This window comes from Arachis hypogaea, chromosome 12 (genome assembly GCF_003086295.3).
Source record: "Arachis hypogaea cultivar Tifrunner chromosome 12, arahy.Tifrunner.gnm2.J5K5, whole genome shotgun sequence".
NCBI classification, from domain to species: domain Eukaryota; kingdom Viridiplantae; phylum Streptophyta; class Magnoliopsida; order Fabales; family Fabaceae; genus Arachis; species Arachis hypogaea.
The window spans coordinates 102091773-102163861 of NC_092047.1; the positions used below are offsets into that span (position 1 = coordinate 102091773).

The window sequence follows — 72089 nt, forward strand, 5'->3', positions numbered from 1 at the left end:
ACAGAGGAGAAGAGTGGGTTCGAATTTTGGGTGGGAGAGAAGTGTTAGTAGATGAATAAATAAATAGAAGGAGATGAGAAAGAGAAGAATTCGAAAAGTAAGTAAAATAAAAAAAATTAAAGTTAAAATTCGAAAATTAAAAATTGAAATTAAATTAAATTAAAATTTAAAACAATTAGTTAATTAAAAATGAATTTTGAAAAAGAGGTTAGTGATTTTCGAAAATTAAAGAGAGAAAATTAGTTAGGTAGTTTTGAAAAAGATAAGAATCAAACAAAAAGATAAGATTAATTGAAAAGGATTTGAAAATCAATTTTGAAAAGACAATAAGTTAGAAAAGATTTTGAAATTGAATTTGAAAAAGATGTGATTGAAATTTATTTTGAAAAAGATTTGAAAAAGAAATTTAAAAAGATTTGATTTTGAAAATTAAAGTTAATTACTTGACTAACAAGAAACTAAAAAGATATGATTCTAGAGTTTAAAGATTGAACCTTTCTTACTAGGCAAGTAACAAACCTAAAAAAATTTTTTTAATCAATCACATTAATTGTTAGCATTAATTTCGAAAATATGAAATAGAAATAAGAAAAAGATTTTGAAAATAAATTTTGAAATTTTCGAAATTATGAAAGGAAAAATGAAAAAGATTTGATTTTTTTGAAAAAGATTTGAAAAAGATAGAATTTTTAAATTGAAAATTTGATTTGACTCATAAGAAACAACTAGATTTTAAAAATTTTTAAAAAAGTCAAATCAAATTTTCAAAAATTTATGAAATAAAAAGGGAAAGATATTTTTTTGATTTTTTTGAGTTTTTAATGATGAAAGAGAAAAACAACTAAATGACTCAAAACATGAAACTTTTGGATTAAAACAAAAGATGCATGCAAGAACACTATGAATGTCAAGATGAACACCAAGAACACTTTGAAGATCAAGATGAACATCAAGAACATGTTTTTTAAAAATTTTTAAGAAAAGAAAAACATACAAGACACCAAACTTAGAAATTTTCAATGTTTAGACACTAACAAATTAAAAATGCATATGAAAAATAAGAAAAGACACAAAACATAAAAAATTAAAGATCAAACAAAGAAGATCATCAAGAACAACTTGAAGATCATGAAGAACACATGCATGAGTTTTCGAAATTTTTAAAGGAAACACTACAAGAAAACAGCTCTATTGCCACGCTTTTAAAGCGTGGCGAAAAGCTGAAAAAAACGTGGCGATAGCTTTTCGCCACGCTTTTTGAGCTACTGCCACGCTTTTGAAAGGGTGGCCTATCAAAGGGTGGCGGTTGTTCTATCGCCACGCTTTTGGTGACCTATCGCCACGCTTTATTTTTTGCCACGCTTTTGCAGATTGCCCCGCTTAAAAAGCGTGGCCATATGCGAGAGACACGGCCACGCTTTTAAAGCGTGGCCATAGAGAGATACAGCCACACTTTTAAAGCGTGACGATAGCAGGAGATACGGCCACGCTTTTAAAGCGTGGCGATAGCAGGAGATATGGCCACGCTTTTAAAGCCTGGCGATAGCGAGAGATACGGCCACCCTTTAAAAGCGTGGCGATAGAGAGATACAGCAACGCTTTAAAAGCGTGGCGATAGCCTTGTCAAATTTAAAAAAAAAATTTTTTTTTTTATTTTCAATCCTTTTGTATTACCAAACCTATAAATATAATATGCAATTTTTATTACAAGATAAATTAAACAGTAATTAGTGACAATTTTTGGTATAATTATTTTATACATTAATCCTTATACAAAACTTTCCAGGTTTTTTCAGTAACAAAAAACCCTTCAACCTCCTATCCAGCCGAAATTCACTAACTAAGCAAAACGCATGTATAATTACAAAAGCAATGGAAAATTAATAGTAGGTCTGGGGTCTCAAGATCACGTCAGGGTCCCTCATTTTCTGTATTTTATATTTTTCTTACAACCTTGTGTCCAACAAGTACATAACCAAGCTCAATATCCCCCTATCAGAATGATTCCCAGCAATGTTTGGTGGAGCTGAAAAAAATAACACCAACATCAACAAAATGATTTCATTTCCTTTTCACATAACATAATAATGAAAATGCTGACAATCACCGACCAAAGACATAACAATGAAGAAACAAGGAATAACCCCATTGGCAAGCAAGCTCAGTGCTTTTTTTTTCTTTTGCAAAAAAGAAACAAAAAAAAGGCAAAAGGAACCATTGAATTACCATGCAAAAGGGAGAAAGGAATCTAACCAATCAATATCAGAAGCATTGTCACCTGCAGGACAGTGCGCTTGGTATACCAATCAATATCAGAAGCATTGTCACCTGCAGCATGCCAAATCTCATCCACCAGCATTGCCCTCTGCTTAAAACTAGTTGGAACATTCACTGGTTGAGCCTGTAATGTAAGATATATATATATATATATATATATATATATTAAAAAAAACTCAAAAGCTGCATGCAAGATTTGGCATTTGTGTTGCAGGAACATCTAGATAGCTTTGGCCCTCCAAACTAGTTTCCATGGTCTTTTAAAAAAGAATAGTCATTAGGAAACCTTAAATCTATGATAAACAAATTTGAATTTTCTTCAAGTATACCTATCATAATGTAAAATCCTGAAAATTTTATAAGGTTTAGCCACTTCGATATCAGAAGATGTGAATTTAAGTCCAAACCTTAGCAAATTTGTCTCGAGTTTGAGTCACTATAAACCAAATTTTCAATTTTTTTTATTAAAAATATTGGTTTTCTAACATTTTCGTTTAAATAAAAAGATAAAAGAGCAAGAATGAAAACAGAACCGTACCTCATCAAAGACACCGGCGGGACTGTCCTCATAGCTAGCTAGAAAGAAGCAACCAAAATGTTTCTGTATCAAGTAATAATTAATGCAGCCTCTGTTTAATTTCAAAGTTTAACATAATTTACAAGTCCTATCAAAATTCAAAAGATTTTAGAATGATTTTACCAGTCTTGAAAATTAACCAAACAAAAATATCCCTGAGTTCACGTCAGCAACAGTTAGTCTTCTAAACTGACGACATTTCTTGGATTCAATATTTACAAATTGCCTAAAGACTCAAACCCATAAAAGAATTGCTGCATTTATAATCTAAAGAGAGAAATTACAATATTTGACCTACCCAAAAGCTTCAGCCAATTTGAATTCTCTTGGAATGTATCTTCTAGCTTTCTCTGCCTTCACAAGATGGAGTTAATACAAGGCACTGATAAACAAAGAAACAGAACAGTTAATGAAAGAAACAATTCCCAATTCCCACAAATTAAAGTTGAACATACATAAACAACACTTAGAGAAAGATTCATTGACTAAAACCATGATAAATTTGACAAAATCGAAAGTAAAAACAAATACTTAGAAATGGGAAAATTGGATAAAAAGGAAAACATACCACATTCAACAGAGAAGCAACAGTTTTTAGGTGTCCAACAGCCACATAACCCAGCGCTAAGACATCCAGAATTGCAGCTTCTTGAATGCCTTTTTCCCCCCCACTACTAATTGTAAGTGTTAATAAGGGTAGAATCAATTTGGTTTATCCAAAATCAAGTTGTTTTAAATAATTTTTTAAAACCATATACTTAACTATAATTGGACATCTAGGGGGCACCAGTTTCATATATTTTATGAGTCCGCACACAGCAATGAAATTTCGAAAAACAGTTAAATTTCACATCTTACCACTTACCACAAAAAATTCCTTTATTTTTTATAAACGAAGAATTTTGTTAAGATGGAGAGAATAATGTATAGGAAGGAGGTGAGTTTTTGTTATACGGGAGCAAAAGGCAACTAACAGAGTAATTTATAAATCGTAGCTTTCTGATTTCTTAACAAATTTTAATGGTCAAGTCCTTTATAATGATCATGAGCTTTATCCAAAGTAGATGTTAGATGCCTAGTCGTATCCAATAAAACTTGGTTGTTAGAAAATTTGCCATTGAAGGTGTGTGCAATGTGCATCAACCAAATAGTTCAAATAATGTATGTTGCATAGTGCCAGAATGAATTTTCCTGTTTCCTACTTCAAAAAATAATCACACCTAGTCAAGAGGATGAAGTTAACCATGGTTGTAGGACAGGCCTAACATTCTTCAAAATATACAAAAGGTTTTAAATAGAAACACAAACAAATGACAATGTAAGTTGATTTGGATTTGATTTTTATTTTGCCCCACTCCTAACATGCATATCAGGGGAGATAACTTTATATGGTCTTTGAACCTACAAACTTTAGTTCCAATCAGGTTTGCCATGTTGGAAAGAGACTATATTTGAGATTGAGTAAAATCATAAGGTGCATATAATATACATGATTTGTTGTATTGCCCATACTTTAGGAAAGATCCATATAACAACTGGATAAATAAATTATATACTATAAGATTTAAATAGTCACCTACCAAGAAAATCTCTTAAAATTGTTTTCTTTACATAATTTATTTTTAAGTTAATCTGTAAGCAACTTTAGTTTCAAGAGGAGTGCATCCTTTTTAAAATTCCTTCTGATATTTGCCATATTTCAAAGTTTCTAATTTATGTCTTGTATGCTTTACCTTTATGATTGTATTAAATTAAATGGCATTTACATATGCCTATTAATTGATTATTTTAACTAGTGAGACATGAAAGATGGAGATCAATTAGCATTCTATTTTATAGGTGAAATTTAAAATTTCTGCCCTGTTGTGTCAGGTGATCAAGTATTGGGCAGAGAAGGGAATATCTGGATTTACAGTCTACAAATTTCAACTTAAGAGAATTGAAGGGCAGCCATTAATGACCACAAATCAGGTGCTACTATTTTCTGCTCATTTGCCATGATACTTGATACATCTCTTGGTTTGGTTGAAGATGTGGTTTTTGTAAGCATGCTGCCAATTAAACATAAAGTAGGTTGCAGAATCTTTTATAGTGTTGTATGAGCATAATCTATTCATTAAAATACATTATGAAGATTGACATTTAGTTAATCATTTAATAATCTAGTGCAACTTGCAACTAACTTGAAAATGTGTAGCAACTAGCAAAATATATCTAACTTGTCATCTTGGAGGTTTCATGATCAACTATTTCCTGCAAGGTTCCATGCAAAGAAAATGCTAAAAGTCAAGTTAGCAATTTTCTGCGGCTGATGTATATCATGTGCATTATTCATTTCATTTTCACCAAAGTCAAGTTAGTTTATTTTCCTATTTTAGTAGCTTGAATACCTTTTGCAGAGTATTGTCACGACCCAATCTTTTTAGTTGTAAATTGTAATTCTAGTGTACTTTTTTTTTGTGTGTGCTATATATATAATTGGTCAGAACTTTTCTCAACCACATGGTAGAGTCATTCAAATGAGAGCGTAAATATTGGACTCATCCACGAATATTCCACGCACAAATGAATAATAGTTTCGTAAATCTCAAAAACATTTTTCCAATGCTGAAAGTAATGTATTAAAGTGCAAATTAAACTGGGAAATATATCTTGTAATTAGTGTCAGTAATTGGCTTTACTATCAGTATTGGGAATAAGATATTTATTATGAAACTATATAAGACTTGTTAAAAAAATATCTCTACATAATCAAATTATCAATGGTAAGGATGAACATGCACAAAAAATGAACCACACGGGATGAACTCCAAATAAGATTTCACTAGCTACTAATTAAGTTTTAATTGCTATTCTACTGGTTGCAAGGGTTAATGCATCCATTTGACTCGTTGAGTATATCTACCTGAAATCCATATCCTGCACAGATTTGTGTGCTCTTGGTTCATCCAAAATGTTGTTCATGCTAGGCCACTCCATAATTCTGATATGCCCGTCCTATACTTGTTCCAGACAGAATTCAAACATACAAGATCAAACTCTAGAAACGAACGCTAGAAATGCCACACAACAAAGAAACACAATTGAATCGAATGGATTTCAAAGCGATACTTACTGAACCACCGGTGGCAAATTTAGATCTATCAACACTAAAAGTAATGCAGTTTTGAGAACCGATATTCTGCAGAGGGGCCAGTTCTTTGGCCAATAGCTTCATTTTTGTTTCATTACCATACAGCTCAAACAATCTGCATGAGCACATAGAAATACGTCGACTTATATTTGATTTCTCAGTTAAGTAAAAGTGAAATATAAGCTAATCATGCTTAAGAAGCAACTATGGCTATTGTCAAGCATTCCCCTACTCCAAGGAAACTAGAACAAGAAACCATCAAAATAGTATGGTAAATTGATATAAGGTATCGGAATTCTGATTATGAGATTATTGAAAGTGACAGCAACTGCAACTATGAAATGCAAAATTGAGATAAATCATTAAAGAACTTTTCAACCGATAAATTTAGATAATAGGTTCAATCTCGAAGCTCATAAGTAAAGACACTTACTTGCAGCTACCATTGCTGAGAGAGCACACAAAATCGTCCTTTTTTAATATTAATAATGGAAAACATTCAGATCGGGAATCGTTTCTGAAAACCCTAGAAAGATGCGGAAACCAGCTAAGCTATTGCAAGTATGATATGAGAGACTGTGAGGGATTGCAGTTACAATTAAAGACGAGAATTCACATGAAAACGTGGCGAAGAGGAAGAAGAAGCGTTACCTGAGAGAAATTGAAAAGAGAAACAAGGTTGAAGAGTGAGGAGCTACCGCCACACACACACTGAAGCACCGTCCTTCTCTTCGCTTTCTTCCATTACCGTTTTCATTCTGTCCAAACACGAACGACAAGGAAGGCAATGGTGGCCAGAGCAGGAAGATTGCAGGAGAGCGGCGAAACGACGACGCTGGCGCGTAAACGACAAGGAGACGACGAGGAGACAGTGAGAGGCTAATGACGCTGACGCTGTTGGATGCTAGGGCAGAGGCGACAAGAGACAAGGCGGAGGGGAGGCTAACGGCGCAGCGAGGGCGGTGCTGGTGATGGCGGAGATCTCAGCTCTTCCAGGGTTGCCATTCATGAGAGTGACGGTGAGAGTTGAGAGTGGGAGAGTCCCGATCGAAGCTTTTGGCCAAGTTTGAGGGTGATTAGGAGGATTCAGGAGTTACTGGGTTGGGGGCCGGGTTATTAGGGTTTTCTTTTAAAAACCTTTTGGCCACGCTTTTAAAGCGTGCCAAAAGAGTACCAGGATATGGCCACGCTTTTGAAGCGTGGCCGTAATGAAACCCTGTCGCCACGTTTTTAAAACGTCCCTCTTTTCTCTATGGCCATGCTTTTGAAGCGTGGCAGAAAAAAACGTGGCCGTTTCTCTAATCAATTGCCACCCTTCAAAAAGCGTGGCCGTTGACCCTTTTCGCCACGTTTTTGAAGCATGGCAAGAAAAAACGTGGCCAAATCTCTATTCAATCGCCACCCTCATAAAAGCGTGGCCATTGACCACTTTTGGCCACACTTTTAAAGCGTGGCAAGAAAAAAGCGTGGCCATATGCCTTTTTTCTTGTAGTGAAAATTAAAAGCATGCAATTGACACCAAACTTAAAAATTGACACTAGACTCAAACAAGAAATATCAAATTTTTTTGTTTTTATGATTTTATTAAAAAAAATTTTGTATTTTTCGAAAATTAATTGGAAAAAGAAAAATAAGGATTTTTTTAATGAGAATTCTAGGAATCATGCAATGTTAGTCTAAAGCTCCGGTCCAGGAATTAGACATGGATCACTAGCCAGCCAAGCTTTCAGTGAAAGCTCCGGTCCAAGACACTAGACATGGTCAATGGTCAGCCAAGCTTCAGCAGATACAAATCAGGCATATAACAACTGATTAGATGAGAGTTCAAGGACTCTTGCCATGATAAGTGGAAGCCTCAGTCCAAAAATTTAGACATGGCTTGACAGCCAGCCAAGCTTCAACAGATCATAAAGAAACTCTAGAATTCATTCTGAAAAATTCTGAAGTCATAGAATAATTTAATTTTTTTTTTGAAAATATTTTTTTTTTGAAATTTTTTTTTGAAAATTTTTCGAAAATAAAAAGAGTAAATACAAAAACTTAAAATTAAAATAAAATTACCTAATATGAGCAACAAGATGAACCGTCAGTTGTCCAAACTCGAACAATCCCCGGCAACGGCGCCAAAAACTTGGGGCACGAAATCGTGATCGTTCATTCCTTGGTAACGGCGCTAAAAACTTAATATGCACGTCATAATCTTAGTTCTTTGTCACAACTTCGCACAACTAACCAGCAAGTGTACTGGGTCGTTGATGAGCGGATAATTTATACGCTTTTTGACATTGTTTTTAGTATATTTTTAGTAGGATCTAGTTACTTTTAGGGATGTTTTCATTAGTTTTTATGTTAAATTCACATTTCTGGACTTTACTATGAGTTTGTGTGTTTTTCTGTGATTTCAGGTATTTTCTGGCTGAAATTGAGGGACTTGAGCAGAAATCAGATTCAGAGGTTGAAGAAGGACTGCTGATGCTGTTGGATTCTGACCTCCCTGCACTCAAAGTGGAATTTATGGAGCTACAGAACTCGAAATGGCGCGCTTCCAATTGCGTTGGAAAGTAGACATCCAGGGCTTTCCAGAAATATATAATAGTCTATACTTTGGCCAAGAATAGATGACGTAAACTGGCGTTCAACGCCAGCTTTCTGCACAAATCTAGCGTCCAGCGCCAGAAAAGGAGCCAAAACCAGAGTTGAACGCCCAAACTGGCACAAAAGCTGGCGTTCAACTCCAAGAAGGACCTCTACACGTGCAACACTCAAGCTCAGCCCAAGCACACACCAAGTGGGCCCCGGAAGTGGATTTATGCATCAATTACTTACTTCTGTAAACCCTAGTAGCTAGTTTATTATAAATAGGACCTTTCACTATTGTATTAGACGTCTTTTTGACCATCTTTGAATCTGTTGATCATCTTTGGATGCCTGGTTCTTAGATCAGAGGGGCTGGCCATTCGGCCATGCCTGGACCTTTCACTTATGTATTTTTAACGGTAGAGTTTCTACACTCCATAGATTAAGGTGTGGAGCTCTGCTGTTCCTCAAAGATTAATGCAAAGTACTACTGTTTTCTATTCAATTCATCTTGTTTCGCTTCTAAGATATTCATTCGTACTTCAATCTGAATGTGATGAACGTGACAATCATCATCATTCCCTATGAACGCGTGCCTGACAACCACTTCCGTTCTACCTTCGACTGAATGAGTATCTCTTAGATCTCCTAACCAGAATCTTCGTGGTGTAAGCTAGAATGATGGCGGCATTCAAGAGAATCCGGAAAGTCTAAACCTTGTCTGTGGTATTCCGAGTAGGATTCAATGAATGAATGACTGTGATGAGCTCCAAACTCGCGATTGCAGGGCGTTAGTGACAGACGCAAAAGGATAGTAAATCCTATTCCAGCATGATCGAGAACCAACAGATGAATAGCCGTGCCGTGACAGGGTGCGTTGACCATTTTCACTGAGAGGATAAGATGAAGCCATTGACAAGGGTGATGCCTCCAGACGATTAGCCGTGCCGTGACAGGGCATTGGATCATTTTCCCGAGAGATGACCGAAAGTAGCCATTAACAGTGGTGATGTGTCACATAAAGCCAGCCATGGAAAGGAGTAAGACTGATTGGATAAAGATAGCAGGAAAGCAGAGGTTCAGAGGAACGAAAGCATCTCCATTCGCTTATCTGAAATTCTCACCAATGAATTACATAAGTATTTCTATCCCTTCTTTTATATATTAATTTCGAAAACCACATAACCATTTGATATCCGCCTGACTGAGATTTACAAGGTGACCATAGCTTGCTTCATACCAACAATCTCCGTGGGATTCGACCCTTACTCACGTAAGATATTACTTGGACGACCCAGTGCACTTGCTGGTCAGTTACACGGAGTTTTGAACCATGGTCTTGGCATCATGTTTTTGGCGCCATTTCCAGGGAAAGAAAGAACAATGAATTTTACATAATTAAAGTGTAATCACGATTCCGCGTACCAAGTTTTTGGCGCCGTTGCCGGGGATTGTTTGAGTTTGGACAACTAACGGTTCATCCTGTTGCTCAGATTAGGTAATTTTCTTTTTTGTTTTCTTTTCAAAAATTTTCAAAAATATTTCAAAATTTTCTCACCTGTTTTCGAAAAAAATTTTAGATTCAAAATTTTTAAGAATGAATTCTAATGTTTCATGAAGCATGTGAAGCCTGGCTGGCTGTAAAGCCATGTCTAAAATTATTTGGACTGAGGCAGCAATTTGTTATCAAGAGCAAGCTAGTTGTTGTTAATCCACCTGCTACTGTTCCTGATTTACATGCTGAAGCTTGGCTGGCCATTGGCCATGTCTAGTGTTTTGGACTGGAGCTTTCTTTGAAAGCTTGGCTGGCTAGTGAGCCATGTCTAATTCCTGGACTGAAGCTTTAGACTAAGAATGCAAGATTCCTGGAATTCATATTAAAAATTTTGAAATCTTTATTTTCTTTTTTTCAATTAATTTTTCGAAAAAAAAATCCAAAAAAATTAGAAAATCATAAAAAGCAAAAATATTTTTCTGTTTCTTGTTTAAGTCTTGAGTCATGTTATAAGTTTGGTGTCAATTGCATATGCATCTTGCATTTTTTTTCGAAAATTCATGCATTCATAGTGTTCTTCATGATCTTCAAGTTGATCTTGGTAAGTCTTCTTGTTTGATCTTGATGATTTTTTGTTTTGTGTCTTTTATTGTTTTTCATATGCATTCTTGAATTCTTAGTGTCTAAACATTAAAGAATTCTAAGTTTGGTGTCTTGCATGTTTTCTTTGCATTAAAAGTTTTTTCAAAATTGTGTCTATGATGTTCATCTTGACATTCATAGTGTTCTTGGTGTTCATCTTGAGATTCATAGCATTCTTGCATGCATCACATGTTTTGATCTAAAAATTTCATGCATTGCATCTTTTTAGTGTTTTTCTCTCTCATCATAAAAATTTCAAAAAAAAAAAAAAATATCTTTCCATTTTTCTCTCATCAAATTCGAAAATTTGGATTGACTTTTTCAAAAATTTTTAAAAATCAAGTTGTTTCTTATGAGTCAAATCAAGTTTTCAATTTGAAATTCTCATCTTTTTCAAAATCTTTTTCAAAAATCAAACCTTTTTCATTTTTCTTAGTTATTTTCGAAAATTCTAAAAATATTTTTCAAAAATCTTTTTCCTATTTTTATCACAAATTTTCGAAAATAACAATAACAATTAATGTTTTGATTCAAAAATTTTAAGTTTGTTACTTGCTTGTTAAGAAAGATTCAAACTTTGAGTTCTAGAATCATATCTTGTGATTTCTTGTGAATCAAGTCATTAATTGTGATTTTAAAAATCAAATCTTTTTCAAAAACTAATTTCAATCATATCTTTTCAAAATATCTTCTTGTCATATCTTTTTCAAAAAAACTTGATTTCAAAATATCTTCTCTGACTTCCCAACTCCTTATCTTTTCAAAATTTGTTTCAACTAACTAACTAACTTTTTGTTTGTTTCTTAACTTTTTCAAAATTACCTAACTAACTCTCTCTCTCTCATTTTCGAAAATATCTTCCCTCTTTTTCAAAAATTTCTTTTTAATTAACTAATTATTTTTATTTTTATTTTTTGATTTTAAAAATTTTCGAAAAATACTAACATTTTTCAAAAACCATTTTCGAAAATCACTAACTGTTTTTCAAAAAAATATTTTTCGAAAATTCTCCCTCTCCCATCTTATTCTATTTATTTATTCATTTACTAACATCTCATCTCACATCTCAACCCTCCTCACAGTTGTGTTTCTTCCATTACATTACATTCTTTATCTCCCCCTCTTCTTCTACTCACGCAGGGATCCCTATACTGTGGTATAAAGGATCTCTATTATTATTATTATTTTTCTGTGCCTTCTTCTTTGTCATATGAGCAGGAGCAAGGATAAGAACATTCTTGTGGAAGCAGATCCAGAACCTGAAAGGACTCTGAAAAGGAAACTAAGAGAAGCTAAAATACAACAATCCAGAGATAACCTTTCAGAAATTTTTGAACAGGAAGAGGAGATGGCAGCCGAAAATAATAATAATGCAAGGAGAATGCTTGGTGACTTTACTGCACCTAATTCCAATTTACATGGAAGAAGCATCTCCATTCCTGCCATTGGAGCAAACAACTTTGAGCTGAAACCTCAATTAGTTTCTCTGATGCAGCAGAACTGCAAGTTTCATGGACTTCCATCTGAAGATCCTTTTCAGTTCTTAACTGAATTCTTGCAGATATGTGATATTGTTAAGACTAATGGAGTAGATCCTGAAGTCTACAGGCTCATGCTTTTCCCTTTTGCTGTAAGAGACAGAGCTAGAATATGGTTGGACTCTCAACCTAAGGATAGCATGAACTCTTGGGATAAGCTGGTCACGGCTTTCTTAGCCAAGTACTTTCCTCCTCAAAAGCTGAGCAAGCTTAGAGCTGATGTTCAAACCTTCAGACAGAAAGAAGGTGAATCCCTCTATGAAGCTTGGGAAAGATACAAACAGTTGACCAAAAAGTGTCCTTCTGACATGCTTTCAGAATGGACCATCCTGGATATATTCTATGATGGTTTATCTGAGCTATCAAAAATGTCACTGGACACTTCTGCAGGTGGATCCATTCACCTAAAGAAAACGCCTGCAGAAGCTCAAGAACTCATTGACAGGGTTGCTAATAACCAGTTCATGTACACTTCTGAAAGGAATCCTGTGAATAATGGGACGCCTATGAAGAAGGGAGTTCTTGAAGTTGATACTCTGAATGCCATATTGGCTCAGAACAAAATATTGACTCAGCAAGTCAATATGATCTCTCAGAGTCTGAATGGAATGCAAGCTGCATCCAACAGTACTCAAGAGGCTTCTTATGAAGAAGAAGCTTATGATCCTGAGAACCCTGCAATAGCAGAGGTGAATTGCTTAGGTGAACCTTATGGAAACACCTATAACTCATCATGGAGAAATCATCCAAATTTCTCATGGAAGGATCAAAAGCCTCAACAAGGCTTTAATAATGGTGGAAGAAACAAATTTAACAATAATAAACCTTTTCCATCATCCACTCAGCAACAGACAGAGAACTCTGATAAAAATGCTTCTAATTTAGCTAATCTAGTCTCTGATCTATCCAAGGCCACTGTGAGCTTCATGAATGAAACAAGGTCTTCCATTAGAAATTTGGAAGCACAAGTGGGCCAGCTGAGTAAAAGGATCACTGAAATCCCTCCTAGTACTCTCCCAAGCAATACAGAAGAGAATCCAAAAGGAGAGTGCAAGGCCATTGACATAAGCAAAATGGCCGAACCCAATGAGGGAGAGGAGGACGTGAATCCCAAGGAGGAAGACCTCCTGGGACGTCCAGTGACCAATAAGGAGCTTCCCTCTGAGGAACCAAAGGAATCTGAGACTCATCTAGAGACCATAGAGATTCCATTGAACCTCCTTATGCCCTTCATGAGCTCTGATGAGTATTCCTCTTCTGAAGAGAATGAGGATGTTACTGAAGAGCAAACTGCCAAGTTTCTTGGTGCAATCATGAAGCTAAATGCCAAATTATTTGGCATTGATACTTGGGAAGTTGAACCTCCCTTGTTCATCAATGAACTAAGTGATCTGGATCAATTGATATTGCCTCAGAAGAGACAGGATCCTGGGAAGTTCATAATACCTTGTACCATAGGCACCATGATCTTTAAGGCTCTGTGTGACCTTGGTTCAGGAATAAACCTCATGCCCCTCTCTGTAATAGAGAAACTGGGAATCTATGGGGTGCAAGCTGCTAGAATCTCATTAGAGATAGCAGATAATTCAAGAAAACAGGCGTATGGACAAGTAGAGGACGTATTAGTAAAGGTTGAAGGCCTTTACATCCCTGCTGATTTCATAGTCCTGGATACTGGAAAGGAAGAGGATGAATCCATCATCCTAGGAAGACCTTTCCTGGCCACAGCAAGAGCTGTGATTGATGTTGACAGAGGTGAACTAGTCCTTCAATGGAATAAGGACTCCCTTGTGTTTAAAACTCAAGGATCTCCCTCTGCAACCATGGAGAGGAAGCATGAAAAGCTTCTCTCAAAGCAGAGTCAACCCTAGCCCCCACAGTCAAACTCTAAGTTTGGTGTTGGGAGGCCACAACCAAACTCTAAGTTTGGTGTTGAACTCCCATATCCAAACTCTAAGTTTGGTGTTGGAGAGTTTCAACAATGCTCTAAACATCTGTGAGGCTCCATGAGAGCCCACTGTCAAGCTACTGACATTAAAGAAGCGCTTGTTGGGAGGCAACCCAATGTTTATTTATCTAATTTTTATTTTCATTATTTTTCATGTCTTTATAGGTTCATAATCATGTGGAGTCACAAAATAAATAGAAAAATTGAAAACAGAATCAAAAACAGTAGAAGAAAAATCTCACCCTGGAGGAGCATCTGTCTGGCGTTCAGCGCCAGAACAGAGCATGGTTCTGGCACTGAACGCCCAAAATGGGCAGCTTCTGGGCGCTGAACGCCAGAACAGGCATGGTTCTGGCGTTCAACGCCAGAAATGGCACACAAATGGGCGTTGAACGCCCAAAATGGCCACCGACCTGGCGCTGAACACCCAGAGTTGTGTGCAAAGGCATTTTTACATGCCTAATGGGTGCAGGGATGTAAATCCTTGAACACCTCAGGATCTGTGGACCCCACAGGATCCCACCTACCTCCACTCACTTCTTCTCACCACTCTCTTTCACACAACCCCATAAACACTCTTCCCCAAAAACCCTTCACCAATCACCTCAATCTCTCTTCCCCATCACCTCTTCACCACTCACATCCATCCACTCTTCCCCATAAACCTACCTCATAAACTCCACCTACCTTCAAAATTCAAAACCAATTTCCCACCCAAACCCACCCATATGGCCGAAACCTTAACCCCCCTCCTTTCCCTATATAAAGCCCTCCATTCTTCCTCAAATTCACACAACACAACCCCTCTATACCCTTCTTGGCCGAACCACATCACCTTCTCCCTCTCCTCCATTTCTTCTTCTTCTTCATCTATTCTTTCTTCTCTTGCTCGAGGGCGAGCAAAATTCTAAGTTTGGTGTGGTAAAAGCATAAGCTTTTTGTTTTTCCATTACCATTGATGGCACCTAAGACCGGAGAATCCTCTAGAAAGGGGAAGGGGAAGACAAAAGCTTCCACCTCCGAGTCATGGGAGATGGAAAGGTTCATCTCCAAAGCCCATCAAGACCACTTCTATGATGTTGTGGCCAAGAAGAAGGTGATCCCTGAGGTCCCTTTCAAACTCAAAAGAAATGAGTATCCGGAGATCCGACATGAAATTCAAAGAAGAGGTTGGGAAGTTCTAACAAATCCCATCCAACAAGTCGGCATCCTAATGGTTCAAGAGTTCTATGCTAATGCATGGATCACCAAGAACCATGATCAAAGTAAGAACCCGGATCCAAAGAACTATGTTACAATGGTTCGGGGGAAATACTTAGATTTTAGTCCGGAAAATATGAGGTTGGCGTTCAACTTGCCAAACATGGAAGAGAACGCACGCCCCTACACAAGGAGAGTCAACTTTGATCAAAGGTTGGACCAAGTCCTTATGGACATATGTGTAGAAGGAGCTCAATGGAAGATTGACTCCAAAGGCAACCCGGTTCAACTAAGAAGATTGGACCTCAAGCCTGTAGCTAGAGGATGGTTGGAGTTCATTCAATGCTCAATCATTCCCACTAGCAACCGGTCTGAAGTTACTATAGACCGGGCCATCATGATCCATAGCATCATGATTGGAGAAGAGGTGGAAGTTCATGAGATTATACCTCAAGAACTCTACAAGGTGGCTGACAAGTCCTCCACTATGGCAAGGTTAGCCTTCCCTCACCTCATTTGCCATCTATGTTACTCAGCTGGAGCTTTCATAGAAGGAGACATTCCTATTAAGGAAGAGAAGCCCATCACTAAGAAAAAGATGGAGCAAGCAAGAGAGCCCATTCATGGAGCTCAAGAGGCGTATGAAGCTCATCACCATGAGATCCCAGAGATGCCTCAAATGCACTCTCCTCCACAAAACTACTGGGAGCAAATCAACACCTCCCTAGGAGAATTGAGTTACAATATGGGACAACTAAGGGTGGAACATCAAGAGCACTCCATCATGCTTCATGAAATAAGAGAAGATCAAAAAGCAATGAGGGAGGAGCAACAAAGACAAGGAAGAGACATAGAAGAGCTCAAGGACATCATTGGTTCCTCAAGAAAGAAACGCCACCATCACTAAGGTGGATTCATTCCTTGTTCTTATTTCTTCTGTTTTTTGTTTTCTATGTTATGTGCTTATCTATGTTTGTGTCTTCATTACATGATCATTAGTAGTAGTAACTATGTCTTAAAGTTATGAATGTCCTATGAATCCATCACCTCTCTTAAATGAAAAATGTTTTAATTCAAAAGAACAAGAAGTACATGAGTTTCGAATTTATCCTTGAACTTAGTTTAATTATATTGATGTGGTGACAATGCTTCTTGTTTTTTGAATGTATGCTTGAACAGTGCATATGTCTTTTGAAGTTGTTGTTTAAGAATGTTAAATATGTTGGCTCTTGAAAGAATGATGACTAGGAGACATGTTATTTGATAATATGAAAAATCATAAAAATGATTCTTGAAGCAAGAAAAAGCAGCAAAGAACAAAGCTTGCAGAAAAAAAAAATAGGCGAAAAAAAAATTTAGAAAAAAAATAGAAAGAAAAGGCAAGCAGAAAAAGCCAATAACCCTTAAAACCAAAAGGCAAGGACAAATAAAAAGGATCCCAAGGCTTTGAGCATCAGTGGATAGGAGGGCCTAAAGGAATAAAATCCTGGTCTAAGCGGCTAAACCAAGCTGTCCCTAACCATGTGCTTGTGGCATGTAGGTGTCAAGTGAAAACTTGAGACTGAGCGGTTAAAGTCAAGGTCCAAAGCAAAAAAAACAAAAAAGAGAGTGTGCTTAAGAACCCTGGACACCTCTAATTGGGGACTTTAGCAAAGCTGAGTCACAATCTGAAAAGGTTCACCCAATTATGTGTCTGTGGCATTTATATATCCGGTGGTAATACTGGAAAACAAAGTGCTTAGGGCCACGGCCAAGACTCATAAAGAAGCTGTGTTCAAGAATCATCATACTGAACTAGGAGAGTCAATAACACTATTCAAAATCTGAAGTTCCTATAGATGCCAATCATTCTGAACCTCAATGAATAAAGTGAGATGCCAAAACTATTCAAGAGGCAAAAAGCTATAAGTCCCGCTCATTTGATTGGAGCTATGTTTCATTGATAGTTTGGAATTTATAGTATATTCTCTTCTTTTTATCCTATTTGATTTTCAGTTGCTTGGGGACAAGCAACAATTTAAGTTTGGTGTTGTGATGAGCGGATAATTTATACGCTTTTTGACATTGTTTTTAGTATATTTTTAGTAGGATCTAGTTACTTTTAGGGATGTTTTCATTATTTTTTATATTAAATTCACATTTCTGGACTTTACTATGAGTTTGTGTGTTTTTCTGTGATTTCAGGTATTTTCTGGCTGAAATTGAGGGACTTGAGCAGAAATCAGATTCAGAGGTTGAAGAAGGACTGCTGATGCTGTTGGATTCTGACCTCCCTGCACTCAAAGTGGAATTTCTGGAGCTACAGAACTCGAAATGGCGCGCTTCCAATTGCGTTGGAAAGTAGACATCCAGGGCTTTCCAGAAATATATAATAGTCCATACTTTGGCTAAGAATAGACGACGTAAACTGGCGTTCAACGCCAGCTTTCTGCCCAAATCTGGCGTCCAGCGCCAGAAAAGGAGCCAAAACCAGAGTTGAACGCCCAAACTGACACAAAAGCTGGCATTCAACTCCAAGAAGGACCTCTACACGTGCAACACTCAAGCTCAGCCCAAGCACACACCAAGTGGGCCCCGGAAGTGGATTTATGCATCAATTACTTACTTCTGTAAACCCTAGTAGCTAGTTTATTATAAATAGGACCTTTCACTATTGTATTAGATGTCTTTTTGACCATCTTTGAATCTGTTGATCATCTTTGGACGCCTGGTTCTTAGATCAGAGGGGCTGGCCATTCGACCATGCCTGGACCTTTCACTTATGTATTTTTAACGGTAGAGTTTCTACACTCCATAGATTAAGGTGTGGAGCTCTGCTGTTCCTCAAAGATTAATGCAAAGTACTACTGTTTTCTATTCAATTCATCTTGTTTCGCTTCTAAGATATTCATTCATACTTCAATCTGAATGTGATGAACGTGTCAATCATCATCATTATTCCCTATGAACGCGTGCCTGACAACCACTTCCGTTCTACCTTCGACTGAATGAGTATCTCTTAGATCTCCTAACCAGAATCTTCGTGGTGTAAGCTAGAATGATGGCGGCATTCAAGAGAATCCGGAAAGTCTAAACCTTGTCTGTGGTATTCCGAGTAGGATTCAATGAATGAATGACTGTGACGAGCTCCAAACTCGCGATTGCAGGGCGTTAGTGACAGACGCAAAAGGATAGTAAATCCTATTCCAGCATGATCGAGAACCGACAGATGAATAGCCGTGCCGTGACAGGGTGCGTTGACCATTTTCACTGAGAGGATAAGATGAAGCCATTGACAAGGGTGATGCCTCCAGACGATTAGCCGTGCCGTGACAGGGCATTGGATCATTTTCCCGAGAGATGACCGAAAGTAGCCATTGACAGTGGTGATGTATCACATAAAGCCAGCCATGGAAAGGAGTAAGACTGATTGGATGAAGATAGCAGGAAAGCAGAGGTTCAGAGGAACGAAAGCATCTCCATTCGCTTATCTGAAATTCTCACCAATGAATTACATAAGTATTTCTATCCCTTCTTTTATATATTAATTTCGAAAACCACATAACCATTTGATATCCGCCTGACTGAGATTTACAAGGTGACCATAGCTTGCTTCATACCAACAATCTCCGTGGGATTCGACCCTTACTCACGTAAGGTATTACTTGGACGACCCAGTGCACTTGCTGGTCAGTTACACGGAGTTGTGAACCATGGTCTTGGCATCATGTTTTTTGCGCCATTTCCAGGGAAAGAAAGAACAATGAATTTTACATAATTAAAGTGTAATCACGATTCCACGTACCAGTCGTCCAAGTAATAAACCTTACGTGAGTAAGGGTCAATCCCACGGAGATTGTCGGCTTGAAGCAAGCTATGGTCACCTTGTAAATCTCAGTCAGGCAGATTCAATTGGTTATGGAGATTTGATGATTAAAATATAATTAAAATATAAAATAGGATAGAGATACTTATGTAATTCATTGGTGAGAATTTCAGATAAGCGTATGGAGATGCTTTTATTCCTTCTGAACCTCTGCTTTCCTACTGCTTTCATCCAATCACTCATACTCCTTTCCATGGCAAGCTGTATGTTGGGCATCACCGTTGTCAATGGTTACATCCCGTCCTCTCAGTGAAAATGGTCCAAAATGCGCTGTCACCACACGGCTAATCATCTGTCGGTTCTCGATCCTACTGGAATAGGATTCAGTAATCCTTTTGCGTCTGTCACTACGCCCAGCACTCGCGAGTTTGAAGCTCGTCACAGCCATCCCTTCCCAGATCCTACTCAAAATACCACAGACAATGTTTAGACTTTCCGGATCTCAAAAATGGCCGCCAATAATGCTAGCCTATACCACGAAGACTCTGATCGTAGATCAGGAGGCCAAGAGATACACATTCAAACTTGTTTGCATGTAGAACGGAAGTGGTTGTCAGGAACGCGTTCATAAGTGAGAATGATGATGAGCGTCACATAATCATCACATTCATCATGTACTTGTATGCGAATGAATATCTTAGAGAAGAAATAGGCTTGAATTGAATGGAAAAATAATAGTACTTTGCATTAATTCATGAGGAACAGTAGAGTTCCACACCTTAATCTATGGTGTGTAGAAACTCTATCGTTGAAAATACATAAGTGATGAAGGTCCAGGCATGGCCAAATGGCCAGCCTCTATGAACGTGATCAAAGGATCAAAAGATAATCCAAAGATGTCTAATACAATAGTAAAATGTCCTATTTATACTAAACTAGTTACTAGGGTTACAGAAATAAGTAAATGATGCAGAAATCCACTTCCAGGCCCACTTGCTGTGTGCTTGGGCTGAGCATTGAAGCTTTCACATGTAGAGGTCTTCCTTGGAGTTGAACGCCAGTTTGTAACTTGTTTCTGGCGTTTAACTCTGCTTTGCAACTTGTTTCTGGCGTTTAACGCCAGAATAGGGCAGAAAGCTGGCGTTAAACGCCAGTTTGTGTCATCTAAACTCGGGCAAAGTATGGACTATTATATATTTCTGAAAATCCCTGGATGTCTAATTTCCAACGCAATTAAGAGCGCGCAATTTGGGTTTCTGTAGCTCCAGAAAATCCATTTTGAGTGCAGGGAGGTCAGAATCTAACAGCATCTGCAATCCTTCTTTAGCCTCTGAATTAGATTTTTGCTCAAGTCCCTCAATTTCAGCCAGAAATTACTTGAAATCATAGAAAAACATACAAACTCATAGTAAAGTCCAGAAATGTGATTTTTAATTAAAAACTAATAAAAATATACTAAAAACTAATTAAATCATACTAAAAACTATGTAAAAACAATGCCAAAAAGCGTATAAATTATCCGCTCATCACCATTGGGAAAGTTGGTAAAAGCTTTTCATCTTATATAAATGATGTCCTTCTTGTAAATGGTTTGAAATATAATTTACTTAGTGTAAGCCAATTGTGTGATTTAGGATATGAAGTTATTTTTAGAAAGTTTATGTGCTTAGTTGTTTGTGAAAAAACTGGGGACATTTTGTTTGAGGCTAAAAGGTGCAATAATGTGTATGGATTGACTCTTGAGGACTTGAAAGAACAAAATATAACATGTTTTATTTCTCTTGAATCTGAAAAATGGCTATGGCATAGAAAGTTGGGTCATGCTAGCATGTACCAAATTTCTAAGCTAGTCAAGAAAAATTTGGTTAGAGGAATTCCAAATATCAAATTTGATAAGGATCTTACTTGTGATGCTTGCCAATTAGGCAAACAAGTAAAATCTTCTTTTAAACCAAAAGATGGAATCTCAACCAAAAGGCCATTAGAGATGTTACACGTTGATCTTTTTGGTCCAACAAGAACTCAAAGTTTAGGAGGTAAACACTATGGTCTAGTGGTGATAGATGATTACTCTAGATTTGGTTGGGTACTTTTTCTTGCTCATAAAAATGATGCTTTCCATGCTTTCTCAACCCTTTGTAAAAAAATTCAGAATGAAAAAGATTTAAAAATTGCCCATTTGAGAAGTGATCACGGAAGAGAATTTGAAAACCAAGACTTTGAAAAATTTTGTGATGACTTTGGAATTGCTCATAACTTTTCATGCCCTAGAACCCCTCAACAAAATGGGGTGGTTGAGAGAAGGAATGGAAGCCTTCAAGAGATGACTAGGGCCATGCTTTGTGAGAATGAGATTCCAAAATTTTTATGGGCTTGTTACATTTTGAATAGGACCGTTATTAGAAAAGGGTTGAAGAAAACACCTTATGAGCTATGGAAAGGAACCCCTCCAAATCTTAAGTATTTTCATATTTTTGGATGCAAATACTTTATTCTTAACAGTAAAGAATACCTTGGTAAATTTGATCCAAAATCCTATGAAGGGATGTTTGTTGGATACTCCACCACTAGCAAGGCCTATAGGATTTATCTCAAGGAACATAGGACCATAGAGGAATCCATACATGTCTCTTTTTGTGATTCTAATTCAATTTCCAGTGCTGTGATTGAAGATGACACAGAATTTGAAGATATTGTCAACAAGGAAACCAGTGAAGAAAATCCCAAGTCTGCCCAAAATGAAGAATCTGTCAGTCCAGTTTTGTCTCGTCAGAATGGAGGAGACATTTCTATTTTGTCTCCTGAGCCAGCAAGAGAATCTGAAACAGTAAAACCCACTGAAACTCATCAAAGCTCAACATCATTCCGGAAGCCTAGAGAATGGAAGTCCATGAGGAGTTATCCTCATGACTTCATCATTGATGATCCTTCTTAAGGTGTAACAACAAGATCCTCAACCAAAAGGTAATCCGAACCAAGCAATTTTGCCCTCTTGTCACAAATGGAGTCCAACAATGTAAAACAAGCTCTTGAAGATCCATCATAGGTCAAAGCCATGCAAGAGGAGCTTGCCCAATTTGACAAGAATGAGGTTTGGACACTAGTACCTCATCCGGATGGTAAGAAAGTTACGGGCACTAAGTGGGTGTTCAAAAATAAATTAGGTGAGGATGGAAAAGTTGTTCGTAACAAGGCTAGATTAGTGGCCCAAGGTTACGATCAAGAAGAGGGTATAGATTTTGATGAGTCTTTTGCTCCGGTAGCAAGAATGGAAGCAATTAGGTTGCTTCTTGCCTATGCTGCCCACAAGGGTTTTAAAATGTTTCAAATGGATGTAAAATGTACTTTTCTAAATGGCTTTATTGATAGAGAATTGTTTGTGGCACAACCCCCTGGTTTTGAAGATAAAGAATTTCCAAACCATGTTTTTAAACTCTCAAAGGCTCTTTATGGCCTTAGACAAGCTCCAAGAGCTTGGTATGAAAGGCTTAGTGCCTTCTTGTTGGAAAATCAATTTCAAAGGGGTACCACTGGCACTACTTTATTTATTAAAGCATCTAATGATGATATTCTCCTAGTTCAAGTTTATGTGGATGACATTGTGTTTGGATCGGCCAATGAGTCCTTGTGTGAAGAGTTTGGAAAACTCATGACTAGTGAGTTTGAGATGAGTTTAATGGGAGAGCTAACTTTCTTTCTTGGCCTCCAAATTAAACAAACTCCTAGTGGTACCTTTATTCACCAAGGAAAGTATGCACTAGAACTAATAAAAAATTTTGGCCTAGAAAACTCTAAACCAATGGGAACACCAATGCATCCAAACGCTAAATTTGAAAAAGATGATAATGGAAAAGATGTGGATGAAACACGGTATAGAGGAATGATAGGATCTCTCATGTACCTTACCTCCTCTAGACCGGATATTGTTCAAAGTGTGGGTGTATGCTCAAGATTTTAATCCCACCCAAAAGAATCCCATCTTTCATTCGTTAAGCGCATCATTAGATACATTAAGGGCACAAGTGATTATGGTTTGTGGTATCTTAAATCTGATAACTTTTGTGCAGTAGGGTTTTGTGATGCAGATTATGCGGGAGATAGGGTGGATAGATAGAGCACATCCGGCATGTGTTGCTTCCTTGGAAGCTCACTCAACATGTGGTCAAGAAAAAAGCAAGCCACAGTGGCTCTATCCACAGCTGAAGCTGAATATATTTCTGCATCTGCATGTTGTTCACAATTAATTTGGTTAAAAACGCAGTTGGAAGATTACAAATTAAAGATCAATAGTATACCCTTATTTTGTGATAATATGAGTGCTATAAACATTTCTAAAAATCCTGTTCTGCACTCAAGAACCAAGCACATTGAAATTAAATATCATTTTATTAGAGAACATGTGCAAAAGGGTACTATTGATATTCAATTTGTAAAATCTAAAGACCAACTTGCTGACATTTTTACAAAACCCCTCTGTGAAGACAGATTCTGCACTTTGAGAAAAAGTTTGGAAATGATTGATTTAAGTTCTATTGATAACTTGTAAAATTTTTTTATTCTGCTCAGTTTTGTCTCATAGGAAAGCAGGAGATAAAAATCAGGGTGTGTTGAGAGGGCTATGATTAAGGGGGAGACTGCGCAGAAATTAATTCTTTTGGGCCCCACCTAACTTCTTTGACCCCACTCTGACCGTTTTGTTAGTTCCTCTTTGTGTAGATCACAATCTCTTTTTGTTGTCTCATCAAATCTTGTTCGAAGAGGATATTGTCAAATCAAATCTTTTCCCTCCACTAATCCCTTGATTCTAGGAAACCACTTTTCAGTTTTAATTTCAAATAAGAGAAAATTCCCTTGGTTAATAACCGCTCTTTAATGGTCATTAAACTCCCTCTAATTCTCTCTCCACTCAATATTTAATGTGTCCCTAACCTCCCTCTTCCCCCACTCAATTCGGTTCTCTTCAACTCTTCCTCTTCCACTTCTCCATTTTCTTTATCATGAAAAAGAAAACCGCCCCTAGAAAAAGTGAAAGACTCCTCTTCTCCCAAAAACCTTCCACACCTCAAACCCACACCCACATACACATTCATTCTACCTCTTCATCCTCTCCCTCACCACCATCTAAACACACAGACACCATAAGGAGAAAAGTAATTGCAACGAAGACATCTTCAAGGAAAAAGAAGGAGAAGGTTCCCATGGCTGAAGAAGAAGAATCACACACTTCACCTCTTTCATCACCGCCGCAATCACCACCAAAGAAGACCACACCCGGACGCAGTACCCAGAAGACGAAAGGATTCGTGTTGCACAACACCAGGGAGCCAACAAACTTGGAGTCATTGGACTTCAAAAACAAGTTCAACAAATCCCATTCACACTTTGATCCCGCCAGGTTCAACTCATGTGCCTCCTATGAGTTTTACAAGGAGGTATTGGAAAAACGCCACCTTTGTGCCACCTATCTAGTCAATCTCGACTCACTCACAAACAAAGGGATCAACCTTTCCCCTCTGTTTGACCTTCTTCAATGGACACCACTGCTCCATATTCAAAAACCGGTCTACCCCGGTTTGGTACGTGAGTTTTATGCCAACATTCGGCTGATCGATGGCACCATCCACTCCTATGTTAAGAAGGTTTACATGACTCTGAACACTGAGACAATTGGAACTGCTCTAGGCTATACAGATGAGGGGCCAAGAGCGTATATGTCTGAGAAGTGGGACTTCCAGGTTGGAGTCACATACAAGATTGCCCTGCAACACATTTATGAAAACTTATCTGGCTTGGACGGCACCATTCCGACTCACAAGGCACTCGGCCCTACAAACTCCCTGCTCCATAGGATCATCACTCATATCCTAACCCCTCAAAGTGGTTCACATAACAGAGTAACTGTTTCTGACTCTCTCATACTTTTTTCTCTTGTTACTTCTACTCCTATCTTATTTGGTTACCTTATGATAAGACACGTGTATGAATCAGTCAAGAGTACCAAAAAGGCGAATCTGCCTTATGGCATATTTTTAACAAGTATTTTTGAATATTTTAAAATTGATCTCACAAATGAAGCTGTAGAAAATAAGGTATCTATGATAAAAGGAGGAGGATCTATGAAGGGAACCAAGGGGAAGAAATCAGTAGATTCGGATAGCGACTTTGAGAGCAGGCCACCTGAGCATTCCAAGACAGCCGAATCCATGAGAGACATCCTTACTGAGTTCTCTAATATGTCTAAGCTAATGGTGGATTCCTATAAGGCTGCGCAAAAACAAGCATTTGAAAATGAAAGATCTTGGGGGAAGTGCCAAGAGAGGGTAGGCCTGATGCTGTAGAACCTTAAGGAGGAGATGGGTCCTGCCAGTGATGTTGAGGCGGATGAATCTGAGTTCCACTTATCTTATGATTAATCACTGTTTCTTTTTCTTTTGTTGATATTTGGCTTGTTTCGGCTCAATATGATACTATAGTAGTTTGCTTTGACACTCTAGACCTATAACACTGTGATACACTCTTGATATTTTGGGTATACTTTGGATATTTTGTTCTCTATGTCATCTTTTGCAGGTGCCCTTTGATGCAAAAAGGGGGAGAAATGACTGAAAAATTGAAATTAAGAAAACAGGGGATGAAATCCTTTTGTGGATTCATGATCACCCTTGTTTCAATCACTCTTTATGGTGATAAGCCTGATTGTGATGCATATGTTTATCTTGTAGATATGCATGCTGTGTTTTGGATTAGAAATATGCATTTGATTTATCTTGTGAATACATGTGGTTTACCTTGGTGAATATGTTTGTTGTTCTGGATCAGGAATACTTTATTTTTGGCAGTTCCTTTTAAACTGTGATATGTAAATAAATTCTGATAGCTGCTATGTTTTGAGATGATCATTAAAAATATTCTCCTTGCTCTGATTATTTTGCTCTGATATATTTTTTCGGAAAATATTTTTTAATAGATTGAATAGCAACCTCTTGGAACATCAAAAATATTTTTTGGTTGATATGTACTCAATTGCTTTGTATGTGTTTGAGCAGAAAATCATTTATATGATAGCAAAGGAGTTTTATTTGTCATTCAATTCTGCTCATAAATCAAGCCATTCAACATTCTACAACAAATATGTTGAATAACATTGTTGCCTTAGGCTTAATAAAAATTGTTACAGGTATAAAGCTTTCCTTGGAAAAATAGCATATATTGAGGGGGAGCCATGTAACAATTAGAAAGGAAGAAATTCAAATATTCAAAGGGAGTACTTTATACTCTAATCTGTACACTACAAGAAAAAGGCGTATATGTAACAAAAAATATTGTTACAAAATGTCGATATTTTGACACAAAAGTTTTTTGTAACAAAAAAAGGGTCAATTGCAGTAAGTCCCGTTACAAAAAGTTTTTGTAACGAAAAATGGAACTGTTACAATTCAATACCATATTTTGTAACAATTTTTTCTGATACAAAAAACCAGAAGCCGTTACAAAACTGGTAACAAATTTTGATCTTGAAGGTATTTTTCGTGACAGTAAATTTTTTTCCTATCAAAAAAATTTGTTACAAAATGTAACATGATTTGGTAACATTTTTTTTCTTCAATTACGAAAGCGAATAAGTTATTTTGTAACAACTTTATTTTTATTACAAATTATGTGCATAATTTAGTAAATTAGTTTTTAAATTAACTAATATAATAACGCTTTTAATAAGCTAGTTTACATCTATTTAATATGCAAAAACATACATAAGTCAAACAAGATCCTTCTAGCTAAAATTGTCTTGAAACAAAATAACATTAGCTAGTGAGTACATGGATTAGTTCAACCAAAACATAAAAGTTCTAACATAGATTAGTGTCTCTATGCATCAAAACATTCTTGAGCCCTCAAGGTTGCATATGGTCACCCTTTCAGCACTCCTATAAATAAGAAAAACCGAAACCAAAAAGTTAGAAACAAGATATAACACTATCTATAATTTTTCCACTAAGTTTTATCCAAACTGTTTATAAAAAATTCGACAGAACCTCCCCTAAAAATTGGATATTTCCACCGTTCATGGTTCCAACAAACACAACCAATATGCAACTTATGTCTCAGCCATACCCAACCAAATTTATCAAAGCAATCAATAGGACATTTGTCATTTTTCAACCATGACACAAGTAAAATGTGATAAAGAGATCCATATACAAATTAAAGTATACTAATATAAAATGGGAATCATCTACAAAAATATATTAAAAACATAAGCAACTTTAGGAGTACCTTTAGGGTCTAGTTTGTTTCATTGTCAAAGCGCGCTATGAGAGAGTTGACAACAGCTTGTTGAGATTCCAATTGAGCTTTCATTTGAGCTAATTCTTCCTCTTGCCATGTTCGTTGCTCTTCAAGTTTTTCTTTGAGTACATCTATTTCCTTTGTTAGCTCCTCACGGTCTTGCATTGCCTCTTGAAGTTGTGCTTGAATCCTTAACTTAGACTTTGAAGCCTTTATGCCATAACTTGCACCACTTTTGTCACCTCTCACAATTAGAAAAGCTTCATTTGGAGTGAGAGGATTTTCCAAATCATAGGAGTCATCAAGCATAGTGCTAATGTCATCCTACACAATCCAATTTGTAATTTGAAAATGGAGATAATATTTAACTTCCATGCAACAAAAAGAGGAAAAGCTTAAGAATGTTACATCAATTTGTTTAGCTTTTTCATTCACCCATTCTCCATTACTCTTTTGATGAGTAATTTGCCATAATTCTTGAATGTCAGGCTCGACACCGGTTCTAGGATGGCGCTGCAAATTTTTTGGAAGTGTAAAATATAGCATGTAGTTAAGTGTAAACATGATATAGCAAAAAATAGAAGACCAAATTAAAACTTTAAGACTATTTACCCGATCACGTCTAACAACTTGAAATGTCCTTCGACCAACAATATGGGGTACAACATGATGCTTTCTATTATCTTTGTTTCTTAAACTTTTTTCCTATAGAAGACCAAACTCACAAAAGACAAAAGGAGGTCAGCTATAATAATTTGCATTGACCTAAAATAGCAAAACAACATAAAAAAAACCTCAATGGTTGTCACAATGAAAATTTTAAACCTGAAAAGAAGGACTTCCAAGTAGGACACCAAAGTCTCCCATGTCTCCGGTAGAACATTGTTTGGTGGATTTTGAAGGCGCTCCTCATCAGTTTGATACAACTCATAGTGCTCACGCAATCTTGAGCGCCAACTTCGATAACATATGTTAGCCTTAGCTAAAATCATATTGCGCATTACTTGTGTATCAGCTATATCAAACTTTTCCTACAAATGATTTGTCAAAGTTAGTTAGCAGAAATAACTTCTATAATAAACTGAATAATAGAAAATATAAATATCTATTACTAAAACGATGTCGCATATTTTTTGCTTGACATCATCTCCAACTTGGCTCCATTTCTCTACATCCAAAGGAGCATTTTGTCTTGTAACGATACCCACTTCAGATGCAAACAGATCAGCATGGATGCCATTAGGAGCTAAGTTCTCCAAAGAGATCGGCAATTCCAATTTCCCATTTGTCTTTGTTTTGATAACCCTATTTGTTGCAATCCTACGCGAAGGTCCCCTTTTACCAATACGCCTATCAACAGGGGCAGTGGGTGGTGCTGAAGTAGTGTCTGCCGGGGCTGGGACAGATGCTGCAGGGGCTGCAGGAGCTGGGATAGGTGCTGCAGGGGCTGCCGGGGCTGGGACAGGGGCTGCAGGGGCTGAGATAGGTGCTGCAGGGGCTGGGGCGGGGGCAGGGGCACGCGCTGCAGGGGCCGTGGCAGGTGCTCGTGGTGTATAACCAGATGCAGCAGCCCTTGTCAATCTCCGTGTAGCCATTATGTTACGCAATCTACAATAAAGTTAACAGAGATAAAATTAGAAAAATAAAATAAAAAAATAGCAAAATCGTTTAATATACAATTACACAAAGGAAAGCACATCAATAAAAGTTGGTACTTGATTCAAAATATATTATAGATTTCAAAAAAGTTAAACAAGTGGAATAAAGATTGAAGAACTTAGCAAATGCAAATATGATGTAATTCATAAAGTTTAACTACTTTAAAGGCAATCACCATTCCTATACAAAAAGTGGATAAAGTATATTCACAATCCTATACAAAAAATGGATAATTTACCTTTAGCAGAAACATAATAGGACCAGACCCGACCAGCAGGAGAAGAAGGACAACCGAATCAGACCAGCAGAGGCAAAGGACAACGCCGGATGAGCAGAGCAGCATAAACTATCCTAGATTAATGCAATGTAAAATACACAAAATTATTAACAGAATTTAAACAATATCTCTATGTTACTAAGGATCAAATAGTTACCTACTTTACTCAATTCACAAACACAAAAGTATAAAAAAATATTGGAACAGAATAAAAAGAAAGCATAAGCTAATAAAACTAATATAGTCAAACAGATATAAAAACTAATATTTTCAGTCACAACATCAGCAGAATCAAGGTTCAATACTACTTTTAACTGGACTTACCTTCAGCAGAGGAGACGAGCAGAGCAGACCGCCAGCAGACCAACGAAACACGGCTGAACCAGAAGAAATTGAAGACTGCAACACAACACCAGAAGAAGACCCTTTTTTAAAAATTCATCATTTCACTATCAAGCTAGAAGACAAACTTTTTAGTGCTAATAGAGGTTTCTTCTGCTTTATTATGTAACTCAGGTTTTCCAACTTTAGTATACAACCCTCAAGAAAGAAAAAAGAACAAACAGAACAACATATTAAATCATTTATTTTTACATAATTAGCATCAATTTTTCTCTTCTAAACCTACAATAAAACAGCAAGAATTACGTCCACAAAATTAATTTACAACAACTATATATTAAAAAAAATCATCACCTCTAGATTGAAGAATGGCAGAAGCAGATCCAAGTTCAGTTCTCAGCGACGAGTTGGGGCCGTTCCACCGTCGAAGACGCAGGCCACCGGCGAGGAGATGTGACCGCACGATCAGAGCTTCGGCACGAGCAGAGCTTCGGCAGGAACAGCGCACATCCAGCAGAGGACTCACCCACCAAGACGACCACAGATACGGTGGTAGCAGAAACAGAAGAGGCTAGACGCAGAGGTAGAGAAGGCGGAAGGCAGCGGAGCCAAGACGGCCACGCCGACAGAGACGGAGGTGAGGAGTGGCACCCACGAACCAGATTCGACCAGCGACTTGAGGACCACGACGCAGCCGGAGATGTCTCCGAGGGGCTACGCCGGTGACTCTTTCTCCCGCAAGCAGCTCCTTTTTCCCTCGCAGATAGGGTTTGTTGACGGCGCCATGGGTTGAGAGTTACTGAGTGTGAGGCTTCGAGTGAGGTGGGGGAATGGGGGAACCTTAGGGTTTTTTTACCATTTTACATTCACTAGCTATTAGCCCTTGGTTTTTTTAACATTGCATTTAGTTTTTTACATTTTCTTGGAATATTTATAACTCTTTGTTATTTATATTTATAAATTAATAAAAAAATTTAAATTTTACAAATTAGTTTTAAGTTATCTTAAAATTCTGATTATTATAAATTATATACTAATTTTCTAAAGGAATATAAATTAATATTTACATCATTTAAAAATTAATGAATATGTAAAAAATAATCTATACAATATATTTTAAAAGAATTATATAAAAAAAAATTTTTATTTCTGAAACAAAATAAAATTATTTTAAAAAAATATAAAGACAATTTTTTTAATTCTTAAAGTTTTTAACATTTTGAAAAAAAAATGTATAAATTATACACATATTTTGTGACACAAAATAAAACTTGTTACAAACAATATTAAATTTCGTGACAAATTAATTTTTTGTTACAAATTAATTTAAGTTTTTCAGACAAAAAAATATTTTGTTATAAAACATTTGATTTTTTGAAACAAAAAAACTATTTTGTTACAAAATACTACAAATTTTTGCAATTACTTTATGTTTTGTTACAAAACATTTCAATATTTTGTAACAAAACACCGGTGCGTTACAAAAACTACCATCATTTGTAACAAAATAAAATGTATTGTTACAAAATATCTGGATGTTTTGTAACAACTTGTAATGTTGTTACAAAACATACTTTTTTTGTAACAATCAGCAACTATTAATACAAAAAAAAGGATTTTTTGTAACAATTTTTAATTTGATACAAAATTTTTGTTACAAATATTCCATTTTCTTGTAGTGGTAATTCCTTTCCATTTCAATTTTAATAATGTTTGTCATCAAGGGGGAGATTGATGAGTTTGGAAAACTCTAAATTTAATTTGATGATGAACAAACATTATTAATTTAATTAAATTACAAAATTACCAATTTGATTTTAATTCATATGTATTGATTGATAATTTTGTTTGTGCAGATTTTTCATGGGCTGAATAAAAAGAAAAGATCCAAAGCCCAGTATGAAATAAAAATTCAGCCTCATGCAAATTATGATATGAATGTTGGCTGAATTGTTTAGTTGCGCCAGATTCTATTCACATTATTATTAGCCCATATTTAACTAAAGATCCAATGCTTGGTCCGAAACCAATTGAGAAAGAGAAAGCAAATGCTTTGCTTCATTGCTTCCAACGGATCCTATTTTCATCATGTGATGGACTTCAAATTCATTTAACTTGAATTAAACTTACATTGGAAACATGAGAGAGAATTAGCTATTGATTTGATGGACATCATCAATGCTACACGCTACTTAATGCAAGGGAAGTGGAAATTTAATTTACTTTATCAAAACCCATTAGTTAGTGTTCAACTTTCTCTCTCCTCTCTTTCTCATCTTGCTTCTTCTCTTCGGTCATATCACAGAGAAAACCATGGAAGCTAAGCCTAGCCACCAAAAAGAAGGAGAAGCAAGTTACAAGACCATTGTAATGATGGCAAGAAAAAAAAAACAAAAAGTATGTTGTGGCTAAGATTTTCATCACTTATGGTAAGATTTGGTGAAGAGATCTTAGCTTCTCCATACCAAAAGAGGATGAAGAAGATATCGGTCAGAAGAAGAAGATCCTTAGAGGGATGGCTTGACTCTGATTTTGTTCAACCACCACAGGAGGTAGCTACAGTGGCTACGTGATGGAAGAGGCAGAGATTGGAGCAGATAAAGCTGTCATCATCAAGCATGCATCAAGGGATATGAGTTCATCTTGGAGTGCAAGGCAAGATGAAAGGCTCGGATTGATGATTTTTGGTGACCAAGGAAGAACCAGAGGTAATTGCATGTTGGTTATTGCATTCGGTTACTTCTCCTCTCTCTCTGGCCGAACCGGTTTGCATAAAGAAGATGATTAGCTTGGTTTGTTTGATTTCAACCGTGGAGGCTTCTCCCTATAAGTAAGGGTGAACAGTCAAGGCTTGAAGCAAGGAGTGAGAGTGCAAGGCACAGAGTTCTCATAGCTACCTAAGCTAACAGAAGTTCTTCTCCTTCAATGTTTTTATTTTGTAATTTTTCTGTTTAATTTTGTCTGTCTTGAATCTCATGGAAAAAGACAAACAGTGAGGTTTGTATGAAAAAGTCATAGAGCGGAAAAAGGCAGAGAGTGCAAAATTAAAAGAAAAAGCCATAGATGTCCTTAGAGGTCCTTTGTACATCTGTGTTGTGTTTCATAATTCTGTGGGAATCCCCTTGCAAGTTGGGTTAGCACTTAGCAGTTGAAAGCTTGGCAGTAACCAAGTCAAGTTCAGGATTGGGGTTTAGATTCTGGACTTGTCCCGGATAGGAAGGGTAGTTCCTAGGGAGAATTGGTGTTTGTAATCAAGGATGATTATAGTGAAATTCCATCATCATTGTGATGGAAACTGGATGTAGGATGCACTGCACTTAGCAGCTGAACTAGGATATATCTGGGTGTAATTTTCTCTCTCTTCTACTCCATTTCTGTTTCTACTGCACAGGAGATAAAACTGAAAAATATCTCGTGATGGGTCATGAGATAAAAAGAAAAAGTCTCGTGGCTAGGTACGAGACAAAAATCAAAAAGTCTCCTGAAGTTGTTTTAAAGACCAGCAAGTGTTATTAAGTGAAAAAGGGGCTAAGATTCAACCCTCCCTTCTCTTAGCCACTGAAACCATCAAAATCTAATTCCTTCTCTTCTTTCATACTCATCACTCCTTATATTTACTATATAAATCATTCACTTCACACATTTTCTTTATCTCTTCTTACCTAATCTCATATCTCTTTCTCTTTTTTCTTCTTCACTCTTGCTAATTTTTTGCACAACTAGAATTTAATTGATGACTGTAATTTTTTTTTAATTTATTAAACGTATATACTAGGTGATTGTGCGATTGTATTTATTATTTTTGTATTTTTTGTATAATTATATTTATTAGTTATATAGTATTTTTGTCGTATATATAACACTTCTTTCTCTTTATAATAATTTATATTTTTTAATATTATTTAGTTTTAATAATATTGATGAAAGTACATGTTTTCATAATTCATGAAAAATAAAATTAGAAAATTGAATATCGTTTTTAATTATCAAAATATTAATAATATTCATACTTGTATTTCATCTAATAGTTTTATCATTGTACTATAGTATTTAAATATAACCTAAAAAAGATAAAAAATAATAATAAACAAAAGTAACTATTTAAAAAATACTTATATAAAATAAGATGAATAAACTTCAATTAAATATTTTTATTACTTATAATCTAATTTATGTATAATTTTATTGATTTTATAATTGTTAAATTTTAAATTTATTTTTATTATTTTAAAATATCATTTATCATCAACCGTTATAAAATTAAAATCAATTTCGATACGCCACTAAACAAAATTTTAAATTTCTTAGTCAATTAAATTTAATATATATCACTACTCAATTGAATTATAAAATAACGATTAAACACAATTATTTATAATAAACTGTATATCTTTTTTTATATTTCTTTTTTGTTAAATAATAATATTAAATCATATATAAATTGTCAAACAAATATTGTATAATATTTTTTATAAATTAACTTCTAAGTTTCACATTAACTTACATATTATCTAATATATTTCTAAACAATATAACATGTTAAATATATATATTATATAATATAATTAATTTAATTTTTCGTGCATCACACGAATCTTACTCTAGTTGAAATAAAGTATCAATATCTTTCCAATTCTAATAGGATGAAGACAAGCTTTATGTCTAAATTCAAAAGAAGACAGAGCTTGACATCTATTGCCTTAAAGGCTTAGATTGTATACGAGGCATTTGGATAAATAACCGTGCATCAATTTAGTAAATATGATTTCAGCAAAAGATATATTTAGAACTTTTCATGCAAAACTCTCTAACAAATATTTCTCATTTGAAAAATATGAGCTCACTCCGAAAGAAAAGAAAAGGAAAAAAAAAAGACACTAAAGGAACCTTTTTATTAAGAAAAACTACAAGCCACAAATAGCATCTACATAAATATCAACATAAAAGTTCATATAGCAACATCAAATCCACTAAAAAGACTAAACACAAAATACAATTCTAGAGGCTAGAGCAGATAACAAAGTAGTGGAACATCATATGCCAACATCTCAACGAACATTTGTTATCACCCTTTTGTATTTGTACCTCTTTGCAATCCAAAGATACACAAGGAAGTTGAGCAAGCTGAGGAGGGTCAAAAGCCAAAAGAAGTAATCAAGATGGCCCCTATTCAGATTGTCCGGTATCCAACCAAGCCTTCCATGACTTGTGGTAACTTTTGTCACAATGGTAACAAGAAAGGTACTAACATAATTTCCCAAGGCCATAGTTGTTAGTGACAGAGCCGAGCAGAGACTTCTCATAGCATCAGGTGCCTCACCATAAAAGAACTCCATCTGACCGATGTTCGTGAAGACTTCCGCAGCTCCGACGAGGAAATATTGCGGCACTTGCCAGAAGATCGACATGGGGATGGTCTCGAGATCATAGTAGTTGTTTTTCCGGACCATGTTGAGACGAACGACCTCTAGGATTCCGGCCACAATCATGGACACAATGGAGATGATGAGGCCAATGCCTATACGTTGAAGTTGCGTGAATCTACGTTCATGTCCAGTGAACTTCCTTGCGAATGGGACAATGATGCGGTCATAGACCGGTGCCCAAAAGATGACGCTCAGAGTGTCGAAAAGGGAGAGGGAGGCTGATGGAATCTTGAATTTTGGACCAATATGCTGGTCCATTGTGTTGCCTTGTAGAACAAACATGGTGTTCATTTGAGAGTACACAGTTGCAAAGGCAATAAGTGAAGCCCAAACTGGGAGCAAGCGAATCACGGATTTGAACTCTTCGACTTGTGTTACCGTGCAGAGCTTCCATGGATTCGGCAAATCCTTTAGGCGGTCGGAGTCTGTCTCTACTGCTGCCTTATCCAAACATCTGGAAAACATAAGAATAAAAGAAAAATTTAGAATGAAAGTGTAACCAGAAGATGCTATATGATGAAGTGCAGAATAGGAAAAAGACAAGCCCGCAATTTTACCTTTCTTCATCCCAGTTGAACTTTCGAAATCTAGATTCTATTACTGAGAATTCGACTTATTTGGCCCAGGGCAGAGCTAGCCTCAATGTGAAAGAGGGGCCAAAAAATAATTTTATATTTAGAATAAAATAAAATAAAATTTTATGTATAATTTATAGAGAAAATTGATGGTTGGGGGAGGCCATTTCCCCCCTTACCCTGTATGAGGCTCTGCTTCTGATTTGGCCTAACTCAACTAAGGTAAATTTGAACTTTGAACCTCTTAGTTTAGGAAACAAATAAAGTATTTACTATCTTAATTCTTAACTAATACTCCCTCTGACTAAAATAAGTGTCGCTTTCACTTTTTGTTCATTGAAAAATTAATGTATCTAGATAAGCCCATTGTCTAATTACATTAACTTTTCAATGAAGCACAAAAAATGAAAACGATACTTATTTTGAAATTGATGGAATACCATGTTGGTTACAACTAGTTTTTATCCCAATTAAACCGCCAAAATCTAAATTCTATTGCTGGAAACTCGGCTTATCTGGCCTGACCCAACTAAGGTGAATTTGAACTTAAAACCTTTTTGTTAAGGAACCAAATAAAGTACTTGCAACCAGTTTTGATTGCCTAATATAATTTATCATAATTAAGTAGTGACAGCATGGTGTGAATAACTCACTTAAGTTCTTTTGTGTGTTCAAGTTTGCGGCATCCTTTGATGGCAGATTCTGCATCTGAAGTCTCATAAAGAAGAGACTTATCTTCTGGCACCTGAACACTGAATTTCCTTGTGGCCGTGACTATGACTTGGCAAATCCTAGTAAGAGGGCTGCCACCGGGTACTTGCAGCCGGTACCATCGACTACCGATGAAGAAAAATATAATTGCAATGATCATGGCAACCGCAGGGACTCCAAAACCCCATCCCCCACCCCACATTCATTTGTATCCAAACCAGCACTGAGGAAGCAATGAGTGCACCCACGTTGATGGAAAAGTAAAACCAGTTGAAAAAAGAGCTCTTCTTTTTCCTCTCAATGGTATCATTTTCGTCGAACTGGTCAGCGCCGAAAGACGAAACACACGGTCTGATACCGCCAGTTCCGAGAGCAATCAAGTAGAGTGCGATAAAGAGAGCTGCAGTTTGTCCTGTTGTTGGATGGCAATCACTTATACTGCGACACACAGGCTTCAGTCCAGGTGCTACAGCAGACAATGTTAACAGCGACATTCCCTGAAAAAAAGTAAATAAACATCCTAGATTTTATTGGGATGGATCGAAATGACGTCATAAATATGTTAGATGAATATGATGCTGAAGTTGGAATAAGCACTCTCGTAGACCGAAGTCTTGTGACGATTGATAAAAATAACAAACTTGGAATGCATGATTTGCTGCGAATATGGGAAGAGAAATCGTCCGTGACAAATATCCGAAGGAGCCAGAGGGGCGTTGCAGGTTATGGTTGCAGAAGGAAGTACTTGAAGTGCTACAAAAACACATTGTAATATCTACATGCTTTTTATTGTTTATGAAATCACCAAAGAAAGCTAAATGAACATAATATTTGATTTTGTTGTTGTACTTATTTGGTTTCTGATATAATTCTGTCTATTTTATTTTACAGGGTACAAAAGCTATTGAGGGACTAACTTTGAAGTTGACAAGAACTGATACAATTTGTTTGAAGACTGAAGCATTTAAGGAGATGAAGAAACTCAGATTGCTTCAACTTGCAGGTGTACAACTTGGTGGAGATTTTGAATATATTTCAAAAGATCTAAGATGCCTTTACTGGCATGGATTTCCTTTGAAATATATGCCTTCAAACTTTTCTCAAACAAGCTTAGTTTCCATGGAGTTAGAATCTAGCAGTCTCAAATTAGTGTGGAAAGAGCCAAAGGTATAAATTTTGAATATTTCTCAAACTTATTTCAATATATTTATTTTGATTTAAGGTTCTCATGGTAATGCTATTTTAATGTATAGGACTTGAGCTATGCTTTTATGTTGGTCATGCTTTCACAAACAAACAAACTTCTTTCATAATTTATCTTTCTTTCTTTCTTTCAGCTCCTTGAGAGGTTAAAAATTCTCAATCTTAGCCATTCTCAGCACTTGACACAAACCCCTAACTTCTCATACTTGCCTAATCTTGAAAAGTTGTTACTCAACGACTGTCCACGTTTGACTGCAATTTCAGAAACCATTGAACATCTCAAATACATTCTTTTGATCAATTTGGAAGATTGCACAAGCCTTCATAACCTTCCAAGAACTTTCTATAAGTTGAAATCTCTGAAAACTCTCATTATTTCGGGATGCTCAATGATTGATAAATTGGAAAATGATTTGGACCAAATGGAATCCTTGGTAACTTTGATTGCAGACAAGACTGCAATAACACAAGTGCCATTTTCAATAGTAAGATCAAAAAGCATTGGATATGTTTCTTTGAGTGGTTATGAAGGATTCTCACGTGATGTGTTTCCTTCTCTCATTTGGTCATGGATGTCACCCACAAATAATTTCTCATCTCAAGTTGAAACATGTATGGATTTGGAACTTGTTTCCTCAGATGTAGGAAAGCTTCGAAGTTTGCAAGTGGAGTACAACTCAGATTTTCAACTAGCTGAAGGTATTGCAAGAATTTTGGACACTCTATATGCAACATATTACAATGAATTAGAAGCAACACCAACTACATCACAGGTCTCAAACATGGGAAGTTCATCCATAATTAGTATTTGCAATCAATTTCAAATGAATGGATTAGTCAAGTCTCTTCTAATTGAAGTGGGAGTCAAGAACCAAGTCAGCAACATTCTTAGAGAGAGAGTTTTTCAGGTATCTCTCTCAAATTTATTTTTTATAGTAACGTTTAACTTAAGAGTAATATTAAAACAACTACATGATATTTACTTCAGAGATCTTAATGCCTCCAAGATTTGGCCATTGCTATTGGCAATAGAATCCTTTGACTTTTGAGAAACCAAAGAAAAAATGTGTAACAACTTATTGATTTCTATTTTTATTTTGGTGTATGATTATAAAACTGATAGATATATAGAGGATGTTTCCTCTTATTTAAGATTTCACAGTCTTATAGATTCTATTGTGGAACCAAATCTAGTGCCTCTGTTTTTAATTAGCAACAAGAATTCAGACACTAGAACATCATTTTCTTAATTGTTTAATTAATTATTGATTTAAGATTTTATGAATTTTTCTTTTCAGAAATTGAGCACCAATGAGCATGACAATTATTTGTTGCCGGGTGACAATTATCCTGATTGGTTGACCTTCAATTCTGATGGTGCTTCTATAATTTTCAATGTCCCTCACGGGAATGGACGTGACTTGAAGATAATGACAATGTGCATTGTGTATTCTTCTTCTGCGGACACCATCTCACTAAAATGTTTCAAGAATGTGTTGATAATAAATTACACAAAATCTACCATTCAAGTGTATAAGTGTGACACACTAGCTTCTCTTGAAGATGACGAGTGGCAAAGCATAATTTCAAGTTTGGAACCCGGAGACAGAGTTGAGATTGTGATTGTTGTTTATGGGACAGAATTTGTTGTGAAGAAGACATCAGTTTATCTCATATATGGTGAGCCAAATAATGAAGATAGGGATGCTACCGATATGCCAGAAGATAAGAATGTTGTTAGTTTTGGCAGAGCTAAAAAAGTAAGTAGTTCTAACCCTATCACACTCATTCAATAATGTGTTATTTCATGGTTAATGAGAGGAGATGATTTTATAACAATTGGCATTAGTTTTTAAATTTGTAATCCAAAAAAAAATTAACAATCCATGAACCAGTTATTCTATTGGTTAAGCATGTTTGACATGCTGAATTGCTTCAACCAGTACAAACCATTTTCTTTACTTCTTTGTGAGCTTAGAGATTTCATGGACCTTTGTCTCTCGCCTCCGTTCTGGTCTCGCCGCTGTTCTGGATTGGTGTCGCTGGTTTTCTAATTTGGAAACACTGCCTATCTGACAAACGAAGAAGGTAACCTCATTTTATGGTACCAACCTATACCTGCTGCTTCCTCAAATATGTATAGAACCATTTTCTTCATCAACAAAAATATGTTTTGTTTCCATGTCTTAGAATTTTTGTTTTTACTATAGCTTTAAAGTTTGCAGACATGGATGCATCAAATTTTCAAATCATGAGAAGACTTTTCCATTTCTATTGTAGTAGACCAGAAGTATCGATGTGGAAATCAAAGAGGAAGGTAGCTTGCTATGAAAACACTCAAAATTTGATCTGTTATGTGACCTTTAAAAGGAAAAAAAAAAATAGTTGTTGAAAAGAGCTCTTGGCAACATTAAGCATTAGAATTTTCTTCATTTTGTAATTATTCCTTTTCCTTTTATTCACTAACACTTCTGCCATTGTTTAAATAGAATATAACAACTGTTGCAAATCCAAATAATAATTTCCTTTTTTTAACTTATATCTATGTTATGTTTTTGAGCCTATCTCACAAACGAACAAGATAGCACCATTACACGGTGCAAACCTATACCTGTTTGAGAAATGAGAATTCAGTTTTGTTGTTTGTCATCAACAAAAAGTCAAAGCAATATCTTGTTTCTATGTTTTGATTTTGAGTTTTCTGCTATGGGTTTTAACTTTTACAACCCACTTAAATGATGAAGTTCGTTCTGACCAAAGAAAAAAAATAGAGAAAAAAAAAGGTAATCGATGAAGTTTGTTGTGACTTTCTAGATCTCAATGTCGAAGACTAGAAGTATTGGTGTGTCTTGCATTCTTCAAGAAAGACTGAGGCATAAAGTAATTTGTCGGTTTTGGATGATCGAAATTACAAGTTTTGAATGTTTGAAGCAAATTGAGTAATGATTAGGATTTAGGAGTCTTATTTTTGTAGAAAGAATGGCCAACACAAGTCTATAACTTTTTTATTAATATTAAGTGTTCTAATTATTACAAAATTGAAGAAAATTCTAATGTCTAGTGTTGCCATAAAGAGCTTGCTTCAAGACTGCTAGCTTCCTCTCATAACTCTGCTTTGACAACTCAGCCTTTCTCAATGCAGATTCTGATTCTTTGAGAGTGCTCACAACCTCTTCATTCTCTTTTATCAAAGTTTCCAAATTCTTATTGATGTTTATAGATTCAAACTCACAACATTTCACATTGAATTGTAACCTATTCCTCTTCTCATGCAAGGCTTTTAGTTTCACCTCCAATTCATTGATTTCTTTAGACATCTCATTGACCCTTTCTTTTCCTTTAGAAATTGAAGCAGAAAAGTGTCCCTGTTTAGCCTTAGCCGCTTTTAACTTCTCTTGAAGTCCATTCTGTGAGTCAATCAATCTTTCATGATTGTCTAACACTTCTTGAACAGGCGGAAAATCATTGAGAAAATCTTCATAGAAGTGATTAATCTCAGTAACCAAAGAGTGAAGATCTTTAGGAACTTGTGATGACCCTATTATTTGGCCTAATTGAGCCACATAGCCAAGAAGCTGATTCTTGATGTTAACATCTCCTACCAAGGCTTCTAGTTCATTATCCAAAAGAAGTTGCATTTTTTGAAAGATTGAAATCACAGAGAGACTTTGAAGTTCTAATGATCCAGGACTAGGGTACAGAAAGTAGCTCTCTGACAATGTTTTATCCAACTCTGCAATAAGCAAATCACTATCTTCATGAAGCTCATCTTTTGAAACCATCATAGTCAATGTAAGCTCAGAATATGTATTAGCATCAAGAGGGACCTGTATAAGAAAGTAATTAAATAGTTAGAAAAATGAACCAACAATTCGGGATTTAATTTTTAAATATGTGTGTATGTATTAATGTTAAAAAATAGTTGTTTAAACCAAATCAATATTTAAATCATTCAAAATTTTCACATGGAATTAATACAAATGTGAACCAAGCTGCCATTTTATATCCTTTCATACCTGAACTAAGGGAATAAGTCCTGTCATTTTATCTCCAATGGCAGCAACATCATCATCATTATTATCATCAACACTCGAAGAACTTTCATTTATATCAGTTGCTACTACATAATTAGCACCAAAACCATTAGTAATTGGTGGCATGATATCAGTACCAGAAGTAGAAGCATTTCTATCCAGATTGGCTACCATATCATCATCAACATTAGCAACAGTAGCACCATCCTCATCTTTTGCCATAGCATCAACACCAGAAACAATTTCATTCATACCAGCTACTGCATCATGAACACCAAAAACAGTAACATCTTCATCATAATCTGCTGCAATGACATCAACACCCAAAGTGCCTTCATTCACAGAAGCTACAACGTCATCACCAGTAGAACAAACAATATCATCCTCATCATCATTGAAGTGCTCCAAGTTTTCCTCAATTGGTGGTTCATCGTCATATATGAGATAAACTATGGTCTTCGTCACAATGAACCCAGATCCTAAAGCAACAACAATCCGCACGGTGTCACCAGGTTCTAGACTTGACATTAGGATTTCCCTGTCCTCATCTTTGAATGAAACTAACTTATCTCCCTTAAATACATTGGACATGTCCCTTGAGAGATTTAAGATTTGCACATTTTCAAGAATCAGATCTTCTGTTGTAGTGAATGTGGAAGAAGTAGAATAGTAAACAATGTGCAACATCATGGACTTCAAGTTGCGCCCATTCATATGAAGGACTTGAAAAGTCACAAAGGAACCTTCACCACTGAATGTTAACAAACCAGGATAATTGTTGTCATAAGGGAGCAGGTAATCTCCAAGCTCATTGTTCTGCGATTTTACATAACAAAGCATTATATGCTTCACAAATCATTTATTTCATTAACAACATAAATGATATTTCAAGCAACTTTAAAAGTTGTTTCCACTTCGGATCAAATTAAATAATTTTTGTTTAAGATATGCTTTTATAAATTCTTTCCACGTTTCGGTAGAACTTTTTAACTCGGCCTATTTTACACCTGCGGTACATAGCCGGTCTCAAGTCCGGATAAAGGAGAAGGGTTGTGTTAGGCTTTCGACAGCCTACACAAAAACTTAGTTGAATTTTCATAACATGGACCAAAGACGTTATTGCGCTGAAACTAGGTTGTTGCCCAGAAGTAACACGTTGTATGGCTCGTGTACAGTGTCAAATGAGCAAGAGCCACTGCATCGGTGTTCAGATTTAGTATTAAATGAGCAAGAGTTCCCACGTTTTCGTGAATGGACGAGGGTCAATAAGTTAGTTCACAAAAAAAAAGTAAGAGTAAAGGTCGGAGCGACAGAAGATTGAGATTTGGGACATGGAACATAGGCACTCTAATAGGAAAATCCATAGAGATGGTTGATACCATGACAAGGAGGAAGATTAATATCACGTGCCTACAAGAAACAAAATGGGTCAGTACAAAGGCTAGGAAGTTAGATACTTTCGGATTCAAATTTTAGTATACAGGAAAAGTGAAGAATCAGAATGAGATATGTATTATTGTGGATAAACAGTGGAAGAAGGACGTAGTGAATATCAAGAGGGTGGGAGATAAGATCATCTCTATTAAACTTGTATTGGAAGGATGTACTTTTCATGTGATTAGCGCATATACACCGCAAGTAGGTTCGGACGAGCAATACAAGATAAGGTTTTAGGAGGATCTAAAGAGTTTAGTCAAAGACATACTTTCGGAAGATAAGATTTTTTTAGGAGGAAATTTAAATGCCCATGTTGGAAGAGAAGTGATTGGGTATGAGTATTCACGGAGGTCATGGTTTCGGGGTGGTCATTACCGAGGGTAAAACTATTTTAGACTTTTCTTCAATCTTTGACATTCTCATTGCAAATACATGTTTTAAAAAGAGAGACGAACATATTATAACCTATAGGAGTGGTATGACAAGCTTTCAAATCGACTTCTTCTTATTGAGGAGAGTCGACCGAAAATTTTGTATTAATTGTAAAATTATTCCAAGAGAGAGTTTAACAACATAACATAAGATGCTCTTCATGAATTTTTGCATTGAGTAAAAGTTGAGGAAAAAACATCACACGAAAGATGAGGAATAAAGAAGCTTCCGAAGACGGATAGGAGAAGAGGCAAAGTAGAATGGGGATGAAAGCGCGGAGGAGATGTGGAGGGAGATGACAGACGTTATTAGAAGAACAGCAAAAGAAAAATTAAGACAAAAAAGTGCATCTGATTTTATATGTGACAAAAAAAAGTGTCTTTAAAACTTAAAGATAAATTTTATCACACTGCTATAAGACTGGCTATGTTTTATGGTACATAGTGTTAGGCGGCCAAATGGAAGCACGAACATAAGTTAAGTATGACAGAGATGAAGATGTTGAGATGGATGAGTGGTCATAGGCGATTGGATAGAATAAGGAACGCAAGATGAGAGAGAGAGAGAGAGAAAGAGAAAGAGTATCACTTATTAAGAAAAACTAGAGTGAGACCCGCGCAATGCGCGAAGAGGTAGAATATTTATACTATATAGTATATTTTAATAAATGTTATATTTAAAATATTTTAGAGAAAATATTATAAATAGATTTTGAATTTATTTATTTTTAAAAAAGACATAGGTTATTTATATTAGAGTTATATAAAACTGCATTTTTATTTTTTTTTCATTTTTCGATTTGCATTAATGGCTACACTTTGTCTTTTTTTTGTGATTTTTTTGTTTGTAAATAATTAAAAAAATAAATGAATAAGAATGAAAAACATATAAAAATGTTATATTAAATTTAAAAAATTTTTGACAATTATTATGAGAGATTAAGAAATGAAGAGTAGTAAGAGTCTTAATATGTATAAGTTGTAGAATTTGAATATTTGTAACTGAATTTTTTTATAATTATTATTATTATGACACTTTTAATGTATGTTGATTGCATTTAATTAGTACTTGATGTTTCAATTGAATAATAATATATAAGAGTTTTTTGTTTTAATTTTTAAAAATATTTTACTAAATAGTGATTGGTTGATTTTCATCTTTTACCAAGTCGATGTTTCAATTGAATAATAATATATAAGAGTTTTTTATTTTAATTTTTTAAAACATTTTACTAAATAGTGATTGGTTGATTTTCATCTTTTGCCAAGGTTGCAAAATTATTATTGAAGTAACTTTTTTTTTTAAATTATCCTTTTTTCACGCATCGATAGAAGTAATGTGGATAAACTTATTTACGGATTGCAAAATTAATATTGATGTGATTTTATTTTTAAAAAATTATCCATTTTTTCACATATTTTTATGATTTTAAATATAATGCAAAAGATTTTATTTTCATCCTACATAGTAGACAATTACAACAAACTATACGAATTTTTTCCTATCAATTAGTTATGTGTAGCAACAATTAGAATAAAATATGTTATAAAAATAATTAGTACTCACCTAAAGTGGAAGCTGAGTTGGCAACTTCTTAACTTAAAATTATCCATTTTTCACACATCGATAGTATTTTAAATATAATACAATATATTTTATTTAAATCCTACGTAATGATTCGTAAATAATTACAAAAGAATTTTTTTTCTATCTGTACCAAAAATCAATACAAAAAGCAGAACAGAATATGTTATGAGACTCTTTTGTACTAACCTGAAGTGGAAGCTAAATTGACACTCCTCTTTGACCGAAGATATTGCTTTCTCCTCATTCTTGCTTGTTTCGAGAAAAAAACAATGGCTCATGGGACCGGAAGAGGATGTAGGTAGAAAAAAATAATGGCTCATGGGATGGTACGGAGAGGTGCCAAGAGGAAGAGGGTTTCGAGAAGTATGAAGAAGGTAATAGGCTTTTCAGGGGTTTTTTTTTTTTTGGTAAATGTTAATTTGTGTTTTTATTGTTTTAAAAATAAGAATTGATTTGGGAAAAGTTAAGTTGTTGGTTTTTATTGTGTTTTTTAGTTTTTTTTTTTTTTGAAAATAAAAGTTGATTTGGCAAGATTTGAGTGGTTGATTTTAACATTTTGTCAAGTAAGCAACATTGCTGACTTGGCGTTAGTAGAAGAAGAGAAATAGCTTCAAAAGAATGTGGATAAACCTTATCTACCTACTTTTATATATTAAGAATAGATATGGTAGAATCAAGTCTCAGATGATTTGGACATGTGAAAAGAAGACCGACAGAGCACCCAGTCATGAGGGTGGATGAGATGGAAGATGGACTAGGAGTGAAAGGTAGAGGAAGACTTAGGAAGACCATCATAAGATGGTCAAACAAAATTTACATGTAAACAGTCTCTCTGTTGACATGATATATGATAGAACATAATGTCGTCGTTTGATCCATATAACCGACCCATCTAATAGACAAGGCTCTGTTGTTGTTGTTTCAATAAAATTTTTTGTAGTTTGAAAAAAAATGTTAAATCAAAGACATCCATAAATAGATGATAGAGCAGATATTATCTTTTAATTCATTTTTTAGCATATAGAACCAAATAAAAGAAATTTATTATATCTATTATATCTATTATATATCTCTAATTTTAAAGCCAAAATGTGTCACATGTCACTTTCTCATTGCAATTGAAATCAAATCTTTTCCTCCAAAATTAAAGAGTTCTCCCATCCTCCCTCTTCATTTCTCTATTTCTCTTATTCCTTCGACCACTCTATCTATTTTATATATCATTATCAATATCAATGATTAATTACTAATTTGACAATCAAAATGTGCAACATAACATTCTTTAATTGCATTAAAATTAAAATTGAAATATTAAAATTGAAATTGAAATATACCTATATTATATATCATATATTACTATCTAATTTAATAATCAAATGTATCACATGACACTCTCTTATTAAAATTGAGAAATATTTTGATCAAAATTAATAAATTTCCTTCCTAAATTTTTTCATCTACCTCTCTCCATTTTTCTATTGTTCTCTACTTTTTTTACTCTATATATAATTTATATTTTATATTAGTAATTTGACAAATCAAAATATGTCATCTGATATTTTTTACAATTAAAATAAAATTTTTCTTTCAAAATTAATAAACTCTCACTCTCACTTTCATTCTTCATCTTTATCTTTCTCTCTCTTTTCTCTCATTCTCTATTTTTCTATATTTCTCTTCTACAGAAAACAAAATTAATAAAATAATATAATTTAAATAAAAAATGTTGTTATTATTATTATTATTGTTATTATATACATAGTCTTTTAGTTTTTTATTTAGTTTTAAATTTTTACCGCTTATCTTTCTAATATATATTTTTATTTTTCTTTTTTCAAATATTTATTACATATAATTTTAAGAGAATACTAATATTATAATTAAATAAAAGTTAGAATCAAAATTCAATTATTTTAAAAAAATTAATGTTGAGTTAATTTTATAACTATCAGTATAATTTTTTATGCTAATATCTAATTATATTTTTATATATATAGAGAGAAAAAATATTATTTTTAAATAGCAAGTATGAAAATTAATTATTTTTATTTGTAAAACAGACTTAACAATTAACACCTAATTAAATGTAAAAGTATATACGTTAAATTGTTTTAAATTTTAGATAACGAATGTTAAAATTAAATATTAATAAAAAATTAGACTTTTTCATATAAAAATAATAACTAAAAATCTTATTATTTAATTTTTTATCTACAGGTACATTGGTCTTCTTAGCTAGAGACTTTTATCAATCTATGACTTTTTTTTTTGTAAAAGTAGTTTAATTTTATAAATCTTTTGTGCCATGCATAATCTATACTGTCAGAACAAAGTAGACCACAATTTTATTAAATTTATATTTCCGTAATGTTATTACGGGTAAAAATACTAGTTATTTATAAAAGATAGGGACAAACCTGTAAAATAGTCTTTTGAAGTATGTCTGTGGTTGAGTTTTCCACCCCCATTTGAATCAAAAGGGAATTCAAAGAAGATTTTGGTTCAGAAATATCCATCCCCAATTCATTGCAATTTGCCACATTATCAGTTTTCAAAGATACATATCCTTTTATCTGAAGCCGTGGACGCCAATTTGCATAAGTGAAAACATTTGAACATTTTTGCATAACTGAAGACAACATATTATTTGGTGAAGTCCATAACCAAAACATAATTAAAGGAATCACATCACATGCCAATCCTTCATAGCCACACAAAGAAACATGTCCAAGGTTTCTTAATCTTGCTAGCGCACTGGGCACTTGTGCTATGGCAGTGTTATCAGCTTTTAGCACTGCCAAAGATTCCATTTGTTCCACATCTTCTTCTAACTTATCAATCTTTAAACACCCAGAGAGGATGAGAGTTTCAAGAGATGTCAACTTGTATATGCTTCTTGGAAGTACACAAAGGTTTGTACATCCTTCTATATTGATATGAAGGATGTTTTTTAGAGTTCCAATGGTATAGGAAATCAAAGACAATTCTGTACAATCCTTGAGTACTAACTTCTCAAGATTAGGTAGGTATGAAAAATCTGGGGTTTTGATCAAGTCATGTGAATGACTAAGATTTAAAATCTTCAGCTGTTTCAACAACTACAAGAAAAGAAAATTTCAAGGCTTATGTTAGAATACAATACAAGCTTATGAATTATATGTACGCGTTAGGATTCTTACCCGGGACTCCTTCCACAGAACTTTGAGTTTGCTGTTTTCTAACTCAATGGAAATTATATTTGGTTGATAGCAGTCTATGGGAGTGTGTCTCAAAGGAAATCCATGCCAACTCATCCATCTAAGATATCTTGAAAGATGTTTGAACTCTCCATTAGGTTGTACACCCGCGAGTTGAAGCAATTTAAGTTTAGTCATATTCTTAAATGCTTCTTTACTCAAACAAATGGAATTGGTCATTGGCAGCTTCAAACTCAATCCCTTAGCCTTTAAATCTGTTCCCTAAAAGAAATGAAAATGGAATATTAGGCTGCGTTTGTTTCCGAGAACACGATAGGACAAGACACTGAGAATAGGACAGGACAAGATATTAATGGACAGAGACACAAAGTTTTATGTTCTTGTATTCTGTTTGGTGATAAATTAGAACAAATTATGAAAATCCAATTTATTTTCATTTTTTTTTCATTCAAAAAATTTGAGATGAAAAATATAATAATAAAAAATATAATTATAAAAAATTAATAAAAATAATGAAAAAAAAATAAAAAATAAGTTGTGTCCCTTGTTAGTGTCTCCGTGTCATTCCTATCAGGATGGATACAAAATATATTAATTCAATGTCTCTGTACACATTATCTCTGTCCATGTCTCCTTTGCCAAACATAATTTTGTGTCTCTATGTCCCTATCTCAGTAGCCTTAGTTATTGGGAGTTGGAAATTAGCAAAAGCAGTATAACAATTAGATTTAATTTTTCAACAAATAATGCTTATTTCTTCCCCCATCAAGGGAACTCTTAATGTTAGCTTTGACAGCACTTTTATTGAAACTAATTTTATCTAAAACGTAAATCATACCTCATGATTCTCTAATAGTTCAAGCACTTTCTCATCATACCATAATCTACTTCGCTCTTCAAGTTCAGGTGATTGCTCACAAATTATTGCTCTTCCCATATCTCTTAACAAGTCATGCATTCCAAGCATATTGTTATCAACAGTTACAAGGTTTCGCGCTTTAAGGGCACTGATTCCAATTTCTGCATGGAGTCCGCAACCATTTAATATCTTCACAACATCATTTCGATCCATCCCAATAAAAAAGCATGCAATGTCAAGGAATATTTCTTTTTCATAATTCTTACTTAAACCATCAAAACTTATTTGTAGTTTCTTCTGGACTTTATCATGGGGAATTAATTTCAGAGTATCCAATGCACTTTGCCATTCTATTATTCCCATATTAAACAAATGGGACCCAAGAACTTCCAGAGCCAGTGGCAATCCATTAGAATATTCAACTACATCTGTAGATAGCTTGACAAACTCTTCTTTTGGACATGCTTGTTTGAATGCATGCCAGCTAAAAAGCTCAAGGGATTCAGCCCCATTCATCTCTTCTAGATTGAATGTGAGTTTACACACTCGAAGAAGATCATCATGTCTTGTTGTGATGATTACTACGCTCCCAGGACGACACCATTCACCACTACCACACAAAGCATTGAGTTGGTCCAAATCAGTCACATCGTCAAGCACAATGAGTACCCTTTTAGCACCAAGCCTTTCCTTTAATATTTGCTTCCCTGAATCAATGTTACTTATGTGTATCCTTGTTGCAATGAATATATCCTCAAGAAGTTGCTGTTGCAAGAGAACCTTTCCATTATCTTGCTGCCATGTTTCTCTAATGTTCAGGAGGAAGCTCCTGCCATCAAAATCGCGACGAATTTTGTTATAGATGGCTTTGGCAATAGTGGTTTTACCAACGCCCCCATGCCTTTTATCCCAAGTATTAGAACATCTTTTATCTTTTGAATGTTTGATTCTTCAATCAACTTTTGCACACGAGGTTCTACTCCCACTGGATGCGCTGCAACGAACAACTCTGTCTTATCTAATAAACGAGTAACGTGTTCGACAATTCTTTTGATATCTTCACTTTCGTTCCTATAAAATATAGAGAGCAGAGATAAGCAACAAAGTCAGTCATCACATTAGCACAAGATGAAATAATCAATTAGAAAACTCTAAACTATCTATCAAATAATATATAAGTGTGTATGAGACTTCTAAATACAAATACCTGGAGTTGATCACAGTCGTCCCTGAAAAGCTACTAACTTCACGAAGATCTGTTCTCCAACTTTGCACCTTATCTTCTTCCACTGATCTTCGACTTATAAGACTTTCAAAAGCTTTCCCAAAGTCAGTCTCTTTCTTTTGATAACGTACATCTGAGGGATCTACTTCATAGAATATAGGGTAAACCACTTGACCTTTTGTTCTATGGCATACCATGATATTCTCAAGCTCTTGCAGGCACCATTTTGAATCAGAATAGTGGGTTGAAAAAACAATGACAGAACATGCAGACAATCCAATTGCTTTTAACAATGCGATTGAAATCCGTTCTCCCCTTTGAAGTCCATCAACATCATCATCATCCTTGTAAGCAGTAATTCCAGCATTTTGGAGAGATGTATGGAGATGTGATGTAAACGTTGGACGAGTGTCCTTGCCTCGAAAACTCACAAAAACATCGTACATCCTTCGCTGCAAAATGATTATAATAAGAAAAAGGTGAAAATCATATATTGGATAATAAGAAAACATAGTAGTGTATACCATGGAATGCTAGAGGGCCATCACATCAATTAGCCATCAATGTTTACCTATACTTTTCCTTAAAAATATGGACTAAAGTATGTTGTTGGATTAATAGACTAAAAGAATTGGATTAATGACTAAAAATGATGGCCAAAAACAATAAATTCTGATGATGGTGTAGCATTTCTCATATATACCTGAGCATCAGTTTGTGATTGCTCTCGAACGATTTCTCTTCCCATGTCACGCAGCAAAGGATGCATTCGAACTCTATCTTTCTCGTCAAATGTTATAAGACTCTGCTCTTCAAGGAAACCAATTCCATATTCGCTGAGTCCAAAGGCATCCTTTAGTGTTTGCAGTGCCTCCTCTCTTTCCATGCCAATACAAAAGCTAGCTATATCAAGAAATATTTCTTTCTCTCTGTCATCATTTAAGCCATCAAAGCTTATTTTCAAAACTTTGTGTACATCCGGATGGGGAAACCTTTTGAGTCCACCTAATACATTCTCCCACTCGTCTTTCATCTTTCCAAACAATTGACAACCAATTGTTATAAGGGCCAATGGCAATCCCCCACAATATTTAACTACATCTTCTGCAAGTCTAGCAAACTCTGTTAAAGGAGTTGCTTTCCCAAATGCATTCCAACAAAAAAGTTGAAGAGATTCATTGTAATCCATTTCTTTCACTTGGTACACATACTCAACTCCAATCCTACGAAGCAGACCTCTATCTCTTGTTGTGATGATTATTATACTCCCTGCACCAAACCATTCTGGACTTCCACACAAGGCATTCAACTGGTCTATATTATTTACATCATCAAGTACAAGAAATACCTTTTTCAGGCGAAGTTTTTCCCTTAATAAAGCTACTCCTGATGCGATGTTTTGTATGTTTATCTGTGCTTTGCAAATACCATTCAATAACTGTTCTTGCAGAAAAACCTGTTGGTTATTCTCCCACATCTCCCGAATGTTTGGGAGGAACATTGGCCTATCAAAACCGTGACGAATTTGATTATAAACACTTTTCGCAATGGTTGTTTTACCCACTCCTCCCATCCCCCATATCCCCATTAACACGACGTCTTCTGGTTTATGAGAATGTAACTCTTGAATCACATCTTCCGTGCGAGATTGTACTCCCACTAGATGCTTTGCGATGAACAAGTCTTCCGAAGCAAGTAGAGTAGTTATATGTTTAACAATCTTTCCGATCATTTCAGCTTCATTTCTGCAAAAATCAACCAACGATTTTACGTAAGTAACGATTCTAACTTTTTCCAATGAATTCAACTAAACTAATGGAACTCAGCCTTTATTTGGTCACCAAGACACATTTAAATCTAAATCAAGGAGGATGCTCCCTTAACAGGCGTAAAACGTCTTTTTATCTTCTTGTAAAGACATTTATGTTTCGCATTATTATTGAAAATATTAATAAATCAGTTATTTTTAAATTTCTTAACAAATTAAAATAAAACCGATTTTTTTATAACAATAACAATAAACTTAATTGTTATCGGATCCAGTCCAATTGATCAACATAATCCACTAGACCATGGTTCTTTTTCTATTTTTTTAAAAATAAAAATTAGGAATATATTTATCTTTTTATCAAAAAATTTAAATATAATTCAGTTTAAATTATGTAAATCGATAGGATCAAATCGGATCTAATAATTATAGTGTGGACAATTGAATTTATTATTGTTGCTATAATAAACCGATTTTATTTTGATTTATTAAAAATAAATTATTAACCGATTTAATAAAGATGTCCAATAATATCATGACACATGTAAACGTCTTAAAAAAAAAGACATTTTTAATGTCTTTATTAAAGTGATCTCCTTAAATCAATACAAGAAATAGTTTTATAAAAAACTAATGTATTTGTGGATAAATAAATAAATTATTTAATTTATTTTTAATGTATATTTTATATTTGAATATATATTTTTATATTTATAATTAATTTAATAACTGATTTATTTTTATATAATTGTCTATTTTAGAACATTTTTAAAATAAAAAATATAAAAAGAAAGAAAAGTAAAAGAAACAAGCAGATATATATGGAATTACCTGTCTCCGGTGATTGCGAATCCAGAAAGGTTAGCAGCTTCAGTGAGCGCAGCCCTCCATGCATGGACTATCTCATTCTCATATGAGAATCTATGACTTTGAAAAGCTTCTCCAAAAGGACCTCTCTGGTGGCGTACATCTGCGGGATCAACATTGTAGAATACCGGAATGACAGTTTGACCTCCAGTGCTTATACACTCCATTATTTTCATCAACTCGTCCAGACACCATCTAGAACCAGCATAACTTTCTGAGAAAACAACAACCAAAAGTCTAGAAGCTTCGATTGCTTGAATCAGTGTGTATGTTATCTGCTCTCCTCTCCCAAGCGCCACCTCGTCCCTGAAAACATGAATCCCAGCTCTCCTCAAAGCGTCATAGAGATGTGAGGTGAATCCGTGGCGAGTGTCTTGGCCTCGGAAACTCAAATACACATCGTACTTCCATGATGGATCGGGGATTCTTTCTGCTGATTGGTAGTAAGACATGGGCGATGATGGATTAGAATCAAGAGCAAAGGGATTCGTTGGGTAACTGGTGAACAAACTTTATATGATTATAAAGTCAACGCACAAATCAGATCACAGCATTTGCATATGCAGCTCTATCTACATATACTGCTTAACTTTTTGTTCATATGTTAGAGATTAGAGATTAGTACATGTACAGTAGTAATAAACAATAAAGATTAGATTATTTAAACTATGGCATTTTGTGTTAGTGTTAATCATCTATAAACAATTAAGGTAGTTATCACACATTTTCTCTTGTATTTATATAAATCATAAATTTTTTTTGTTTTGAAGTATCAATAATTACACACTACACATTTTCGTGGTGAATGTCATTGTTTATTGAGCTAACAGATTCCAATTTGTTCGTTATTACTTAGAGATGCTCACACTCTTGTCTTTGTGTTATGACAGCTTTACTTGGGCCAGCAACATATGAAAAAAATGTAAGAGGACATTAAGGTTGTCGTTATTAGATCAGATATATACTAGATTACACCGGGAGAAAAAACAAGAGAGTTTTGTTAAAGCCTTTTAATATTTAAGGTTGTCGTCATTAGTCTTTTAATATTACAAAATTTTTGCTAATGAGTGTTTTCAAAGTTCTGAGGGAACCGAAAATAAAACCATTTAAACTATCAATAACTTTTTTTCAATTATTGTTTACGCTTGTTCAAAAAAAAAAAAGTATTGTTCTCTTATATTTTTTCTTTTGTTAATTGGTATGAAAGATTAGGAAATAAAAAATCAATTCAACTAGGTATCCTTTAAAAGTTGTACAATATTCAGCCTTTTATTACAATAATTTAAAAAAAAGTAAAACAAACGCATCTAAAAATTATAAATAGATTTAGTGTCTTTTTAAAATTAAATACACATTCAAAATACAAACTAAATAAAACTAAAATTTAAAATTCAAATTTCAATTTTAAATTTCTATTTCAGATTTAATATATTTAATTATTAATATATTACAATTTAAATACACATCCAAAAATAAAATTAGTAAGAATTCAAAATTTTGAATTTAAAATTTTAAAATAAATCTTAAATCATCTTAAATCACTAGTAAAATCTTCACTCCGTAATGATCCAGAGCTGCAACGCCTCCCCCTCCTCATCTGTAGCCGCTTTCGTCTTCTCCCGCGTTGCGTACTCCTCCGCAACGATCTCCTCCTTCGGCGACGCGCTCCTCCCCGCGACACACACTTCCCCTGCGCACACCCCCGCGCCTCCTCCATCGATGGGCTCCTCTCCATCCCTGGTCTCCTCCCTCACGCCACGCACAACCGCCCCCTTCTCCCGCACCTCCCCTGTCTCTTCTCCCACGTCGCACTCCTTCTGTCTCTGGTATTTTTGCTTGCAAAATTCTAAAAAAATTTGGTTGAGTTCATTCATGAAGATATGTTATCCTTTTTTTTCGCTTAATAAAAAGTTCTATTTTTTTAAATTTATGTATAATATTGGAAGTGTCTGTGTTTTTTTTTTCTTTTTTTTTAAATGTATTTGTAATTATAATTTTTTTTTGCACTCATATGTTTGATTTGGGAGTTGTAATGTTAACCTAATTTGGATGTGTCAATATTTAATTTTGGATGTGTTTATGTTGTTCATTATGTTCTTATATATATATATAAGTTTTTTTACATGAGTTTTGGATGTGTTGATAAAATATTTAGAGTGCATTCTTATAATTTTGGATGTGTATTTGAGTTTAATTTTTTCTGTGTTCAATATGTAATTTAGAACTACAATAAGAATAATTTAGATGTGTTAATACATAATTTTGAATGTGTTTATGTTGTTTATTTAATTTTAGATGTATTTTTGACATGAGTTTTAAATGTTTTGAATAAAAAGTAATTGAAGTGAGTTTAATTGATCTTGAAAACTTCACTGATTTTTTAAAAATTAGTATACCAAAAGTTGTTACGAGTTTTATGGTTTAGTTTGCAAAAAATTAATATATTACAAGTGGTTACAAATTTTACGGTGATAAGTATTCAAAATAAAAGTCGTTCCTTAAAAATAGGAAATATAATTAATTAAAAAATTAAAATAATAAAATATTAAATTTAAAGGCTGAATAAAGGCTGAATTTTGTTGTACAAATAGCATTTTCCATAAAAAATACTAGAGTCTTATGTAGTATGTATAAGTAGACCAAATAATGTAATAATAAAAATGTTAACATGTATAAGTTATAAAATTTTAATATTTATAACTAAAAATTGTTATAATTATTATTATTAATTAGTTGATTTTTAAATTTTGTCAAATAAACAAAATTGTTAATATGACATCTTTAGAAAAAAAAATATATATATATATATAACTTAAATACAATATAAAAAAATTTAGATATCAACTTTTATATATAAGAATAGATAGATAGATAAATACTCATTTGTCAGAGATAAAGACATAAAAGGAGTTTTCGTCTATAGGGGTGAGCACGGGTAGCGGGTACCCGATTATCCGTCTGAATTCGAACCGAACCAATTAAATTGATTCTGAAATCAACGGGTAATCGGGTCCAACCCGAACCAAACCGATGGATTTCGTTAGTCATTGGTTCGGGTATCGGTTTTGGGGTGCGGAACCCGAACCAACCCGCAAACCCGATCATATATTAATTAAATAAAAAAATAAAAAATATATATGACTTTTTCATTAGACAATGATTATTCATTATTAATATGTTTGTATTTTAATGAGTTTAGTTTTTAATGTATTTGGTGTTTAACATATTTGAATTATTTCTATTCATGTTACATGTTTATTGTACTTGTTGAATTTTTAAGATAAAAATTTGGTTTTTTTTTTTTTATGAATTTCAAAGTCATCGGGTATCCAATTACCCGAACCGAACCAATCCGTTCTTAATCGGTTTGGTTTGATTCGGATACATGTACAAAAAAATACAAATCCAAACCAAACCGAACCAATTATATTTTGATCGGTTCGGTTCTAATTTTACCATAAACCCGAACCAAATCAACCCGTGCTCACCCCTATTCGTCTAGCCCTTCATTCTTATGAGATTCCAGTGACAAAGTTAATCGCGCTGCATTATTAGTTTTTCTTTTGGTCCAAGTCATCAAGATTGAAACAAGTTATATTAAATATACTCACATTCCATTATATTATCTAATAATTATTAACCAATGATAGATGAGTTAATATCTCGTGTAAAATATACATATAGTAAATATTTTTTATTGAGGAGTGTTAGGGTCAATAAATTTTGTAATTTTGTAGCTAAAGGTTTCAAAAAGACTTAAAGAAAGTGGATTGAATTTATGACCTTGTTTAATTTTAATTAATTAAGCCTTAAAACCAAAAATTAAAACTTGACTTTTGTTTAGTCTATATAATGGATTATACAGGAGACAATTCTATTTTGTCTTATGAAACCAGAAAAACAAAATTGAATAGAGAAGAAGAAGAAGATGACATAACAATATATCCTGATTTAGTTACCTTGTGCAATGCAATCTACATCCAGCCTCTACTACAACATTGGTAGAATTTTTACTATCATTTACGTATTACATGCACCAATTCTCTAAGACTCAACATAATCCTATTTGAGACTCATCAAACCTCAACGGAAACTTGATTTGGTAATCCAACTACCTAAACTAGACCCATTAAATGCTTATCCAACATAGCAAGGTTTATCTCATAGGTATTTGATACAACATAGACGTACAAAAAAAAATTGAAATCACTCTTTATTTTTCTCTCAAGTGTATCTCTCGGCCCTTTTTTTTTTCTCTCTGCCTTTTATCAATGCCTCACCTTTTTGCCTTTTACCTCAGACAGAAAATAAAGAAAGATATACATTGAAATAGAAAATACAAACAGTAAAACATGAAGGAGATGATGATTCACAGCCTTAACTCTATGTACTGAATCCAACATCTGAACTCAAAACGTTATTTTTTATCTTGATAGAGTGTTCCCTTTAGTGTAGGTGCAATGCTTCTAAGACTTTAAACTCTGTTTGTGAGGTTATACACTTTGCTCTCTCTCAAGTTCTCTCTCCTTCTCCAATAGTGAGAATCAATTCTCTCTTTTGTACCTTATTCGGAGCCACGGCTAGGGTTCCTTCAAAGGCAATTTCTTGGTCCTTGGACTGGCTGAGATCCTTCCTTGTCTATCTTCAATCAACCCCCAAAAACTAGGAATTTTGAATTAGGACCTAGCACAGTGGCAGACACAGCAGTAGCACTAATCAACTTTTTCAATGAGCTTAGCAAAATCCAAACCATTAGATTTGTGCTTTGGTCCTAAGAAACAATTTCTACCATTGATATACAGCAGAGATGTTCAAGCACCACGTGATGAGCGGATAATTTATACGCTTTTTGGCATTGTTTTTAGTATGTTTTTAGTAGGATCTAGTTACTTTTAGGGATGTTTTCATTAGTTTTTATGTTAAATTCACATTTTTGGACTTTAATATGAGTTTGTGTGTTTTTTCTGTGATTTCAAGTATTTTCTGGCTGAAATTGAGGGACTTGAGCAAAAATCAGATTCAGAGGTTGAAGAAGGACTGCTGATGCTGTTGGATTCTGACCTCCCTGCACTCAAAATGGATTTTCTGGAGCTACAAAACTCAAAATGGCGCTCTTCCAATTGAGTTGGAAAGTAGACATCCAGGGCTTTCCATAAATGTATAATAGTCCATACTTTGGCCAAGATTAGATGACACAAACTGGCGTTCAACGCCAGCTCTCTGCCCAATTCTGGCATCCAGCGCCAGAAAAGGATCCAAAACCAGAGTTGAACACCCAAACTGACACAAAAGCTGGCGTTCAACTCCAAGAAGGACCTTTACACATGCAACACTCAAAGCTCAGCCCAAGCACACACCAAGTGGGCTCCGGAAGTGGATTTATGCATCAATTACTTATTCTTGTAAACCCTAGTAGCTAGTTTATTATAAATAGGACATTTCACTATTGTATTTGACATCCTGGATCCTGGATTGTATTCTGATCCTGTGATCACGTTTTGGGGGCTGGCCATCTCGGCCATGCCTGGACCTTTCACTTATGTATTTTCAACGGTAGAGTTTCTACACTCCATAGATAAAGGTGTGGAGCTCTGCTGTTCCTCAAAGATTAATGCAAAGTACTACTGTTTTCTATTCAATTCATCTTATTTCGCTTCCAAGATATTCATTCGCACTCAACCTGAATGTGATGAACGTGACAATCATCATCATTCCCTATGAACGCGTGCCTGACAACCACTTCCGTTCTACATTAGATTGAATGAGTATCTCTTAGATCTCTTAATCGGAATCTTCGTGGTGTAAGCTAGAATGATGGCGACATTCAAGAGAATCCGGAAGGTCTAAACCTTGTCTGTGGTATTCCGAGTAGGATTCAATGATTAAATGACTGTGACGAGCTCCAAACTCGCGATTGCTGGGCGTAGTGACAGACGCAAAAGGATAGTAAATCCTATTCCAGCATGATCGAGAACCGACAGATGAATAGCCGTGCCGTGACAGGGTGCGTTGACCATTTTCACTGAGAGGATAAGATGAAACCATTGACAAAGGTGATGCCTCCAGACGATTAGCCGTGCCGTGACAGGGCATTTGGATCATTTTCCCGAGAGAAGACCAAAAGTAGCCATTGACAATGGTGATGTATCACATAAAGCCAGCCATGGAAAGGAGTAAGACTGATTGGATGAAGATAGCAGGAAAGCAGAGATTCAGAGGAACAAAAGTATCTCTATTCGCTTATCTGAAATTCTCACCAATGAATTACATAAGTATTTCTATCCTTTATTATTTATCTTTTAATTATCTAATCCAATCACATTTAACCCTACCTGACTGAGATTTGCAAGGTGACCATAGCTTGCTTCATACCAACAATCTCCGTGGGATTCGACCCTTACTCACGTAAGGTATTACTTGGATGACCCAGTGCACTTGCTGGTTAGTTGTGCGAAGTTGTGAACCATGGTATTGGCATCATGCTTTTGGCGCCATTACCAGGGAAAGAAAGAGCAATGAATTTTACATAATCAAGGTGTAATCACAATTTCCGCGCACCAAGTTTTTGGCGCCGTTGCTGGGGATTGTTCGAGTTTGGACAACTGACGGTTCATCCTGTTGCTCAGATTAGGTAATTTTCTTTTTGTTTTGTTTTCAAAAATTTTTCAAAAATCTTTCAAAAATTTTTCCTTTGTTTTCGAAAAAAAAAAATTATTTTTAAAATAAAAATGTTTTCAAAAATAAATTATTCTATGGCTTCAAAACTTTCAAGAATGAATTCTAGTGTTTCATGAAGCATGTTGAAGCCTGACTGGCTGTAAAGCCACGACTGTAGGGCATGTTAGGCTTGTCATGTCTGAGTTACATACTAAAGCTTGGCTGGCTATTAAGCCATGCCTGACCCTTTGATTGGAGCTTTAGAGCATAAGATTCCTGGAATTCATATTAAAAATTTTGAATCCTTATTTTTCTTTTTCATAATAATTCTCGAAAAAAAAATACAAAAAAATTAGAAAAGCATAAAAATCAAAAATATTTTTGTGTTCTTGTTTGAGTCTTGAGTCATGTTATAAGTTTGGTGTCAATTGCATGTGCATCTTGCATTTTTCGAAAATTCTCATGCATTCATAGTGTTCTTCATGATCTTCAAGTTGTTCTTGGTAAGTCTTCTTGTTTGATCTTTGCATTTGCATGTTTTGTGTCTTTTCTTGTTTTTCATATGCATTCTTGAATTCTTAGTGTCTAAGCATTAAAGAATTCTAAGTTTGGTGTCTTGCATGTTTTCTTTGCATTAAAAATTTTTCAAAAATGTGTTCTTGATGTTCATCATGATCTTCATAGTGTTCTTGGTGTTCATCTTGACATTCATAGCATTCTTGCATGCATTCATTATTTTGATCCATAACTTTCATGCATTGCATCATTTTTGTTGTTTTTCCTCTCTCATCATAAAAATTCAAAAATAAAAAAAATATCTTTCCCTTTTTTTCTCATCAAATTCGAAAATTGGATTGACTTTTTCAAAAATTTTTAAAATCTAGTTGTTTCTTATGAGTCAAATCAAATTTTCAATTTGAAAATCTTATCTTTTTCAAAAATCAAATCTTTTTCAAATTTCTTAGTTATTTTCGAAAATTCCAAAAATATTTTTCAAAAATCTTTTTCTTATTTTTATACCAAATTTTCGAAAATAACAATAGCAATTAATGTTTTGATTCAAAAAATTTCAAGTTTGTTACTTGCTTGTTAAGAAAGATTCAAACTTTGAGTTCTAGAATCATATCTTGTGATTTCTTGTGAATCAAGTCATTAATTGTGATTTTAAAAATCAAATCTTTTTCAAAAACTAATTTCAATCATATCTTTTCTAACTTCCTAACTTCTTATCTTTTCAAAATTTGTTTCAACTAACTAACTAACTTTTTGTTTGTTTCTTATCTTTTTCAAAACTACCTAACTAACTCTCTCTCTCTATTTTCGAAAATATCTTTCCCCTTTTTTCAAAAATTTCTTTTTAATTAACTAATTATTTTAAATTTTTATTTTAATTTTCAAAAATTACTAACCTTTTTCAAAAACTATTTTCGAAAATCACTAACTCTTTTTTTGAAAAATAATTTTCGAAAATTCTCTTCTCTCTCATCTCCTTCTATTTGTTTATTCATCTACTAACATCTCTCCCTCACTCACAAAAAAAAAAAAAAGAAAGAGGATCTCTATTATTATTATTTTTCTGTGCCCTCTTCTTTGTCATATGAGCAGGAGCAAGGACAAGAATATTCTTGTTGAAGCAGATCCAGAACCTGAAAGGACTCTGAAGAGGAAACTAAGAGAAGCTGAATTACAACAAACCAACAAGCACCTGTCAGAAATTATCAAACAGGAAAAGAAGATGGCAGCTGAAAATAATAATAATGCAAGGAGAATGCTTGGTGACTTTACTGCACCTAATTCCAATTTACATGGAAGAAGCATCTCCATTCCTGCCATTGGAGCAAACAACTTTGAGCTGAAACCTTAGCTAGTTTCTCTGATGCAGCAGAACTGCAAGTTTCATGGACTTCCATATGAAGATCCTTTTCAGTTCTTGCTTGAATTCTTGCAGATCTGTGATACTGTTAAGACTAATGGAGTAAATCCTGAAGTCTACAGGCTCATGCTTTTCCCTTTTGCTGTAAGAGACAGAGCTAGAGTGTGGTTGGACTCTCAACCCAAAGACAGCCTGAACTCTTGGGATAAGCTGGTCACGGCTTTCTTAGCCAAGTTCTTTCCTCCTCAAAAGTTGAGCAAGCTTAGCGTGGATGTTCAGACCTTCAGACAGAAAGAAGGTGAATCCCTCTATGAAGCTTGGGAAAGATACAAGCAGCTGACCAAAAAGTGTCCTTCTGACATGCTTTCAGAATGGACCATCCTGGATATATTCTATGATGGTTTATCTGAGCTATCAAAGATGTCATTGGATACCTCTGCAGGTGGATCTATTCACCTAAAGAAAACGCCTGCAGAAGCTCAAGAACTCATTGACATGGTTGCTAATAACCAGTTCATGTACACTTCTGAGAGGAATTCTGTGAGTAATGGGACGCCTATGAAGAAGGGAGTTCTTGAAATTGATACTCTGAATGCCATATTGGCTCAGAATAAAATATTGACTCAGCAAGTCAATATGATTTCTCAGAGTCTGAATGGAGTGCAAGCTGCATCCAACAGTACTCAAGAGGCATCTTCTGAAGAAGAAGCTTATGATCCTGAGAACCCTACAATAGCAGAGGTAAATTACATGGGTGAACCTTATGGAAACACCTATAATCCATCATGGAGAAATCATCCAAATTTCTCATGGAAGGATCAAAAGCCTCAACAAGGCTTTAATAATGGTGGAAGAAACAGGTTTAGCAATAGCAAGCCTTTTCCATCATCCACTCAGCAACAGACAGAGAATTCTAAGCAGAACCCATCTAGCTTAGCAAATTTAGTCTCTGATCTATCTAAGGCCACTATGAGTTTCATGAATGAAACAAGGTCTTCCATTAGAAATTTGGAAGCACAAGTGGGCCAACTGAGTAAAAGGATCACTGAAATCCCTCCTAGTACTCTCCCAAGCAATACAGAAGAGAATCCAAAAGGAGAGTGCAAGGCCATTGACATAAGCACCATGGCCGAACCTGTAAGGAAAGGAGAGGACGTGAATCCCAAGGAGGAAGACCTCCTGGGACGTCCAGTGATCAATAAAGAGCTTCCCTCTGAGGAACCAAAGGACTCTGAGGCTCATCTAGAGATAATAGAGATCCCATTAAACCTCCTTATGCCATTCATGAGCTCTGATGAGTATTCCTCTTCTGAAGAGAATGAGGATGCTACTGAAGAGCAAACAGCCAAGTTTCTTGGTGCAATCATGAAGCTGAATGCCAAATTATTTGGCATTGATACTTGGGAAGTTGAACCTCCCTTGTTCATCAATGAACTAAGTGATCTAGATCAACTGACATTGCCTCAGAAGAGACAGGATCCTGGAAAGTTCATAATACCTTGTACTATAGGCACCATGATCTTTAAGGCTCTGTGTGACCTTGGTTCAGGGATAAACCTCATGCCCCTCTCTGTAATAGAGAAACTGGGAATCTATGGGGTGCAAGCTGCTAAAATCTCATTAGAGATGGCAGACAATTCAAGAAAACAGGCTTATGGACAAGTAGAGGACGTGTTAGTAAAGGTTGAAGGCCTTTACATCCCTGCTGATTTCATAGTCTTGGATACTGGAAAGGAAGAGGATGAATCCATCATCCTAGGAAGACCTTTCCTGGCCACAGCAAGAGCTGTGATTGATGTGGACAGAGGAGAATTGATCCTTCAAGTAAATGAGGACAACCTTGTGTTTACAACTCAAGGATCTCTCTCTGCATCCATGGAGAGGAAGCAGAAAAAGCTTCTCTCAAAGCAGAGTCAACCAAAGCCCCCACAGTCAAACTCTAAGTTTTGTGTTGGGAGGCCACAACCAAACTCTAAGTTTGGTGTTGAAATCCCATATCCAAACTCTAAGTATGGTGTTGGAGAGTCTCAACAATGCTCTGAACATCTGTGAGGCTCCATGAGGGCCCACTGTCAAGCTATTGACATTAAAGAAGCGCTTGTTGGGAGGCAACCCAATTTTTATTTATCTAACTATATTTTTCTTAGTTATATGTCTTTATAGGTTCATGATCATGTAAAGCCACAAAATAAAAATAAAAATCAAAAACAGAATCAAAAACAGCAGAAGAAAAATCACACCCTGGAGGAGCATCTGTCTGGCGTTCAACGCCAGAACAGAGCATGGTTCTGGCGCTGAACGCCCAAAATGGGCAGCATTCTGGCGCTGAACGCCCAGAACAAGCATGGTTCTGGCGTTCAACGCCAGAAATGGCAACAAATGGGCGTTGAACGCCCAAAATGAGCACCAACCTGGCGCTGAACGCCCAGAGTTGTGTGCAAGGGCATTTTACATGCCTAAATTGGTGCAGGGATGTAAATGCCTTGACACCTCAGGATCTGTGGACCCCACAGGATCATCTCAGGATCTGTGGATCCCACAAGATCCCCACCTACCTCATCATCTCTCTTTCCATTCATGATCATCCCTTCTGTTTTCCATTTACCACTCACATCCATACACCCACCCAATATGGCCGAATACACACATCCATCCATCTCCTCCATATCTTCTTCTTCTTCTTCTATTCTTTCTTCTTTTGCTCGAGGGCGAGCAACATTCTAAGTTTGGTGTGGTAAAAGCATAGCTTCGTTGTTTTTTTTTCCATAACCATTGATGGCACCTAAGGCCAGAGAAACCTCTAGAAAGAGGAAAGGGAAGACAAAAGCTTCCATCAAGGGTCTATAGCTCAGTGGTAGAACATTTGACTGCAAATCAAGAGATCCCTGAGATACCTCAGGGGATACATTTTCTTCCACACAATTATTGGAAGCAACTAAGGGTGGAACATCAAGAGCACTCCATCATCCTTCATGAAATCAGAGAAGATCTAAAAGCAATGAAGGAGGAGCAACAAAGGCAAGGAAGAGACATAGAAGAGCTCAAGGACATCATTGGTTCCTCAAGAAGGAAACGCCACCATCACTAAGGTGGATTCATTCCTTGTTCTTAATTCTTCTGTTTTTCGTTTTCTATGTTATGTGCTTATCTATGTTTGTGTCTTCATTACATGATCATTAGTAGTTAGTGACTATGTCTTAAAGTTATGAATGTCCTATGAATCCACCACCTCTCTTAAATGAGAAATGTTTTAATTCAAAAGAACAAGAAGTACATGAGTTTCGAATTTATCCTTGAACTTAGCTTAATTATATTGATGTGGTGACAATGCTTCTTGTTTTCTGAATGTATGCTTGAACAGTGCATATGTCTTTTGAAGTTGTTGTTTAAGAATGTTAAATATGTTGGCTCTTGAAAGAATGATGACTAGGAGATATGTTATTTGATAATCTGAAAAATCATAAAAATGATTCTTGAAGCAAGAAAAAGCAGCAAAGAACAAAGCTTGCAGAAAAAAAAATTAGGCAAAAAAAAAATTTAGAAAAAAATAAAGAAAAACCAAGCAGAAAAAGCCAAAGCTCTTAAAACCAAGAGGCAAGAGCAAAAAGCCAATAACCCTTAAAACCAAAAGGCAAGGGCAAATAAAAAGGATCCCAAGGCTTTGAGCATCAGTGGATAGGAGGGCCTAAAGGAATAAAATCTTGGCCTAAGCGGCTAAACCAAGCTGTCCCTAACCATGTGCCCATGTGCTTGTGGCGTGAAGGTGTCAAGTGAAAACTTGAGACTGAGCGGTTAAAGTCAAGGTCCAAAGCAAAAAAAGAGTGTGCTTAAGAACCCTGGACACCTCTAATTGGGGACTTTAGCAAAGCTGAGTCACAATCTGAAAAGGTTCACCCAGTTATGTGTCTGTGGCATTTATGTATCCGGTGGTAATACTGGAAAACAAAGTGCTTAGGGCCACGGCCAAGACTCATAAAGAAGTTGTGTTCAAGAATCATCATACTGAACGAGGAGAATCAATAACACTATCTGAACTCTGAGTTCCTATAGATGCCAATCATTCTGAACCTCAATGGATAAAGTGAGATGCCAAAACTATTCAAGAGGCAAAAAGCTATAAGTCCCGCTCATATGGTTGGAGCTATGTTTCATTGATAGTTTGGAATTTATAGTATATTCTCTTCTTTTTATCCTATTTGATTTTCAGTTGCTTGGGGACAAGCAACAATTTAAGTTTGGTGTTGTGATGAGCGGATAATTTATACGCTTTTTGGCATTGTTTTTAGTATGTTTTTAGTAGGATCTAGTTACTTTTAGGGATGTTTTCATTAGTTTTTATGTTAAATTCACATTTCTGGACTTTACTATGAGTTTGTGTGTTTTTCTGTGATTTCAGGTATTTTCTGGCTGAAATTGAGGGACTTGAGCAAAAATCAGATTCAGAGGTTGAAGAAGGACTGCTGATGCTGTTGGATTCTGACCTCTCTGCACTCAAAATGGATTTTCTGGAGCTACAAAACTCAAAATGGCGCGCTTCCAATTGCGTTAGAAAGTAGACATCCAGGGCTTTCCAGCAATGTATAATAGTCTATACTTTGGCCAAGATTAGATGACGCAAACTGGCGTTCAACGCCAGCTCTCTGCCCAATTCTGGCGTCCAGCGCCAGAAAAGGATCCAAAACCAGAGTTGAACGCCCAAACTGGCACAAAAGCTGGCGTTCTACTCCAAGAAGGACCTCTACACGTGCAACACTCAAAGCTCAGCCCAAGCACACACCAAGTGGGCCCCGGAAGTGGATTTATGCATCAATTACTTACTCTTGTAAACCCTAGTAGCTAGTTTATTATAAATAGGACATTTCACTATTGTATTTGACATCCTGGATCCTGGATTGTATTCTGATCCTGTGATCACGTTTTGGGGGCTGGCCATCTCGGCCATGCCTGGACCTTTCACTTATGTATTTTCAACGGTAGAGTTTTTACACTCCATAGATTAAGGTGTGGAGCTCTGCTGTTCCTCAAAGATTAATGCAAAGTACTACTGTTTTCTATTCAATTCATCTTATTTCGCTTCCAAGATATTCATTCGCACTCAACCTGAATGTGATGAACGTGACAATCATCATCATTCCCTATGAACGCGTGCCTGACAACCACTTCCGTTCTACATTAGATTGAATGAGTATCTCTTAGATCTCTTAATCGGAATCTTCGTGGTGTAAGCTAGAATGATGGCGACATTCAAGAGAATCCGGAAGGTCTAAACCTTATCTGTGGTATTCCGAGTAGGATTCAATGATTAAATGACTGTAACGAGCTCCAAACTCGCGATTGCTGGGCGTAGTGACAGACGCAAAAGGATAGTAAATCCTATTCCAGCATGATCGAGAACCGACAGATGAATAGCCGTGCCGTGACAGGGTGCGTTGACCATTTTCACTGAGAGGATAAGATGAAACCATTGACAAGGGTGATGCCTTCAGACGATTAGCCGTGCCGTGACAGGGCATTTGGATCATTTTCCCGAGAGAAGACCGAAAGTAGCCATTGACAATGGTGATGTATCACATAAAGCCAGCCATGGAAAGGAGTAAGACTGATTGGATGAAGATAGCAGGAAAGCAGAGATTCAGAGGAACAAAAGCATCTCTATTCGCTTATCTGAAATTCTCACCAATGAATTACATAAGTATTTCTATCCTTTATTATTTATCTTTTAATTATCTAATCCAATCACATTTAACCCTACCTGACTGAGATTTGCAAGGTGACCATAGCTTGCTTCATACCAACAATCTCCGTGGGATTCGACCCTTACTCACGTAAGGTATTACTTGGACGACCCAGTGCACTTGCTGGTTAGTTGTGCGAAGTTGTGAACCATGGTATTGGCATCATATTTTTGGCGTCATTACCAGGGAAAGAAAGAGCAATGAATTTTACATAATCAAGGTGTAATCACAATTTCCGCGCACTAAGTTTTTGTTGTGATGAGCGGATAATTTATACGCTTTTTGACATTGTTTTTAGTATGTTTTTAGTAGGATCTAGTTACTTTTAGGGATGTTTTCATTAGTTTTTATGTTAAATTCACATTTCTGGACTTTACTATGAGTTTGTGTGTTTTTCTATGATTTCAGGTATTTTCTGGCTGAAATTAAGGGACTTAAGCAAAAATCAGATTCAGAGGTTGAAGAAGGACTGCTGATGCTATTGGATTCTGACCTCCCTGAAGTCAAAGTAGGTTTTCTGGAGCTACAGAACTCGAAATGGCGCGCTTCCAATTGCGTTAGAAAGTAGACATCCAGGGCTTTTCAGCAATGTATAATAGTCCATACTTTGATCAAGTTTAGATGACGCAAACTGGCATTCAACGCCAGCTCTTTGCCCAAATCTAGCGTCCAGCGCCAGAAAAGGATCCAAAACCAGAGTTGAACGCCCAAACTGGCACAAATACTGGCGTTCAACTCCAAGAAGAACCTCTACATGTGCAACACTCAAGCTCAGCCCAAACACACACCTAGTGGGCCCCGGAAGTGGATTTATGCATCAATTACTTACTTCTGTAAACCCTAGTGACTAGATTATTATAAATAGGACTTTTTATCATTGTATTCACAGTCTTGGTTACTCCGGTTCCCCTCTGGGGCCGAGACCAATGAACTCCATTATCACTTATGTATTTTTAACGGTAGAGTTTCTACACTCCATAGATTAAGGTGTGGAGCTCTGCTGTTCCTCAAAGATTAATACAAAGTACTACTGTTTTCTATTCAATTCACCTTATTTCGTTTCTAAGATATTCATTCGCACTTCAACCTGAATGTGATGAACGTGACAATCATCATCATTCCCTATGAACACGTGCCTGACAACCACTTCCGTTCTACATTAGATTGAATGAGTATCTCTTAGATCTCTTAATCGGAATCTTCGTGGTGTAAGCTAGAATGATGGCGGCATTCAAGAGAATCCGGAAGGTCTAAACCTTGTCTGTGGTATTCCGAGTAGGATTCAATGATTGAATGACTGTGACGAGCTCCAAACTCGCGATTGCTGGGCGTAGTGACAGACGCAAAAGGATAGTAAATCCTATTCTAGCATGATCGAGAACCGACAGATGAATAGTCGTGCCGTGACAGGGTGCGTTGACCATTTTCACTGAGAGGATAGGATGAAGCCATTGACAAGGGTGATGCCTCCAGACGATTAGTCGTGCCGTGACAGGGCATTTGGATCATTTTCCCGAGAGAAGACTGAAAGTAGCCATTGACAATGGTGATGTATCACATAAAGCTAGCCATAGAAAGGAGTAAGATTGATTGGGTGAAAATAGTAGGAAAGCAGAGGTTCAGAGGAACGAAAGCATCTCTATTCGCTTATCTGAAATTCTCACCAATGATTTACATAAGTATTTCTATCCCTATTTTATTAATTACTATTCGAATACTCCATTACTATTTTATATCCGCCTGACTGAGATTTACAAGGTGACCATAGCTTGCTTCATACCAACAATCTCCGTGGGATTCGACCCTTACTCACGTAAGGTATTACTTGGACGACCCAGTGCACTTGCTGGTTAGTTGTGCGAAGTTGTGAACCATGGTATTGGCATCATGTTTTTGGCGCCATTACCAGGGAAAGAAAGATCGATGAATTCTACATAATCAAAGTGTAGTCACAATTTCTGCGCACCAAGTTTTTGGCACCGTTGCTGGGGATTGTTCGAGTTTAGACAACTGACGGTTCATCCTGTTGCTCAGATTAGGTAATTTTCTTTTTGTTTTCTTTTCAAAAATTTTTCAAAAATCTTTCAAAATTTTCTCCTTTGTTTTCGAAAAAAAAATAAAAATGTTTTCAAAAATATAATTTTTCTTCAGAATTTTTAAGAATGAATTCTAGTGTTTCATGAAGCATGGCTGGCTGTAAAGCCATGTCTAATACGACTGTAGGGCATGTTAGACGTGTCATGTCTGAGTTACATACTAAAGCTTGGCTGGCTATTAAGCCAAGCCAGACCCTTTGATTGGAGCTTTAGAGCATAAGATTCCTGGAATTCATATTAAAAATTTTGGAATCCTTATTTTTCTTTTTCAAAATGATTTTCAAAAATTTTAAAATAAAAATACAAAAAAAAAAATCATAAAATCATAAAAAAAATCAAAAATATTTTTTGTGTTCTTGTTTGAGTCTTGAGTGATGTTATAAGTTTGGTGTCAATTGCATGTGCATCTTGCATTTTTCGAAAAAAATCATGCATTCATAGTGTTCTTCATGATCTTCAAGTTGTTCTTGGTAAGTCTTCTTGTTTGATCTTTGCATTTGCATGTTTTGTGTCTTTTCTTGTTTTTCATATGCATTCTTGAATTCTTAGTGTCTAAGCATTAAAGAATTCTAAGTTTGGTGTCTTGCATGTTTTCCTTGCATTAAAAAAATATGTTCTTGGTGTTCATCTTGACATTCAAAGTGTTCTTGGTGTTCATCTTGACATTCATAGCATTCTTGCATGCATTCATTGTTTTAATCTAAAAATTTCATGCATTGCATCATTTTTCTTGTTTTTCTCTCTCATCATTAAAAATTCAAAAATCAAAAAAATATCTTTCCCTTTTTCTCTCTTAAAATTTCAAAAATTAGATTTGACTTTTCAAAAATTTTTAAAAATCTAGTTGTTTTTATGAGTCAAATCAAATTTTTAATTTAAAAATCTCATCTTTTTCAAAATCTTTTTCAAAAATCAAATCTTTTTCAAATTTCTTAGTTATTTTTGAAAATTTCAAAAATATTTTTCGAAAATTTTTTTCTCATTTTTATATCAAATTTTCGAAAATAACATAATCAATTAATGTTTTGATTCAAAAATTTCAAGTTTGTTATTTACTTGTTAAGAAAGATTCAAACTTTGAGTTCTAGAATCATATCTTGTGATTTCTTGTAAATCAAGTCATTAATTGAGATTTTAAAAATCAAATCTTTTTCAAAAACTAATTTCTATCATATCTTTTCAAAAATATCTTCTTATCTTACCTTTTTCAAAACTTGGATTTCAAAATATCTTTTCTAACTTCTTATCTTCTTATCTTTTCAAAATTGATTTTCAAAAATTGTTTCAACTAACTAACTAACTCTTTGTTTGTTTCTTATCTTTTTCAACACCACCTAACTAACTCTCTCTCTCTAATTTTCGAAAATATCTTCCCTCTTTTTCAAAAATTCTTTTTAATTAACTAATTATTTTAATTTTTTATTTTAATTTTCGAAAAAAATCACTAACCTTTTTCAAAAAAAATTTTCGAAAATTCCCTCTCTCTCTTTTCTTCTCCTTTTCTTTCACTCACCTAAAGGAAACCTCTATATTTGGGTAAAAAGGATCCCTATTATTATTATTTTTCTGTGCCCTCTTCTTTGTCATATGAGCAGGAGCAAGGACAAGAACATCCTTGTTGAAGCAGATCCAGAACCTGAAAGGACTCTGAAAAGGAAACTAAGAGAAGCTAAATTACAACTATCCAGCAAGCACCTGTCAGAAATTTTCGAATAGGAAGAGGAGATGGCAGCCGAAAATAATATTAATGCAAGGACGATGCTTGGTGAATTTACTGCACCTAATTCCAATTTACATGGAAGAAGCATCTCCATTCCTGCCATTGGAGCAAACAATTTTGAGCTGAAACCTCAATTAGTTTCTCTGATGCAGCAGAACTGCAAGTTTCATGGACTTCCATCTGAAGATCCTTTTCAGTTCTTAACTGAATTCTTGCAGATATGTGATACTGTTAAGACTAATGGAGTAGATCCTGAAGTCTACAGGCTCATGCTTTTTCCTTTTGCTGTAAGAGACAAAGCTAGAGTGTGGTTGGACTCTCAACCCTGAGATAGCCTGAACTCTTGGGATAAGCTGGTCATGGCTTTCTTAGCCAAGTTCTTTCCTCCTCAAAAGCTTAGTAAACTTAGAGTGGATGTTCAGACCTTCAGATAGAAAGAAGGTGAATCCCTCTATGAAGCTTGGGAGAGATACAAAGGACTGACCAAAAAAGTGTCCTACTGACATGCTTTCAGAATGGACCATCCTGGATATCTTCTATGATGGTTTGTCTGAATTGGCAAAGATGTCATTGGATACTTCTGCAGGTGGATCCATTCACCTAAAGAAAACACATGCAGAAGCTCAAGAACTCATTGACATGGTTGCTAATAACCAGTTCATGTACACTTCTGAGAGGAATCCTATGAGTAATGGGACGCCTATGAAGAAGGGAGTTCTTGAAATTGATACTCTGAATGCCATATTGGCTCAGAATAAAATATTGACTCAGCAAGTCAATATGATTACCCAGAGTCTGAATGGAATGCAAGCTGCATCCAACAGTACTCAAGAGGCATCTTCTGAAGAAGAAGCTTATGATCCTGAAAACCCTACAATAGCAGAGGTAAATTACATGGGTGAACCTTATGGAAACACCTATAATACATCAT

General features: G+C 35.3%; 3 protein-coding genes and 1 non-coding gene across 4 annotated transcripts; 1 reads left to right on the top strand and 3 right to left on the bottom strand.

Annotated features, from left to right (window-relative positions):
- Positions 1–12445: 12445 nt before the first annotated feature.
- On the bottom strand, positions 12446–12553 carry LOC112731004 (small nucleolar RNA R71). Its single transcript, XR_003166800.1, has one exon. It is a non-coding gene; the product is annotated as a small nucleolar RNA R71 (small nucleolar RNA).
- Positions 12554–34665: 22112 nt separating this feature from the next.
- LOC112727945 (protein NRT1/ PTR FAMILY 8.1-like) lies at positions 34666–36800 on the bottom strand. Its single transcript, XM_072209599.1, has 2 exons — positions 36411–36800; positions 34666–35636 (listed from the first exon to the last, which is right to left on the bottom strand). Exons 1-2 carry the CDS (start codon positions 36668–36670, stop codon positions 34805–34807), a joined length of 1092 nt encoding a protein of 363 aa, XP_072065700.1. The 5' UTR covers positions 36671–36800; the 3' UTR covers positions 34666–34804.
- A 334-nt stretch (positions 36801–37134) lies between these two features.
- Positions 37135–39725, top strand: LOC140176825 (uncharacterized). The gene is made up of 6 exons (XM_072208379.1): positions 37135–37236; positions 37360–37635; positions 37691–37699; positions 37806–38579; positions 38970–39431; positions 39615–39725. Exons 1-6 carry the CDS (start codon positions 37135–37137, stop codon positions 39723–39725), a joined length of 1734 nt encoding a protein of 577 aa, XP_072064480.1.
- Positions 39726–40656: 931 nt separating this feature from the next.
- Positions 40657–53672, bottom strand: LOC112727946 (disease resistance protein RPP2A). The gene is given in 9 exon segments (XM_072209597.1): positions 40657–41498; positions 41688–42521; positions 47579–48259; positions 48341–48619; positions 49197–50116; positions 50119–50288; positions 50425–50894; positions 51146–52187; positions 53042–53672. Coding segments are annotated over 9 exon segments (5661 nt in total). The 5' UTR covers positions 53530–53672; the 3' UTR covers positions 40657–40721.
- Between the last annotated feature and the right edge of the window lie 18417 nt (positions 53673–72089).

Excerpts from the sequence above, each read along its gene's own strand:
- LOC140176825 (XM_072208379.1), top strand. The coding sequence starts at position 37,135 with ATGGGAAGAGAAATCGTCCGTGACAAATATCCGAAGGAGCCAGAGGGG. Across the intron at positions 37,237-37,359 it reads AAGTGCTACAAAAACACATT|GGTACAAAAGCTATTGAGGG; the intron begins GTAATATCTACA and ends TTTATTTTACAG. Across the intron at positions 39,432-39,614 it reads GTTTTGGCAGAGCTAAAAAA|TACAAACCATTTTCTTTACT; the intron begins GTAAGTAGTTCT and ends TGCTTCAACCAG.
- LOC112727945 (XM_072209599.1), bottom strand. The coding sequence starts at position 36,670 with ATGTGGGGTGGGGGATGGGGTTTTGGAGTCCCTGCGGTTGCCATGATC. Across the intron at positions 35,637-36,410 it reads GAACACACAAAAGAACTTAA|ATGTTTGGATAAGGCAGCAG; the intron begins GTGAGTTATTCA and ends TATGTTTTCCAG.